This window comes from Miscanthus floridulus, chromosome 3, assembly GCF_019320115.1.
Source record: "Miscanthus floridulus cultivar M001 chromosome 3, ASM1932011v1, whole genome shotgun sequence".
Classification (NCBI taxonomy): Eukaryota; Viridiplantae; Streptophyta; class Magnoliopsida; order Poales; family Poaceae; genus Miscanthus; species Miscanthus floridulus.
In genome coordinates, this window is record NC_089582.1 from 111,035,601 (window position 1) to 111,106,625 (window position 71,025).

General features: G+C 47.2%; 3 protein-coding genes, 1 long non-coding RNA gene and 1 pseudogene across 5 annotated transcripts; 3 read left to right on the top strand and 2 right to left on the bottom strand.

Moving 5' to 3' along the window:
• The first annotated feature begins 17,820 nt into the window (after window positions 1–17,820).
• LOC136546471 (uncharacterized) lies at window positions 17,821–18,267 on the top strand. The gene has a single exon (XM_066538443.1). The coding sequence runs from the start codon at window positions 17,837–17,839 to the stop codon at window positions 18,260–18,262; it is 426 nt and encodes a 141-aa protein (XP_066394540.1). The 5' UTR covers window positions 17,821–17,836; the 3' UTR covers window positions 18,263–18,267.
• Window positions 18,268–30,467: 12,200 nt separating this feature from the next.
• Window positions 30,468–35,785, top strand: LOC136546472 (ATP phosphoribosyltransferase, chloroplastic-like). Of its 2 annotated transcripts, XM_066538446.1 has the most exons (12): window positions 30,468–30,799; window positions 30,911–30,970; window positions 32,436–32,549; window positions 33,025–33,090; window positions 33,180–33,287; window positions 33,418–33,501; window positions 34,010–34,111; window positions 34,249–34,362; window positions 34,441–34,521; window positions 34,981–35,100; window positions 35,334–35,441; window positions 35,513–35,785. In XM_066538446.1, exons 1-11 carry the CDS (start codon window positions 30,539–30,541, stop codon window positions 35,427–35,429), a joined length of 1,206 nt encoding a protein of 401 aa, XP_066394543.1. In that variant the 5' UTR covers window positions 30,468–30,538; the 3' UTR covers window positions 35,430–35,441; window positions 35,513–35,785. The 2 variants fall into 2 exon arrangements, with proteins under 2 accessions (XP_066394543.1, XP_066394542.1); XM_066538445.1 differs by having other exon boundaries at window positions 30,470–30,799; window positions 35,334–35,785.
• A 1,230-nt stretch (window positions 35,786–37,015) lies between these two features.
• Window positions 37,016–39,973, top strand: LOC136546474 (ubiquitin-ribosomal protein eL40z fusion protein-like). The gene is made up of 4 exons (XM_066538447.1): window positions 37,016–37,363; window positions 38,370–38,577; window positions 39,202–39,268; window positions 39,423–39,973. The coding sequence occupies exons 1-4, from the start codon at window positions 37,261–37,263 to the stop codon at window positions 39,474–39,476; spliced, it is 432 nt and encodes a 143-aa protein (XP_066394544.1). The 5' UTR covers window positions 37,016–37,260; the 3' UTR covers window positions 39,477–39,973.
• Window positions 39,974–40,227: 254 nt separating this feature from the next.
• On the bottom strand, window positions 40,228–42,496 carry LOC136546473 (lysine-specific demethylase JMJ32-like; annotated as a pseudogene).
• Window positions 42,497–52,076: 9,580 nt separating this feature from the next.
• LOC136546475 (uncharacterized) lies at window positions 52,077–55,803 on the bottom strand. Its single transcript, XR_010781362.1, has 3 exons — window positions 55,227–55,803; window positions 54,150–54,550; window positions 52,077–52,759 (listed from the first exon to the last, which is right to left on the bottom strand). It is a non-coding gene; the product is annotated as an uncharacterized lncRNA (long non-coding RNA).
• Between the last annotated feature and the right edge of the window lie 15,222 nt (window positions 55,804–71,025).

Genomic DNA, 71,025 nt, shown 5'->3' on the forward strand with positions numbered 1-71,025 from the left:
AGGATCGAGGCCAAGCCTCGAAAGTGGCAGTTTGACAGTTGATCTTCATCAGTGGCAGTTCACCATCTTATCAGTTCAGATGGCTCGCACCAAGAATGTTGGTGGTGGCCCAGGTGATGATGATAGGAGGCCCTCGCCTCACCAGCCAGCCGGATCTAAAGGCAAGTCAACCAAGCAGGTAACATCCAAGAAGCGGAAGTACCCCAACGCAGAGACAGCGAGAGCAGCAGCTGTTGCAGAGGCCGCAGAGCGTGCTGAGAGAGGTGGTACCCGCAGCGGAGTTGTCATTGCAGATCAGCTAGTTTCACCCGCAGTCAGAGCTGCAATTGAGGAGGTTGAGCGTCGTCACGGTAGTCCAGCTGGGACTGCCACGCTTGCAGGACGACGGGTTGCCATTGAGGAGGGTCCATCAGCATAGCAGCATCCCCCATCAGTAGAGCCTCAGCCAGCCCAGGAGACTCAGGAGAGTCAGGAGACCGAGCCGGCACCTCAGCTACGCCGCTCGAGTCGTACCAGTGCTGCAGTTCCACCGAGGCCAGTTACACGGCGCAGGGGTTCACGCCCTCCGCTCAGACCACAAGGTCCGCCTCCAGTGGTTCACCTCGACTTGAGGGCCGCTACAGCCAGGCAGGTTCAGCAGCTGCGGTTTGTTGAGTTTGAGGTTTGGTTTCCTCCGAGGAGGGATGAGAGAGCAACTGAGGGGTTCTACACGCCACTGCAGGAGGATTTCTACAATGCATATCTTAACAGTGGGGCAGTGTTCAGATCACAGAGGGTCTATCAGATAGAGTCCATTGTGGCAGCAGCCGGAGAGGGGATTCGGCAATACTTGTCATATTTGCTAGGACTGTCAGATCTGATTGGACGGATAGGGATATATGTACCTTCTTGGGTCCGTCAGTTTTATGCCTCACTCTTCATCGATCCACATCACAGATTCATTCACTTTGCTTTCAACGGCAAAGACTATAGAGTGACGAGTAGCAGGGCCAGAGAGATACTGAGACTACAGGAGTAGCCTGTAAAGATGCATGAGGTTTGCTATGGACATCAGGAGCCTCCTAGGCGTCCTCATGGAGGGCAGGTGCCCCCTACAGATTTAGTGCGGCATTGCTTCAAGGAGCCTTTTGGTGAGGGGTCGAGCAGGAACCCTAGTGACTTGACTCCTACAGCGAGGATACTAGAGGCCATCATCAGGAGGACACTGCTTCCCAGGTTGGGATACAGGGAGGGCCTGACTCGCTTATAGCTCTGGCTTCTCAATGCCATCATGCAGATGATAGTGTTTGACATCTGGGACCTCCTTCTTTCAGAGATGGAGGATACTATAGCTGAGGGATTCAAGGGTCGCAGGCAGCTTCCCTATGCTCACTGGATCACGTTCCTCATCCATAGAGTTGTGATTGATAAGCCCCTTGGCATGATGGATGAGTATACAGGTGCCACTACAGAGTTCCCAGCTTACAACCTGTCACAGAGGATTAGACACACCACTCCTTAGGCACCCAGTCAGCCTAGCCATCGCCCCGACATGCCAGAGTCTGCAGCTCAGCAGGATGAGATCATCAGAGGGATTGTAGCCACTGAGGAGGAGGAGCTAGAGGCACAGCAGGAGGTGAGCGAGTATAGTGACAGCTCCGACGATGACTACCAGCCTATACCTCAGATGCCTCCACGCAGACACGATGTAGAGGCAGGTAGCTCCAGTTCTGCTCCACCTGCTCCACAGACAGACCCCGCTCTCATTGCTATTCTTGAGCGGATGCAGTAGGATCAGACACGACAGGCACAGGAGACAGCTACAAACTTCGCACAGTTTCAAGCTCGTCAGGATGAGTTTCAGCGGCAGCAGCAGCTCCTTCAGCACCAGCAGTTACTTATGCAGCAGCAGCTCATGGGATTCACGCAGCATGTAGTGACAGCCATTGGGATCCCACTGCCACAGACTTCGCCCCAGCTTGCACAGCCTCCTACCACTTCAACGACTCCAGCAGTACAGCCCATCGGGCTTCAGAGTCAGGGACAGCCTCTAGCTCAGTTTCCTTCACCTTCTGTACAGGTGTCCTAGTGGTTAGCCTCACCTAGTGTAGCCCCACAGTTCACTCCTTATCACACGGGTTTCTCACCAGAGCAGACTTCCTCACTATTCGTGCCTGAGTCGTCAGTCTCTAGGAGTCTTGGAGCATCATTCAGCGAGTTGACCGGCATGCCTACTCCGCCTCACATGCATACTACCAGTCCATCTACAGCAGCTCCAGCTATCATGACTACTTAGAGGCTCCCCTCGTCTGTCGCCTCGTCAGATCCTACGACAGACATACTTGCAGCTTCATAGGCAGCACCAGCCCCAGCTCAGACCCAGACCGCTTCAGTGACACTTCCTGCTTCAGAGGGTCAGTCAGTTTAGAGCTCAGGGTCAGATGATGATGGCGCCCAGTTTCATCTTGCTCCACGTACTTCAGCGCCTGACTCGTCCGCTGCAGCTCCGCTGTCCGACCCTTAGGTTTTGGTGTTTGACGCCAAAGGGGGAGAGGGTTTGAGTATGTAGACTTAGGGGGAGCAAGTTTTAGGGGGAGCTAGTTATCTAGTATTAGCTTATTATATACATTTGGAGTTTTATTTGTGTGATACACTATTACTTATGCATTCGTGTGTTTACTTTCATGCATACTTTTATATATATGTGATAGTGCTATCTACGTGGTTGTGATATTTGACATGTGTGACTTCTACTTTGCTTTATCTATATGTCATATCACCTGTGTAATGCTCATTTGTTTTTGCTTCCACGTTTACACTTCGAAGCAAATGAGCTTTGTTATTTGTACTCATGCTTAATTCATATTCTTTGAGTACATTGTGTTGGCTTGGGTCATATAAGCGTAACTAACTCTTTTGGTCTTATTGACAAAAGCTTATATGAACCAAGCCCATCAAAAACCTCACTCCATAACATACTCGAGGTGGTATTGTCATCAATCACCAAAAAGGGGGAGATTGAAAGCATCTAGGCCCCTAATTGGATTTCGGTGATTAATGTCAATACAAGATTACTATGACTAATGTGTGTTTTGCAGAGACAATTAAGTTAGGTCATGGTAATGGAGATCGATTGGGCAATCGAGGTTGTCATGCCCCTACGATGGAAATCATTTCAGTTTTCAAAGGTTGGACGACAAGGTTAAGGATAACTAGTTCTAAGTGTCAATTGGAGTTGGAAAGACACTTAGAGTACTTTAGGACTTTGTTTTTCCTTTGGCCGTACTATGAAGGGGGGTATGAATGGGTAGCTTGACCTAGTTGAGTCTAGTGAGTTAGGTGTGGTGCACACTTGTTAAAACTAGCTCTAGGTAGCTCCTATGAATGCCTAAGATCCTTTGGAGCAAACTTCATTCACATATGTTCGAAAGTTGGAAGTGAATGGAGGGTCAAACACTGACCGGACGCTGGCTCCGGTGTGACCGGACACTGGCTGCAGGGTCCGGTCAGTTCATTTGACCGTGAAGATCAAGTCTGGTGTGACCGGACGCTGGAAGGTCATGTGACCGGACGCTAAGGGCCAGCGTCTGGTCGACTCCAGTAAGGGTCCAGACTTGGGAAAAAGTGACCGGACGCGTCCGGTCAGTGTGACCGGACCCTGAGTATCCAGCGTCCGGTCGTTTACAGTAAGCATCCAAGAGCGACCGGACACGTCCGGTCGGTACTGACCGGACCCTGACAGCGTCCGGTCATCACTTGAAAACTGTTCGTGGGTTGAACGGACCAGAGCGTCCAGTCATAGCGATCGGAGCGTCCGGTCATCCCGCAGAGGCTCATAACGGTTCGTTTTTTAGGCTGGCTTATAAATAGTAGCTCCACTCGTGAGTGGAGCATCTTTTGCTCATTCCAATAGCTGAGAAACACGTTTGTGAGTGCCAAGAAGAGCAAGGTCCTAGTGAGGTGTTTGTGATTTGAGAATCCAAGAGAGTAGCCTCACTAGCAAATCAAGAGTAGCAAAGTGTGCATCCATCTTCTCATTAGGCTTTGCATGGTCAAGTGAAAGTTCGTGCTTGTTACTCTTGGTGATCGCCATCACCTAGATGGCTTGGTGGTGATTGGGAGTTTGGTGTTCACCCGGCGGAGCTTGTGGGTGACCCAACTCAAGTTGTGAGCGGCTTTGGGTGATTCGCCGCGACGGAGTGTCGAAGAATCAACCCGTAGAGAGCACTTGATCCTTGTGCGGATCAAGGGGGAGCTACACCCTTGCGCGGGTGCTCCAACGAGGACTAGTGGGGAGTGGCGACTCTCCGATACCTCGGCAAAACATCGCCGCGTTTCTTTCTCTCTCTATTTACTTTGAGCACTTACTTTGAGCATTTACTTTGAGCAATTCAATACTTGTTTTTTTACATCTATAGAATTGCTTGCTAGAGTAAGTTTGGAACTTAGGTTGCGAGGTTGTTGTGCATTAGTTTGATATAAACACTTTTCTAGGCACAAGGGGTTAATTGGGCTATCCGTAGGATTTGATTATTGCAAGAGAATTTAGAATTAGCCCAATTCACCCCCCCTCTTGGGCATCTTGATCCTTTCAGCCCCTACACGGTCGGATGGGGCCATCGTACCCTTTGTTGCTGAGGCTCCCGGGGCCTCTGGGGCTGAGGCAAAGGAGGCCCCTACGCCCATGACCGCTGAGACCGTAGTGTCCGCGGTCGGCGTTTCTGCGTCTGCCAAGGCCACAATGACGGAGGCCGGAGCCCCCGAGACCGCTAAGGCCGTGATTGCAGAGGCCGGAGCCCCCGAGGTCACCGCGGCTGTTGTGATGGTGGCGAGGCCGTCTGTGTAGGAGGCGGAGATGCAGGCGGTGGAGGCCTCGGCCATGCCCTTGGCTCAGGGCCCACCATTGTTGCGGGAGAGTGCCTGGGAGGCAGAGGTCTATCCGATCTCCTCCGACGACACTTCCTGGGCACGGGAGGTGGTCAGCGCCGAGGAGACCAATGCCGTGGAGCAGCCGGCGCCGCTCCTAGACGAGGGAAGCTCGGCCCTCGTGCGGGTGCGACCTGAGCCCACCCGCGGGTACTGTGGCGGAGCCGGGATGACCCTAAGGGGGAGCCTCTGTTCACCCTCGAGGACATGGCCAAGGGCGGGCGCTGGAGTACCTTCGAGCAGTACCACGAGCTGGCGGAGCGGTCGCTCCGGACGGCGCTGTCCGTGGTGGCCGACGAACTGCCCGGAGTTGCCTAGGTTCGTGTTTTCCTTTCTCGCGCGACGTTATTCTTTCCTTGGTTTTGTCGCAATCGACGACCTCTGCTCTGCCTCCTCAAGAGCTCGAGACTCGGTCCCTCGGGAAGTCGGTCTTCCTCCGGCGGGAGAGGGGAATCTGGGACCGGCTTCAGAGGTAGAGGGGCCTTCTTGCCGATGCTAACGAGCTTCTGTCGGCACGAAACGCGGAGGTGGAGGACCTCCGCCTTCGCTGTGCCAATGCGAAGGTCGAGGCGGCCACAGCCCAGACACAGCTCGCTCCCTTGGTGGCATAGATCAAGGAGCTAGAGGAGGAGCTTACCCATGCCATCAGCGATCGGGATGCCTTCAGATCCCGGGCTGAAGAAGCGATGGCCTTGGGCAAGGCCCTCGTCGGGCAGCTGGGGGCAGAGGAGAGTGTGCACCGGCTGACCAAAGGCGCTCTAAACGAGGCCCTTGCTGCGGTTGAGGCCTCGCAAATCGAGGCTATGGTTTTGAGGGGGATGGTCGAGGGTGAGTTTGAGTCCCCTTGTTTTGTTTTCTTCCTCTTATGTTCGCTCCCTAACTTCCTTGTATGACGCAGAGCTGGGGAGTGAAGCTTCCAGGGCGGCCGAGGCCTCTCGGGTCGAGGCCCAGCGGTTGAAGGAGAAAACCGAGGCCTGTCAGGCCAAGACCCGACACTGGGAGTTGAAGGCCAAGGGTGAGCTCCATGGACTTCCGTCCCTAACTTAGGTTGTTTCTTCTCTGGCTTGACCTTATTCCATTTTCCGTGGTGCAGAGTCTAAGGCAGAGATCGTTCAGGCCACCGAGGCTTCCAGCGCGGTGCAGACGGTGCTCGAGACCGAGATTGGGGAGCACGAGGCGCTAAAGCATGCTGCCCTTTCTGCCTGCGAGGCCTTGGAGGTCGAGGGGGTTTAGTCGGGCAGCTCCCTTGGGAGCCGCTTGATTGCGCTGAGTAGCCAGATGCGCGAGCAGCTTCGAGGGGCGCTGCACACGAGTGTCAAGCGGGCGATGGCCGTCATCTCATCTCACTACCTTGGCATCGACCTCCCGGCCATCAGTGATGGCTACGTTCTGCCTGATGATGATGAGGAGGCCCACGTGGCGGTCGCGAAGCTGCTGGAGGCGGCGGAAGGCCCTGGCACGGCGCTGGCGACGCTCTTTGAAGACGAGGTGGTTCCTCCCCTACCATCTGCCGGTGCTGGAGGCCCTAAGCCTTAATCTGGGCCCCGGGGGCTATGTAAAGATAGAATAGGGGTTATTTTTGTATCATAACGTTTATGGCCGTCGAGGCCTTTATTTCTGACATATTTGTGTTTCTTAGTTGTTTTTCTCATGTTTCCGAGCCTTTGCCCTCTGTTGCTTCTGATCAGATTTCGTTTGCAAAACACCCCTATGGGGCCTAAGCCGTCCCTTGAGCGAGAGGTAGTGAGGGAGTGCCGTAGCCCGAGGGTGTAGGCCGTCTCGTGATTCTACCGGCCTCTTGCTTAGGAAACGGACCTTGGTCTGGCAAGTCTTTACAAATGATTCGTCAGAACCTACTAGAGACTTGGCATAGGAATTTTTTCGAAAAGCAACTAAAAAATGGTGCGTGGGACCTAGGGGGAGTCCCCCATCTAGCCCCCGAGGGAGGCTTGGTTTTGCTGAGGCAGAGCCGAGTCTCCCTTGTTGTGTTTATTGTACTGCCGAGACCTACGGTGGGCTCGGGGGGTTTCTCGAAAAGTAAAGACCAACTAAAGAGCGCTTTTTAATTGTATTTCGAGAAACGACATATACAATGCTTGGAAATTTAGGGATAAAAGCGACGTAGCTGTTCTATGTTCCAAGCGTTGGTGAAGATTTCGCCCTTTTCGTTGGCCAGCTTGTAGGTCCCGGGCTTCAGGACTTGGGCAATGATGTACGGTCCTTCCCATGGTGGGGTCAGCTTGTGGCGACCCTTGTTGCCCTGTGCTAGCCTCAACACCAGGTCGCCTACCTTCAGGTCTCGGCCTCGGACGCATCGAGCCTGGTAGCGCCGTAGGCTCTGCTGATACTTGGCTGAGTGTAGTAGCGCGATGTCTCGGGCCTCCTCCAGCTGATCGAGGGCGTCCTCTCGAGTTGTGCGGTTGCTTTGTTCGTTATAGGCTTGTAGCCTCGGGGAACCATATTCCAGGTCGGTGGGGAGGATGGCTTCGGCCCCACAGACTAGGAAGAAAGGCATGAACCCCGTGGCTCGGCTTGGAGTGTTTCTCAGGCTCCAGATGACCGACGGGAGTTTGGCGAGCCATTTCTTGCCAAACTTTTTCAACCAGTTGTGAATTCTTGGCTTGAGGCCTTGTAGGATCATGCCGTTGGCACGCTCTACTTGGACGTTGGTCCTTGGGTGTCCTACGGCCAACCAGGCCACACGGATGTGGTGGTCATCGCAAAACGTCAGGAACTTTTTGCCGGTGAACTACGTCCCGTTGTCGGTGATGATGGTGTTGGGGACCCCAAACCGGTGGATAATGTCAGTGAAGAATAGCACTGCCTGCTCGGATTTGATTCGATTGATCAGACGGGCCTCGATCCATTTGGAGAACTTGTCGATTGATACCAGTAGATTGGTGTAGCCCCTAGGGGCCTTTTGCAGAGGCCCGACCATGTCGAGCCCCCACACGGCGAACGGCCATGTGATGGGGATGGTTTGCAAGGCCAGGGCTGGGAGATGTGTCTGCTGAGCGTAGTACTGGCATCCTTCGTAGGAGCGTACTAGCTGGGTAGCATCGGCGACCGCCGTCGACCAGTAGAACCCTTGGCGAAAAGCGTTCCCTACGAGCGTCCGAGGCGCCGCATGGTGCCCGCAGGCGCCTACGTGTAAGTCCCAAAGTAGGGTTTGGCCCGCCTCAGAACTGATGCATCATTGAAGGACACCTGAGGGACTTCGCCTGTATAATTCGCCATTGTAGAGGGTGTAGGTCTTGGCTCGGCGCGCAAGCCGTCGTGCTTCAGTTCGGTCGTCGGGAAGCTCCCCCCCGATCAAGCCAATCGAGGAACAGGACTCGCCAATCCGCGTCCTGATCAGTCTACGGAGGTTCGGCGTTGACTTCCATGACCTCGGGCTCGGCCGAGGCGGTCTTGGCAGCAGAGGGGGCGTCGGGCTTTGCCATGGGTTCCCCAGGTGGGCCCTCCTCTGCTGTCGAGGTGCAGCCGATGGAAGGTTTGTGAAGGTCTCTGGCGAAGACGTTTGGGGGGACCGAGGCCCGTGCCGAGGCCATCTTTGCCAGCTCGTCGGTGGCCTCGTTATACTTTCACGTGACGTGATTTAGTTCGAGACCATTGAACTTGTCTTCTAGGTGTCGTACCATTTTGCAGTAAGCCTCCATTTTAGGGTCGAGGCAGTTTGACTCCTTCATCACCTGATCTATGACGAGCCACGAGTCGCCTCGGATGTCGAGGCGCCGTGCTCCAAGCTCGATGGCGACTTGTAAGCCATTGACGAGGGCCTCGTATTTGGCCACGTTATTAGAGGTGGCAAAGTGGAGCCGCACCATGTAGCGCATGTGTACTCCGAGGGGCAAAATGAAGAGCAGACCCGCGCCTGCCCCGGTCTTCATCAGGGATCCATTGAAGTACAGGGTCCAGCAATCCGTCTGAATTTGAGCAGGTGGCAGTTGGGTATCTGTCCATTCAGCCACGAAATCGGCCAAGACCTGAGACTTGATCGCTTTTTGAGGCGCAAAGGTCAATGTTTCCCCCATGAGCTCAACAGCCCACTTGGCTATCCTGCCTGAGGCCTCCTGGTTATGAACTATCTTGCCCAGGGGGAAGGATGATACCACAGTCACTGGGTGCGACTCGAAGTAGTGGTGCAATTTGCGCCGGGCCAGGACCACGGCGTAGACTAGCTTCTGGATGTGGGGGTAGCGCGCTTTGGTCTTGGAGAGCACCTTGCTGATGAAATAGACAGGTCGTTGGGTAGGCAGAGTATGTCCTTCTTCCTGCCTCTCTACTACTACGGCGGTGCTGGCCACTTGGGTTGTTGCGGTGACATAGAGTAAGAGGACCTCGTCCATGGCCAGGGGTATCAGAATGGGAGGATTGGTGAGCAGCCTCTTGAGTCTATCGAGGGCTTCCTCGGCCTCGGGGGTCCAAGAAAAACGCTCGGATTTTCTCAAGAGTCGGTATAGAGGCAAACCTTTTTCGCCAAGGCGCAAGATGAAGCGGCTCAGGGCCGCAAGGCATCCCATGACCCTCTGTACTCCCTTGAGGTCTTTGATTGGTCCCATGCTGGTTATAGCCGAGACCTTCTCTAGGTTGGCCTCAATGCCATGTTCCAAGACTATGAATCCCAAGAGCATGCCTCGGGGGACCTCGAACACACACTTCTTGGGATTGAGCTTGATGCCCTTCTCTCTAAGGCATTTGAAGGTTACCCTCAAGTCATTCACGAGATTCTTAGCCTTTCTGGTTTTGACCATGATGTCATCTATGTAGGCCTCGACGGTCTGCCCGATGTTGTCACCAAAAACCTGGGTCATGCATCGCTGGTACGTAGCACCCGCGTTTCTGAGGCCGAAGGGCATCGTCATGTAGCAATACATGCCGAACGGTGTGATGAAAGAAGTCGTGAGCTGGTCGGACTCTTTCATCTTGATCTGATGGTAACCAGAGTACGCATCAAGGAAAGACAGGGTCTCGCATCCTGCGGTGGAATCAACGATTTGATCGATTCGAGGTAATGGGAAGGGGACCTTTGGACAGGCTTTGTTTAGACTAGTGTAGTCTACACACATCCTCCATTTCCTATTTTTCTTCTTGACTAAAACAGGGTTAGCCAACCACTCTGGGTGGGACACTTCCTTGATGAACCCGGCCGCCAAGAGTTTCTGTACCTCCTCTCCGATGGCCCTGCGCTTTTCTTCATCGAAGCGGCGCAGGCATTGCCTCGCCGGTCTAGATCTGGCCCGGATGTCCAGGGCGTGCTCGGCGACCTCCCTTGGTATGCCCGGCATGTCCGAGGGACTCCATGCGAATATGTCGGTGCTTGCACGGAGAAAGTCGATGAGCACGGCTTCCTATTTGACATCGAGGGTGGCGCTGATCCTCAGCGCTCGGTCATCGGGGCAGGCGGGGTCGACCGGGATGAGTTTGATGGTTTCAGCGGGCTTGAACGCCCCCACATGACGCTTGGAGTCAGGCACCTCGCCACTGAGTTGGTCGAGGTGGGCGATGAGGGTCTCGGCCTCCACAAGAGCCTCGGCGTACTCGATGCACTCGACGTCGCAGTCATATGCATGTTCGTACATGGACTTGATCGTGATGACACCATTAGGGCCTGGCATTTTGAGCTTGAGGTAGGTATAGTTGGGCACTGCCATGAACTTGGCGTAGCACGGCCGTCCCAGAATGGCGTGGTAGGCTCCCCCGAACCTGACTACCTCGAAGGTGAGGACTTCCTTGCGGTAGTTGGAAGGGGTGCCGAAGCAAACAGGAAGGTCGATACGCCTGAGGGGTCGCGTGCGCTTCCCTGGCACGATGACGTGGAAGGGTGCGACGTTGCCTCGGAGCCTCGACCGGTCGATCTCCAAGAGCTCCAGGGTGTTGGCGTAAAGGATGTTGAGGCCGCTGCCTCCGTCCATCAACACCTTGGAGAGTCAGGTGTTGCCGATGATCGGGTCGACGACCAGTGGGTACTGCCCGAGATTCGGAATACGGTCGGGGTGGTCATCTCGATCGAAGGTGATTGCCTCTCGAGACCAGTCGAGGTACTGGGGGTGGCCACCTTGACCGAGAAGACCTCTCGATGTTCCCTCTTGCGCTACCGCGCCATAAGGCATGTCGAGGGCCCACCGAACATCATGAAAGCGTTGCGTACCTCGGGGAACCCATCGTCTTTGTCTTCGTCCCGACCGCCGGCGCCCTTCTGCTTAGTGTCGTCGTCGGGGAGCTCGAGCCTGGCATAGTAGCGCCGTAGCATGGTGCAATCCTCGAGAGCGTGCCTGACTGGGCTCTGGTGGTAAGGGCAGGGTTTCTTGAGCATGTCGTCGAAGGGCCTAGGGCCTTTGGAGCCTCGGGGATTCTTGTGCTCTGTGGCTGCGACCAGATCAGCCTCCAGGACCTCCTGCTTCCCCAGGCGCCCCTTTTTCTTTTTCTTAGGGAGGTGGGAGGCTAAGGCCTCGGGGGCCTCTTCCCTCCGCTTACCCTTAGTGTCGGCGTCGGGGAAGATGGCTCCGACAGCCTCTTCACCTGAGGCGAAGCTGGTGGCGATGTCGAGGAGCGCGGCAGCAGAGCACGGGACGTTGTGACCGAATTCTCAGACCAAGTCCTGACAAGTGGTGCCGGAGAGGAAAGCCTGGACGATCTCCGAGTCGCCGACACTGGGTAGCTTGGTGCACTGTTTGGAGAAGCACCGGATGAAGTCTCAGAGAGACTCGTCCGGCTTCTAGTGACAGCTCTTAAGATCCCAGGAATTCCCAGGGCACACGTATGTGCCCTGGAAGTTCCCGACGAAGATCCTAACCAAGTCGCGCTAGTCGTGGATTTTGCGAGGGGGGGAGATGCTCGAGCCAGGCTCGTGCCGAGTCCGACAAGAGCAAAGGGAGATTGCAGATGATGAGTAGGTCATTGTCCGCACCACCTAGCTGGCAGGCTAGGTGGTAATTGGCGAGCTAGAGTTCCAGGTTGGTCTAACCGCTGTACTTCACGAGATTGGCCGGCTGTCGGAACTGGGCGGGGAAAGGAGCAGCGCGGATGGCCCTACTAAAGACCTGAGGGCCTGGCGGCTCAGGGGAAGGACTACGGTCCTCACCACTATCGTAGCGACCACCTCGGTGTGGGTGGTAGCCCCGAGCGGGCCCCTCATTGTCGTGGCATCGTCGCCTGCTGACCACCTCATGGTCTCCCTGCACCTCGCGTCGATTGCCGAGGTAGTCCAGAAGCATAGGGACCCTGTGGGCTATTGGTGCTCGGTCGGGCTCGGGACGAGCCGGGGCTTCCCTGTCCTGCCGAGGTGGTGCTATGAGAAGGTTTGAGGCACCCCCGTGCCGTCAGGAGGCAGAACTCTCAGCCTGCTGAACCGCAGCGGTCTCTAGGAGATCACGGAGCTCGCCGCGGACCCGCCGCCCCTCCGCGGTAGAAGGCTCGGGCATTGCGCAGATCAGCATTGTCGCAGCCACGATGTTCTGGCTGGCACAATTGAAGACTGGGGGTTGCTCGCTCCCTTCGTCGTCATGGATGCGGTGATGCACATTGCGGGCTCTTCGTCGGGCTCCCCTGCCTTCGCCGCGGCCTCACTGTTCCTATTCGAGAGAGTCCTGAAGCTGCTGTAGAAGGAGTTGGTCTTGTTCGACCTTGGCCTGGAGCTCACGGAGCTGCTCTAGGTCTGGGCACTGAGGTCGTGCAAGAGCGACATTCTCATTTCGTGCAGCCGGCAGGACATTGTGTGGGGGTGTGATGGCGCCCGCCCCTGGATGAAGTGGGGAGCAGCTACCTGCCCCCTCATCCTCTTCGCCTGCCCTCGGCATCCCGAGCCCGACGTGGAAACACTCGTGAGTGGGGTCGTAAGTGCCTTCATCGTCGAAGTCGGAGCAACCGAAGCAGTAGTCGCTTGCGGCCAAGAACTGTCGCAAAGCCCCAGGGTCATGGAGCCCGGAGAAATCCACTCCAGGCCATGCCTCGTCCTCATCCGGAGAGTCGGCATGGGTGCTTAGGTCAAGACCGAAGCGCTGGTAGTGCTCTAAGGGATCCTCGTGAGTGGCAGCATATGCGTAGGCGTAAGAAGCGGCGACATTTCTCAACCCAAAGGGGTATGAGGATGGTGCCGTTGCCAGATTCTGCTCCACCGAGGTTGGTTCTTCGGGGAGTGGTGGAGCGGAGCTTGACGACTGGGCGCCATCGCAAGCCACCGGCGATTTCCCTTTGTCCATGCTCAGGCCAGACAGGTCCCCGGCCAGGGACCCCGTACCAACAGCTGGTCGTAGGATATCGGCGGGGAGTGGCGTGCCACCCCAGGTTCGTGTAGCGTCAGGGTGGCCCTGCTCGCGTCGTGCCTGGCGAGCGCGGCGAGAGCGGCCGCCCGGGCGTCGCCTGCGCCTAGGCTACCGGTGCGTAACTTCATCGTCGGACGGCGGGGCTCGAGGAGTGAGGAGTACCATGTCATACTCATGCCCTAGAGACATGAACTCTAGGCTCCCGAACCAAACTACGGTGCCGAGACACAATGGCCGTACCGGGTCTGCCATCCAGAACCTGCTGGGATGACGAAACCGACACGCAGCACCCCTACCTAGCGCGCCAACTATCGGTGTTTCGGACCAGGGGGTCCCCGACCGACTAGTGAATTTATTCTGCGTGCTCCCGATTTTGGATGGTGATGCAAAGAGACACAAGGTTTATACTGGTTCGGGCAATCGACGCCCTACGTCCAGTCTGAGGGATAGAACTTGTATTCCTTACACCGAAGTGCTCATAGTAGGGGGTTACAAGCTAAGGGAGAGAGGGAACTAGTCCTAGGTCTCGGCAGGGTGTGAGTGGGCCGTCTGAGACGTTGCTCTCAAGCGGCTGGAATGTGTGCGTGTGTGTATGTGTTATCCGGTCTTTTTTTCTCCCTCCCCTAAGAGGCCCAAGTCCTCTCCTTTTATAGTTGAAGGGAGGACGAGGGCAGTACATGTATCACTATGCGACATTGTGCCAATAGGAGTGGCACGTCCGAACCCTGTGGCCCGTTCCAGTGGCGGCGTGGCCGTAGGAGCGATCTGTCCTTGGAATACTAGAGTGGCGTGGTTGTCCCATCAGGTCCTGTGCGTCGTGGGAGCCCCGGGAATGTCTCAGAGCGGACGTGGCGGTGAACGTGCAAGCCCCGGTGGACAGATTGTGCGCGAGGTTGAGGCTTGGTCGGTGCCGAGGCTTGTACTATGGTGGAGGGGTCTCGGCAGGCATGAGCCCTGAGATTGCCGAGGCCCCGGTGTACAGTGCCGAGGCCTTGAGCGGGCGGCGGGTCGTGGGTGCAGCGTTAGGACACAGTGGCCGGTAACCCCCGTCATACCCTGTCCCAGGCGCTGATTGTGGACTCAGTGCTGGGACACAGTTACCGATAACCCCCGTCATACCCCGTCCCAGGCACTGATCGTGGACACAGTGCTGAGACACAGTTGCCGGTAACCCCCGCCGTGCCCTGTCCCAGCCGGTACGGCACTGATGCGACTTCGGGTCGCGTTGGCCATTCTGTGACGTTGAGCCGCTGTCCGACTGAGATTGCGGGAGTGGTTGAAAGTATTAATGAGACGTGATGCACTGTCGGGAGGGTCGGCCGAGGCGGGGGGCGACGGACCGCGGACGAGCCGGCCTCGAGCGACACGGAGAATGAGGCCTCGCGCGAGACGGAGATCAGGCTCCTTACCGAGGCCTCACGCGAGAGGCCTCACGCGATACGGAGAACGCGCTTCCTACCGAGGCCTTCCGTGGAGAGCCTCGGGCGGGGCGGAGACGGCGTTCCTTGTCGAGGCCTTCCCTGGGGAGCCTCGCGCGAAGCGGAGTTGGCGTCAGGATGCCGAGACCTCCTGCTCGAGGCTCGAGGCGAGGAGGGGGAGGACCCGGTGGGCTTGGTCGTGGCGGGTGAGGGGCCCATGACTTACCTTCTAGTTTTTTCTTTTTTGATGGGACTTTAGCAACCCATTTTGATGTTTTGCTTGGGGTACCCCATTCTAAGATACCCGACACTTGTCTTGTCGGAAGGCAAGACCAACACACTTATTATTAAACATAATCTGACATCTGCCGTTACCAAAATGGCAATCATATCCATCATCGTCTAGACATGAAACACTTATCAAATTTCTACGCAAAGAGGGTACATAAAGGAGATCTGAAAGCTAAAGTACAAAACCATCATCTAATTCTAGAGAGAGATCTTCAATGGCTTCAACTTCAGCTTCAACTCCATTTGCCACTTTAATTATTCTTTCTCCTCTTTGTAGGGTCCTCCTCATATGGAATCCCTGTAATAAATTTGCAACATGAATTGTTGCACCTGAGTCAATCCACCAAGTAGATTTTGAATAACTTAAATACAAGAACTCATCTATGAATGTAATAATGTCCTCACCTCTCTTCAAAAGGCTTTTCAGGAAATTTGGACAGTCTTTCTAGTAATGTCCATGCTTCTTGCACCATTTGCATTGATCCTTGTCAACTTGGACATTGTTGTTCTTCTGATGGTGATCATTCTGAGGGGCTTTCCTTTGAGGTTTGGCATTCTTGTTAAAGTTCTTCTTTTTATAGTCCTTCACATGGTTAGCAGAGTCACCATGTGAGATTTTAAGCCTCACCTCTTCTTGCACACATATGGCAATGAGCTTTTCAATGTCCCATTTATCGGGCTGCATGTTGTAATTAACAACAAAAGTTTCACTCTTTAGGCAAAGAAGCAAAAATCAAATGAATCAGGAACTCATCTTTGAGCCCCAAATCCATTGGCTTGAGCTTGGATGCCATGTTGCTCGTCTTCAATATGTGCTCTCTTATCCCTCCACCAGAGTATTTCTCATTGAATAATTTCTTGATCAGAGTGCTTGCATAAGCCTTTGAAGATCCAGTAAACTAACTCTCCACTTTCTTGAGATACTCGGTGGTGGTGTCACAATCTAGGATTTATCCCTTTATTGCATCTAAAATAGTAGACTTAGCCACCATCAAGCACTTGCGGTTCGAAATGTACCACTTCTTACGACCAAGATTGTATTTCATTCTCACTTCTGCATGATCTCGCTGCCGAGCAGTGAAATCAGCATCAGTTTCATTCTCTGCCCTCACCGGGTCCACTAGCTCAGTAGGACACGGAGAGGTAAGTGTTAGGTCATTCTCGGACAACGCAAGTGCCAACTCATACTTCTCTCGCCATATGCGATATTTGCCTCCTTCAAGAGGTGGAATGTGCGAAATGAATGCCATAGGGTTGAGTCCTAGAAACATCATCAGAGAAAGAGAGAAAATATGACATAACAATTGCATGTCATAATTTAACGTTGGTCAAAATTAAAACATACAATATGCTTCTACATTAATTCTACATCACCATTGGGCAGAAATAGAACTAATGCATAGAAAAACTCATGAATAAAAAAATTATAATATTGCTATTATCAACGTTGGTCAGAAAAATAACAATATTATAATTTATTGAATACTATAACTACTCTTCAAAATTAAATCCTCCCATTGGTTTGAATTTAATTAGAAGATAATAAACATCAACTTTGCAGCGGAAACATGAAAAAATAATCTTAAAATCATATTATCAAAAAAATTTCATTAGTACTTATCTACTCTCTGAACAAATTTTCCGGTTGGTTCAAATTTGAGCAAAGACTGAAACATCTAAACATAATAAAATTCATCAAAAATGCTTCTGGAAAATAATAAAACTAAACTAACTCAAACTTTTCATTTTGGCCCGGCTGGAACTCACGGTTCGCATGCGCGCTGTGCGCTTCTGATGGCCCGCGGCCCAGCAAAACTCCCGCGCAGCGCTGTGCTCCACGCGCGCAGCCGCACAGCCTGCGCGGCCCAATGGCCTGCTCGCGCTGCGCACCCCACGTCCCAGGCCGCAACTTGGGCCTGGGCCGGGAAACTTCTTCCCCATCTGGGCCAAATTTGTCCCGTGCAATCTGAGTCGTTCAATCTCATCGGACGGCTGGGAGGAGCTTTTAGAATAACAAACCCCCCCCCCCAAACCGCCACACCCCAAAACCCTAGCTTCATTCCTCATTCTCACTTTCTTCTCTCTTTCACTGGCAGCGACCGCGCGTGGCAACCGAAGGAAGGCAACGGCGCCACCACGAGGCCTCTCGCCGGCGCGCACGCTCGATTGAGGGTGAGCGTGCCGCCATCGAGCGGCTGTGGGGCGGTGCCCTGAACCCTGGCCCGTGCATTGGCGAAACAGCGCCGTGTAGTGGCTCGGCTTTTGCTTCCCGCGCGGCGCCATCTGGCGGCCGGTGGTGGCGGCCAGCAGGTGAGAAAGGTAAGTCCCGCCGGCCCTCTGTTCTTAACTCACTTCGGGTTAGGGTTAGGGTTTCAATCCGAGTTGACTTGAATCCTCTACTTCTATTTTCTACCCCGATCTAGGTCTACACACCAAGTAAGGCTCATCTGATACCAATGATAGAGATAGTGGATCACCTAGACATAGATTTAGCGGGTACAACCTTACATACGGGATAAAACTTCCTAGAACATGATCTAGAGAGAGGAAAGGGGGGGTGAGATGTCACCGACCATCCGCGATCTTGGAGGAAGAGCTCGACATAGCCATGGCGAAAGTGATGCGGTCCGGGTCGGCGGTGTCGCAGTGACGATGTTGAGGTCAGTCGCAGTGCAGTGGTGGCGCAGAGGCGGCGGTGAAGATGGCAGTGGAGCTTCCCATCGCTGGCTGTGCCCCTCACTAGATCGGATTGGTTTTGTCGGTGGGTGTGGCGGCTCATGGTGAACCTCATACTGAGAGCCGCCGACCTCCACCTCTCTTTATAGCGCAGTGTGACGAAGGCCCACCAACTATGTAGGGTTGGACGCCCCCAATCAGGACGCGAGGTCAAGGCCCAACTCGGCCGTTGGGCCGAGCTGAAGAGATCAACACTAACACGGCTCTGTCCAATCCAACAAGATGAGCGTGGAGATCTTGGACGGGCGGACGGTGCAAAGCTTTGTGGACGATGAGCGCGCATTCAACTCGTCCATGGACGCCCGCTTCGCGGCGCTGGACGTGGACCGCGACGGCCGCCTCTCGTACGCCGAGATGGCCGGGGAGCTCATGGCGCTGCGCGTGCGGGACGCGCACTTCAGGGCCGACGCGCCAACGCCCGCGGCCGAGCTCGCCGGCCTGTATGGGGCGCTCTTCGCGCGCTTCGACCACGACGGGGACGGCGCCATGGACCGCCATGAGTTCCGCGCCGAGATGAGGGAGGTCATGCTCGCCGTCGCCAGCGGACACGGCGTGCTCCCCATGCAGATGGTCGTCGAGGAAGGCAGCCTCCTCAAGAGGGCCGTCGACAGGGAGCTGCTGGCCACTGCCCCTACCCTGGCAGCTTGACCAGCTCGGCTACCTGGCCACTATGACAGGGAGTTGGCCACTATCACTGGTAGCTGAATCAGAGTTTCATCACCTGCCTATGTAACCGTACGCCGAGGGTGTCGCTTTAATTTGGACCCGTTTAATCCTTTTCGTGTTTGTAGAACTGACACGAGTATGTAATGCACGTATTGAATCTATTTTATTTGTCTGAAAACTAGCGTGTTACACTTTCATTCCACGTTTTTTTCTTTTTGGTATAGGAAGTTACTTTCCATGACAGATTCACAGTAACGTTTCACTAGCAAAGTAGACACAAATTCTTGCTATGTGTTCACGCATGCCAATGCCAAAAGGCTTAACTGAAATGTTTTGTGTTTCAGCCGGCAGTTAAAGGTGTTAGTTGTGTGGGATTGTGTCTAGCTCAATATGGAACCATACCTTCTCCTTGCAATCTTAACTGAAATGCTGCTTCTGGACGGGCAGGACGGGTGTCTTGGACTTGTATAGAAACTATGGTTGAAAACGGTCGGGATATATCCCGTTCCGTTCCGCTCCGATTTCTACATTTAACCCGATCGTATTCGTATTTTCGGACAAAAACGGAATCGGTACGGAAAACGGAACACGAAATTCGAAATCGGGACGAAATCGGTTTGGGCCCTATCCCGATCGTTTTCGCATATCCTGCTTTTATTTCGGGATATCCCGTATACGCAAAGCGGACGTTCCGAATTTACTTCTTACCCAGCCGGCCAGCCCAACTCGAGCAGCCAGCGGCCCAGCCCAACAAAGATAGGGTTTACTTCTTACGGTCTTACCCAGCGGCTGCCCCCTCCCCCTCGACGGCTCGACGCGAGACGCGAGACGCGCCCCCGCCGCCGCCCCTGCCCGCCTCCGCCTGGCCTAGCCGGCCGCCTCCCCACCTCGACGCAACCCCGCCCCCGCCCCTGCCCGCCTCCGCCTGGCCTGGCCGGCCGCCTCCCCACCTCGACGCGACCCCACCCCCGCCCCCAGCTGGCCGGCTCCCCGCAACGCGAGGCGGCGACCCCGTCTGCAGACTCCAGAGAAGTTGACGGCAACGTCGAAGACAATGGCGCCCACTGGAGAAACTCCTTCTGGATCGAGAGGCGGCAGGACCAAGACCAAGAGTGTGCGCAAGCTTATGGAGCCGCCGTCAGGCACGCCACCGCTTCTTCCTTGTCCAGGTACTGAGGAATTCGTAGCTAGCAAATTCTAGAGACCTTAACTAGCTTACCTCAACATGAATCTAGTAATTTCTATTTCTATTGAGAAAACTATGATATGTAACCAAAAAAAGAACCAAGGCAGTCGGTATCACCTTCTAGAGACCTTAACTAGCTTACCTCAACAAGTATGCAACCATATATCTGACGGAAGAAACTCATTTACTAAATGTTATACCCTGACAAAGCTGTGCTGAAACACTTGATGTCAAAAGAGTCCCTCTAAAGCCTTCCTCAATCTGCAGTATATCACCATTCTGCTCTGTCAGAAATGATCTGGCACATCATATTTGCTACTACACCTGCTATGTCACGGTTCTCAAAGATTTCAGAGTCTCTGACCCAAAGAACATCCCCAGGAAAAATACTCTTGATAGCAAGTACCACTAAACAAGTATCCGCCGTCCTTGAGGATCTTGGCCCCATCCTTCTCGATCTCGAATGTGTGCTGCTTTTGTTCTTTATATACATTTATAGCATTCTTCGTGGGCTGATGGAATACATGGTTCTTAATAGATCAGATTCCTGCTAATGCATAGCTGTTCCATTTTTTATTTCAAGAATCTTATGTTTACCAATGCCCTTGTGGTTCATCTATGTGTTATTTTTTTTACTTTCTAAGTTTCAGAGTTTTCAATGAAAAATATTTAACCAGAATTCTGGTAGTTGTTAACCGCAATATGGCAGGTTGATGATTTAGCAATGTTTTCCTTTTTTCTTATCAGGATCTACAAGTAAAAGGCTTGCATCTCAAAAACCTAGTGCTAGTCCTAGTTCTAGTCGAACTCCAGCACCACCATCTGCAAGGGGTTCTTCAACACCAAGTGAAACTAGCATTACAAATGTGGGCACCAGTGGCAGCAGCGCAACTCCAATTACAAATCTAGATGTCCAGATACAGGGTGATGAAGCTGCAACTCCAATTACAAATCCAGATGTCCAGATACAGGGTGATGACCTAGAGGAAGATGAAGAGGATGACGAAGACCAAGAGCAAGCTCAACTGACTGGCAAGAGGAGGAAGAGGTGCACATCAGCAGTCTGGAAGTACTTTACAAAGAAAGTTGAGGTTGTAGAGGTGAATGGATAGAAGTATGAGCAGTTGTGGGGATACTGTAACTTCCCAAAGTGCAAGCAAAGGTACAGAGCTGAAGGAAACCATGGGACAACTGGGTTTAAGAACCATTTGAAGTTGCAACACAGTATTGTAAAAGGACAGCAACAGCTCAAAGTTGGTAAGGACCCTGGTACTGAAATTACTCATGTTCAGCCCTACAAATATGACCAAGAAGTTAGTTTGCAGAAATTAAATTTGGCAATAACCATGCATGAATATCCTTTCAACATAGTTGAGCATGAGTATCTTGTTGATTTCATAAAGTCTCTCCGTCCTAATTTTCCGATTAAGTCACGTATCACTGTTAGGAAAGAAATAATGGATAAATATTTGGAAGAGAAGGAAGTTTTGTATGCGTACTTGAAAACTATGCAGTGTCGCTTTAGTGCAACCATGGATATGTGGACCTCATGCCAAAACAAAGGATACATGTGTGTCACAATTCACTGGGTAGATGATGAGTGGCGTATGCAGAAGAGAATTATTGGTTTTTTCAATGTGAAAGGAAGGCATACCGGTGCAAAGCTGTCAGAAACATTTACTGAAGTTATGGTTAATTGGTACATTGAGAAGAGATTGTTTGCCTTGACTTTAGATAATGCTAGTTCCAATGAAGTGGATGTTCATGATATAATTTCATATCTGAAAGATAATGATAATGGCTCTCTAGTTTGTGATGGGATCTTTTTTCATGTTAGATGTGCCTGTCATATCCTCAATTTGGTTGCTAGAGATGGGTTGAAAGCAATTTCAGCAACAATTACCAAAATCAAATCACTTGTGTTAGCTGTGAAAGGATCTCCATTACAATGGGAAATGCTTTTGAAGTGTGCCACTGAATCTGGATTGGACACAAAGAGGGGTATCTCAATGGATGTGTCGACTAGGTGGAATTCTACCTATCTCATGCTGAGAGATGCTTTGTACTACAAGCATGCTTTTGTGAGGCTGAAGTCTGCAAATCGTCATAGGTATGACAAAATGTCTCCCTCACCTGCTGAATGGGACAAGGCATTTACACTTTATCAATGCTTGAAGAAATTTTATGACCTCACTGAAATTCTGTCCGGTACTTCATATCTTACTACAAATTTGTTTTACAAAGGTTTCTGTGATATAAAACTCATGCTTGATGAATGGTGCTTTAGTGATGATGCCACAATTAGTGCAATGGCAATTGCAATGAATGAAAAGTTTGAGAAATATTGGCAGCAGTCCAACATTACTCTTGCTGTAGCTTATTTTCTTGATCCTAGATATAAGAAAAAGCTTATTGAATACTACATGAGGAAGTTCTATGGTGATGAGTATCAAGTTAAACTTGATGAGTTTGTTAGTGTGATAAAGAAGTTGTATCAGTTTTATGCTAGTTCGGCTAATGCAACATCAAAGAAGAAAAGTAGCAGAACTAGACCTAGTAATGCAACAGATATAATAATGGGGGATGTAGATGAAGACCTTGAAAACTTCTTATATTCTGCAAGTGAACTTGGTATGGTTGAGTCAAATGAGTTGGAGAAGTACATGGCCGAACCTCTTCAGAAAATTGTTGGTGAGTTTGACATCTTAGCTTGGTGGAAGAACAAGAGGGAAGACTATCCTATCATTACACAGATTGTTTGTGATGTGATGGCCATACAAGTATCGACTGTTGCATCCGAGTCTGCTTTTAGTGCTGCTGGTCGTGTTGTTGATCCCTACCGTAATCGCCTTGACCCTGAGATTGTACAGGCATTGATTTGCACCAAAGATTGGGTAGCTGCAGCAAGAAAAGGTGATGATCTATACTTCTGTACATACTTTTTAGTTACAAACTTATATTTGTACTTGAAAAATGGACTGATTTCATATCTTTCTTTTTGTATTCAGATTCTAAATATGTTGGATCAATTGTGAGTGATCTTGAAGTGGAGGCATTGTCTACTGCAATGGCTAATAAGCTTAAGCTTGAGGTATATTTTCATTTGGTCATTTTAGATTATGCATATCTTTACTAGTTGTTAGTCCTTTCATTGATCCTTACTGACTATTATACTACTTTTCTTCACAATGGCAACTTGCCAACTTACAGCAGGAAGAAATCAATGAGGGGAATGAAGAGGAAACTGAGGAACTAGAAGACATGGGAAGTGCTGCTGAAATATAACCTGTTGGCTAGCCCAAATGTCTCTAAATATTTAGACCTGTTGTCTATTTATCAATTGTCATGGTGAATTGGTGATTTGTGTATCAATGTATGTGTACAAGTGAATTGTGCATGACCATGTGTGGTTGTGTCGGTACCGGACTGTTGGCATGTTGTCATGCTCAACTAAGTTCTACGGGCCAGTGTTTCCGTTTTGCTTTTCGTATTCCGACCGTGTTCGACATGTTCCCGATCGAATTAGTTCGTTTTCGATATCCCGTTAGTTCGTTTTCGTGTTCGTTTCCGACCTTCCCGAATTCGATTTCGTTTTTGTATTGAAATGTAAAAGTGAAAACAGTATTGGGGTTATCCCGACCGAGTTCGACCGCTTTCAACCCTAATAGAAACTAGAAAGGAGTGTTCAGCTCCTTCCCCATCCGCCGGCCCCGGTCGCTCTCGATCAGGGCAAACGGGACGGGACGGTCCAGTGTGTTTCCACCCCGACTCCACACTTTCTGTTATCGACTAGGGCACTCCTAATGGTATATTTATAGTGGCTTCTATATGTATTAATTAGGCTGTAACATAAATATTTTGCTGATGTGTCAAGAGATTAATTGAAGAGACAGAGGGAAAAAGGAGGAAACCGTTTCCTGGAAGAGAAACTGAGTCCGCTCGGAACGAGACACTAGGAAACCGTGAAAATTGCGTTGGGGAGACGCAGGTCGTGTCTACCTCTTCCCGGATCGGTTTCATCGCCCCAGGTCCCGCATCGTGCTATGGGGCTGGGCCTCCCGCCCGCTCGCCATGCGCGCAGCAAGCAGTCCCGTGGTAGTAGAAAGTAGTCGTGCCGCAGGCTGAGCTGCCATGCCGCAGCTGTTGCGCTCATCGCTGTGCAGGCCGCGAGCTGCCGTGATGCCGTGCCGCACGCCGCCGCTGCTGCTGCCGCGAAGGCCGCCGCTGCCGTGCTCGTCTCCGCGAAGGCCGAGCTATCATGACGCCATGCCGCAGGCCGCCGCTGCCACGCTCGCCGCCGCGAAGGCCGAGCTATCGTGACGCCGTGCCACAGGCCACCGCTGCCACGAAGGCCGCTACGCCGTCGCGCATTCTAACGTGCCGCAGGTCGCTGCACTGGTGCGAAGGTCGCGCCACCGTTCAACAGGCCGCCGTGCCGCACAGACCATGGAAGCGAGCTTTGCCGCGGGCGGTGGCCCGACCCCTTGCCTCGACGGCAACCAACGGCCTCCCCTCCCCCGATGGCAACCAACAGCCTCCACGCCCCCCCCCTCTAACTTGCTCTGCTTGTGCTTGTTCCTAAATGTTAAGATTATTAGTGGGAGGATATCATTTATTACGTGTGTAAATCAATTCCCGTAACTCAAAATGATCGGCAGAAATGGGAAACAAAAGCTGATTCGATAATTATGTTATATCACTTAGGATTTAAAACCAATTTTTATCGAACAAAAATAATATAGAACATATATGCAACACTTAAATAAAGTTGAAAGTATAAAATTTGTAGATGACAATGAAATACTTGGTGTTGATAAATAATGTTGTCAGCTTATATTTCTAAGGGTTTGGAAATGCAACTAGAAATAGGAAGTCATTCAACACATAGAAGATTTTATGAACTTTTGGTGAGCTAGACCTTGCGATGTTTGGTAATTCTAGTACGGCAATCTGGTTAAGAAGTTGGGTAGTGTTACGGATTGTTTTAGTAGCCTTATGTACCCTCTAATGTATGGTGAAGATGGTTTGGGTGTTTGACCAACCGATTAGTTGATTTGGATGCTTTAAAAAGTGTGCATGGCACGTCCTTGGTTGACTTCCTCACGTAGGCGTGGTCACCGCGCCCCTAAGCCGACGTCGACGCGCCAGCCGCTCGTGCGCGCGCGCCTAGCCGCGCTCGGCTGGCCGCTGTGGCCGACAACCCTAGCGCGCAGCTGCCCCACCTCACTGCCACACTGCTGCCGTCGTAGTCCCGTCATGCATTGCGCGCTGCCGCTAGCGCCGCTACCGGTGCCGCTAGGGCCGCCCGCATTCGCTCTACTGCGCTACACTACTACGCGAGCCACGGGCGCCGTTGCCGCTGTTGTCACATTACCGCGCTACGTAACTAGCTGCCTTGGTACTGCACGCACAGGGTCACGACCCCCACCCCCACGTGCACCTGCTCCACCTTCAGCCGTGTCCCGCTGAGGCGGCACAACGCCTCTCTGCATTGTGCCGCTGCCACTGCCGCCTTGCTCTGCCCACACGTGTAGCCATCCACCATCTCGCCCTGTCTCTCTCTATTGAATGGCTATGCGACACAACGAGCCGTCCTTCCTCCCACCCCCCTCGCGCGCCATTACTGCCGTTAGGGACGGCAGGCCGACATCCCCTCGCGCGCATGACTTCGCAAGTCGTGCGCCTTGGTTCACTAGGGTCCGATTCATAGCACCTATAGCGACTCCATAAAGCTATCTAGTTGTGTCACCCTTACTGAGCCTCAGCCAAGCACTGTCGACCGCCAATTTGGCATTTTACTCACCGCCAGTTGTCTCTGCCGCCACGCCTGACTTCGCTGGGGGTAAACCGGTATCCTTCGGTAGAGATTCAATTAGTTGCTCCTTCGAGCCTTCCTTGACCCCCTCGTTTCCATGCTCGCGCCAGGTTCACCGGATGCACTACCGGTGGCGTGCTGACGCAGAGGTGCCACGCTCGGGGTGCCGCCACATCGCTCGGTCGCATGCGGTCAGCACCGCTCGGGCCACCTCTGACCTAACCATCACCACAGCCGCAACTAGGGTAAGATAGTGATGCTATAGCGCTAGCTAGTTCACCCCACGGTGGCTTAGGGTGGTCGGCATGGTCGCGCCACTATCGCGCATGGCCATGTGCCATGGTCACCATTCTCGTGAGCTTCGCCGCTCTTATAACCTAGGCTAGTGTAGGTGCTAGGGTTGTAGACGGGGGTCGGCCTGTTAGTGGAGCCAGCGTAGATCCCGGTTGGCCAGCGTGGCCATCCAATGCCATCGCCGCCGCGCTGGTGCGCGTGCGGGATGTCGAGGACCTTGCTGTTGTAAAGGAGGGAGTTTGCGAGGGTTTTATTACAAAGTCATAGTCTATTGAAATAGCGCACATAGTGTTAGTAGTATTATCAGAGAACACGAGGGTGTTTTTGCAAGTTGGTCGGCGTGCGCGGGCTCCCCCATCACGAGCCATTTGTGCGTGTGGGCCGCTCCCCGCGTGGGCCACGCCTACAGGCCACACGTGTGGGCCACGTGGATAGGCTGCGCGAGGATTGGTTTTTCTTTTTCAAGCAAATTAGCAAATATTTTTCTAATTTAGTTTTGAACTGATCTTTGGAAAATTATAGTAAATTCTGTAGGTGTCCAAAAATAGTGAAACAAAATTTATTAGGTTCATAAAAATATGATGTATCTGTTGGTGTAGTTAGTTTATATTTATGCCAGCCGCTCGTGCGCGCGCGCCTAGCCGCGCTCGGCTGGCCGCTGTGGCCGACAACCCTAGCGCGCAGCTGCCCCACCTCACTGCCACACTGCTGCCGTCGTAGTCCCGTCATGCATTGCGCGCTGCCGCTAGCGCCGCTACCGGTGCCGCTAGGGCCGCCCGCATTCGCTCTACTGCGCTACACTACTACGCGAGCCACGGGCGCCGTTGCCGCTGTTGTCACATTACCGCGCTACGTAACTAGCTGCCTTGGTACTGCACGCACAGGGTCACGACCCCCACCCCCACGTGCACCTGCTCCACCTTCAGCCGTGTCCCGCTGAGGCGGCACAACGCCTCTCTGCATTGTGCCGCTGCCACTGCCGCCTTGCTCTGCCCACACGTGTAGCCATCCACCATCTCGCCCTGTCTCTCTCTATTGAATGGCTATGCGACACAACGAGCCGTCCTTCCTCCCACCCCCCTCGCGCGCCATTACTGCCGTTAGGGACGGCAGGCCGACATCCCCTCGCGCGCATGACTTCGCAAGTCGTGCGCCTTGGTTCACTAGGGTCCGATTCATAGCACCTATAGCGACTCCATAAAGCTATCTAGTTGTGTCACCCTTACTGAGCCTCAGCCAAGCACTGTCGACCGCCAATTTGGCATTTTACTCACCGCCAGTTGTCTCTGCCGCCACGCCTGACTTCGCTGGGGGTAAACCGGTATCCTTCGGTAGAGATTCAATTAGTTGCTCCTTCGAGCCTTCCTTGACCCCCTCGTTTCCATGCTCGCGCCAGGTTCACCGGATGCACTACCGGTGGCGTGCTGACGCAGAGGTGCCACGCTCGGGGTGCCGCCACATCGCTCGGTCGCATGCGGTCAGCACCGCTCGGGCCACCTCTGACCTAACCATCACCACAGCCGCAACTAGGGTAAGATAGTGATGCTATAGCGCTAGCTAGTTCACCCCACGGTGGCTTAGGGTGGTCGGCATGGTCGCGCCACTATCGCGCATGGCCATGTGCCATGGTCACCATTCTCGTGAGCTTCGCCGCTCTTATAACCTAGGCTAGTGTAGGTGCTAGGGTTGTAGACGGGGGTCGGCCTGTTAGTGGAGCCAGCGTAGATCCCGGTTGGCCAGCGTGGCCATCCAATGCCATCGCCGCCGCGCTGGTGCGCGTGCGGGATGTCGAGGACCTTGCTGTTGTAAAGGAGGGAGTTTGCGAGGGTTTTATTACAAAGTCATAGTCTATTGAAATAGCGCACATAGTGTTAGTAGTATTATCAGAGAACACGAGGGTGTTTTTGCAAGTTGGTCGGCGTGCGCGGGCTCCCCCATCACGAGCCATTTGTGCGTGTGGGCCGCTCCCCGCGTGGGCCACGCCTACAGGCCACACGTGTGGGCCACGTGGATAGGCTGCGCGAGGATTGGTTTTTCTTTTTCAAGCAAATTAGCAAATATTTTTCTAATTTAGTTTTGAACTGATCTTTGGAAAATTATAGTAAATTCTGTAGGTGTCCAAAAATAGTGAAACAAAATTTATTAGGTTCATAAAAATATGATGTATCTGTTGGTGTAGTTAGTTTATATTTATCTATGAGAATGTTAGGCTTGTTAATTCATTTAGGAAAGCTTAGCGTTATTTAGATTAATATTTTTAGGAATTTTTGTGACAAATTGGTAATAGCTTTAACCATGAATTTTTACAGTAGGTTCATTGTATTATTATGAACTCACTATAATTTTTATAGCCTTAGAATATGTTGAGAAATATGGTAGCTAAGTACTCCTTGTTGTAGTATATAGAAATAATTAATAAGAGTAAGAATATATTTTAGTTGCTAAGTAGCACTTATAGGCGAAACCCTGCTGGTTTGATGGCAATGATGATTAGCTTGGTATCTTAGTCATTAGAGCTAGCTTAGTGGCTCAGTGATGTATTCTTACTTTAAGAACTGTTGTTGCCTTAATATTGAGTGTTGCATCATCATTGTATGCATGTAGAGAACGAGTTGGTGGAGTTCATGACTGAGGAGGAGATCCTCGTGCAGGAGGAGGTTCCGGAGCCACCACTGACTGACTAAGCTGATACCATGCCTACCCAAGGCAAGCCTCGGTGCATAACCCTTATTTTGAATAATCACTAGAAATATATATATATATATATATATATATATATATATATATATATATATATATATATATATATATATATATATATATGATGTGCATTTACGTTATAGGGTTTATTTACCTCTGTTGTAGGTGCAGTTTGAAGAGTAGCTGTTGTGTGAAGGATTTTTCTGGTGGGCATAGACGGATACTTGTATTCTACCGTTAGATGTTTATTGTAATTCCGTTGTTTAAATCCCGCACTCTGAACTTAGTACTGTAATAAGGTATTTCTAAGAACTCTGGTTGTATGAAATAGACTAAGTATTGTAAATTCGTTCTCATTATTAGATCCTAGAGGAAAAATGTGGATTATTCGAGTTCTCCCTTGGGGTGTGCTCGACGAAATCCACCCGACATAGCTTGCTTTCGGGGTGCTCAGTGTCTGATGGAAGACGAGCGCCTCCGAAGATGTGTTATTTCAGACGGTTCTACCACATGCATAGTTTCAAGCATTGAGATTGTCCTTAGGAGCTTAGCTGACTGATCACCACATAATAATAGTAAGGGCCTGTTTGGTTTCTAGGGAACCGTGACCAGGATCTAATCCAGCCAGGATTGGGGTGTTTAATTTGTGTAAGCTTTGTCCAGCCGGAACCGTTCCTGTCTTTTTTCCCGGCCTAACGAACGAGCCCTAAAAGGGACAGTAACATTTGTGGAACAAACGCAAGAGCTTCTACCATGTTTTTCTTTTAATAAAGAAAATCCAACTTTGAATATTTCTTCATTGTTTATTATAAATTTTGTGTTATATAAACAATCAAATAAAATATTCCAGACATTATATAAACAATCAAATAAAATATTCCAGACATTATATAAACAATCAAATAAAATATTCCAGACATATTGCATCATACAAACAATCAAAGTTTAACTTGTGTTATAACTTTTTCTTAAAAAAGTCATTTTATGCCTCATAAAGCTGGAGTCCATGTTTCTTCCTCAAACTCCAAAATTGGATAAATTGTCTTTCTCGACTCTCAAGACCATTTAAATTATCTCCCTTTCCCTTCCAAGTTAGAAGTGATTTTTGAAAGTGGTTTCATTATTTTTAAATTTAAAATATAGGAACACATGATAAAGTGTTTAAACCATGGAAAATATATCTAAGCTTCTAAAATTTCCAATAAAAAAATAAATATGTGTTGGAACATGAGAAACCAAAATAAAAATATTTAGAGTTCATGAAAATATGTCTAAAAACTTTTAGACGCTCTAGTAGAATGGGAAAAACATCCAATACATATGGTAGAATGACAAAAACACTCTAATCAATGTCTAAATGCATTTTAGAAACTTTACATTACAAAATATAGGATACAACTAGCATGAATGGATTTAACAATAATGTATATTGTACTCATGCTGGTTGTATCTTATAGTTTTGTTGCAAAAAGTTTTAAAAAGAACATTCATACATTGATTATAATGGTTTGGGAATTTTTCAAATTTTCCTGAATATTTTCCCATTCCCCTAGAGATATCTAATTTTAGAAAGCTTCTGGATATATTTTTATGGGCTCTAAATATTTTTATTAGGTTTCTTGTATCCTAATCTATCTATAGGATCTTTTATGTAAATTTAAGATTTTTGTGCATATTTTTCATGGCTCTGAAACTTTATTAAGTGTTTACTATATGTTTTTAGTCAAAAATGAGGAAACCACCTCGAAAACAACTCCTAATATCGTGACTGCGGCCACTAGTCAACTTAAATCTCGTGGTTTCTATGTCTCGTGCGGTGAAAAGAATCATTGATATTGTGGGGTGTTTGGTAGGATATTTTTTAACTCTCACGGTGGGATGACCACAAATATGACTTTTTTCTTTTATTTATTACTGTATATGTATATATATTTATATATAAGTGGATGGATTTTTTTAGCAACATATAATTGGATGGATGGAATATTGGAATCCGTCGTCTGTAAAAAAAAAGGAATGTTAGTAAATGTTAGTTCTAATTGTTTTGGGCCTCTAGGTTCACCATGTCGGCCCGTGATCGGCCCAAAGTGGGTCCGAACCCGCACTAGTATCCAAAGCCTCGTGCCGCCGCATGTTCCATGCTGTTCGCTTCACCTGCTCTGTCGCCGCCGAACACCGCCGCCAGCCTCCCCCTCACTCCACTGAATAACGGCAGCAAGGCGCACTGCAGCCGCCCGCCCGGCCCACCCACCAACCCCACAAAATGCCGGCGATGTTGACGGCGCAGTTTACGGTTCTCCCTCTATCCCAGTCACCTTCGCCACAGGCGAGCTTCCGCCTTGGCCTCCGCCCCTCGCCGGCGGCGAGGGCCCGCTCTGTCGCTCCGGTGGCAGCAGCCTCTGCGGCCGCCGTATCCGCTAAACCGGCGGCGGCTTCGTCTCCCCTGGTTGCGGACCGCAAGGTCGTCCGTATCGGGCTTCCCAGCAAGGGCCGCATGGCCGAGCAAACCCTAAGCCTCCTCAAGGTTTGGCGCTCCTTTCCGATCGGTGCTTCCGTTGCTGGGTTCGAAAGTTTGAATTGCATGATTGGTATGCTGATTTGGTTATGGTTGTGCTCTTTGTGCTTGATGATGCAGAGTTGCCAATTGTCGGTGAGGCAGCTCAACCCACGGCAGTACACTGCAGATATCCCGCTGGTGAGGTTTACTATGTTCTCTCATCTCTCTGATTTAATTACCTTCTGTCAAATTTGACAGGGAGGCAACTAGTTGCTGTTAGTAGGTTTTGAATCAGTAAGCCTTTGGTTCCTGGTTCACTGATAGGATAAGGATTTTAAGAGTTTTAAGTGTAACTTTCTACTCCCTTGGTTTGTTTGTACAGTAAGGTAAGCTTAGCACTTAGGTTTAGCTAGTGGGAAATGACCACTATAATTCTGATGGTTACATGCAAGGCCTTCTCGATGTTTGGTTAGAGCAATGCCAAGTAGATTTTCATGGTGCCTTTTGACCCTTCACTATCTCTATTTGAGGCTAATTATGTGATTCATAATATTGCATAGCAGAACCATGTAAACTGCAGAACATGATTTTTAAGAGTGTAGTGTAACTTTCTACTCCCTAGGTTTGTTTGTACTGTAAGGCAAGCTTAACACTTAGGTTTAGCTAGGGTTCTTGATTCACTGGTAGGAAAGGATTTTAAGAGTTTTAAGGGTAACTTTCTACTCCCTTGGTTTGTTTGTACTCTAAGGTAAGCTTAACACTTAGGTTTAGCTAGTGGGAAATGGCCACTATAATTCTGATGGTTACATGCAAGGCCTTCTCGATGTTTGGTTGGAGCAATGCCAAGTAGATGTTTCATGGTGCCTATTGACCCTTCACTATCTGAGGCTAATTATGCGATTCATAATATTGCATAGCAGAACCATGTAAACTACAGAACATGCTTTTCCATAAGTTACAAGTAGTCAATAAATTTGAGTCCAACTGGGTCCTTAGCATTTTCGAGTAATCTTCTAGATTCAAGAATTAAGAAGGCTTTCTTGGCTAATGAAATCTCTACTAGATCACTCTCACATCCCTGTTTGCATCATTAAAGCCCTGCTGGAAGCAAAACTAGCACACCCTATCACCTGCAGAGCATGACCTGTACACAACAGTGATGAACCCAAACATCTGATTTGTAGCTGTATGCCTGTATGTATCGAGGCTTTGTATCTTTAAATTAATTAATATCCAATGTGGAATCATTATATCTGCCTAAATCTAATCAATGTTGAACGGCACAACCTGGGTCCTTGTCTTTTCTGTTTTGCCTTCTGGTTAATGTGGTTCTCTAACAGTCCAGGCATCCATGTTAAAGTTATATGCTCGCCCTCATTCATAGCGTGTCAGCCTTATTATGCAACATCATTTGACAATATTTGTCCATTGGCTAAACCATTTGTATAGTCCCTGTTTTTTTTTCCTCCCATTTTAAGTTCAGAGATAAGAAGTCCCATGTTCGGTATAATCTCATTTAAGTAGTGGTATGCTGGTACCTCCTTATTCGGTTTCTATGTGTGGATAGCTGGTCTGACACATTATGTGGATGGAGTGATTGAGAGTTTCAATAGAATTCTTGCTGAGTTTATGCAACGCGCTGATATCTTTTTATCCTTTCCAGATTCCAAATTTGGAGGTTTGGTTCCAAAGGCCTAAGGACATTGTTCGTAAACTTCAGTCAGGCGATCTTGACCTTGGTTTTGTGGGTTTTGACATAGTTAGTGAATACGGGGAGGTAAGCTTTTGAGCAATCCTGTTTTTTTTTTTTTTTTTGTTTCTCGAACACGCAGGAGAGCTGCATATCATTTTTTTGCTCTGTTTTTACTTTTTACACGCGTTTAGTCTTAGATGTTTCAGTTGTATGTATTAACACACCATAAGTCCTTTTACTCAAGAGTCACCAGTCACCACACAATATTAGTCCTGGGATGAAAATAAGTGTGTAATTATTGCAATCTGCACTTCATACCCTATATAATGCTGTCAAAGAGGTAAAAAAAATGTTTTCAGCATGCACTTGATTATTTCTCATTATCTTGTCCTTAGACTAATGCCTCCCTGGTTTGTGCACACATGTGGTTCTGCACTTATATATTATAAAACATGAATTTCTGCTAATTGAGTTCGCAATATTCTTTTATGTGAAATTTATTCTGCTTTGAAGAAACCTTTATCTGACCAATGTTTGTACTTAATATTTTATGTGGCAGGGCACTGAGGATTTAGTGGTTGTTCATGACGCTCTTGACTTTGGACATTGTCGTTTGTCCCTTGCGGTATGTTGTTATCCAGGCGCATTCATGGGTAGTAGTCTTGTTATTCCAAATTGAAGTTTATATCTGAAACAGTCAACTTGTGTGACCAGGTACCTAAGGAAGGCATTTTTGAGAACATAATTACTTTGGAAGATTTGTTAAAGATGCCTGAATGGACAGATGAAAGGCCACTACGTGTTGTTACAGGATTTGGATATGTATGATCCAAACCCAAGCAGTCTAATTCCTCCCCACCTCCACCCACCCATGCCCCACCAGTCCACCATAACCACACACACACACACTGCTTTGCTGATTATTCACCCCAGTTATATTATTATGCTGCAGCTAGGCGATAAGTTCTTAAGAGAGAAAGGTTTTAAGCATGTTCGCTTTTTATCTGCCGATGGAGCTCTTGAGTCATATCCTCCTGTGAGTCTGCTTTCTCTTCATTTGATTTCCTTATGTTTCCTTGCGATTCCCCCCTTTGCCTTACTTTTTTGCATTTGCTTCCATGTATTTATTTTGAATTTGATTGGCCCAATAGTTGGTTGCTCTTTTCTGTTGCCCAATAGTACTTAAATTTAGATCTTATGAGAATCTAAATGGTAACTATTTGTGTTAACACATGTTAGACATTGCTCTATCCAGAAATCAGTACGCCACATAGAATTATTTGTACTATTGACTCTGCTATACTTGTTTATGTTCTTGCTCTAGTAGTTATGATGGCTGGTATGAATTCTGTATGGGTAATATATGACTGACGTAGATTACGGGTGTCTGAACTTTAACCCTTCACATGGATCGATTCGTTCGTTTACTATTGCAAGGTACTACTGGAGTGCACACTAGTGTCACTTTTTACTAGCTTGCGAGTTGTTGTGTAAAGAGGTTATCAAGGTTAACACATGTTGCTAATTTCCTTTCCCCTGTGAAGATGGGTGTGGCTGATGCTATTGTGGATCTCGTGAGTAGCGGAACGACCTTGCGTGAGAATAACCTAAAGGAAATTGATGGTGGAGTAATTTTGGAAAGCCAGGTAAACTTTCTCTCTCTCACACATGCATGTTTGGGGCACACACTCTTCAGTAGGCAATATTTCGCAGTTGACGGGTCCTTTGTCAAAGAGGAAAGTTTATCCCTTTCTTATTTCCTGAGATATCAAATTCTATGCAGGCCACTCTTGTAGCAAGTAGGAAATCTCTGCACAAGCGTAAAGGTGTGTTGGAGGTTACTCATGAGTTGCTTGAAAGACTAGAAGCTCACCTAAGAGCAACTGCAGAGTTAATGGTAAGTCTTCATATAACTCATGTATGCATGATTATACTGGTTGGAACAGAGTTATTGTACTTCCTATTTTTATATTAGGTCACCGCAAACATGAGGGGAAACAGCGCAGAAGAAGTGGCAGAGAGAGTTCTTAGCCAAACATCAATTTGTGGATTGCAGGTAATTATTAGGAAAATTAAAACTAGCAATAACCATAATTGTCGTAGAACTGTCAATATATTATGTGTAGTTTTGGGGTAAATGATTGTTTTGTGTTAGGAAATTGAGTTGCATTCACCATATATCATGTATAGGCCCTATAGTGCCTATATCTGTGATCAAAATATAGTTGGAATCATTGTAAAACTGTAGCAGCTTCAATATACACATGAAGCAAATCTAATTATTCTGCATCATTTAAGTTTCCCCCACTGAATAAGGGATTATAATATTTGGTTCTTTTTCTTCTTCCTTGATGAGGGAACTTCTGGGTCATTAGAGTGAGACTAGTGCCTCCTAATTGTAGTGAAACTAATCACTATCTATAATTGTAATTGCAGTAGTTTGAAATATCAAGGTTGGATTCTTATATTTCTGGCTTTGCTAATGATTTCATTTACTCAATGTTGATGTGAACAGGGCCCGACTATAAGTCCTGTCTATTGCAGACGCGATGGAAAAGTTGACGTGGAATACTACGCCATTAATGTGGTTGTTCCGCAGAAGCTGCTTTACAAATCTATCCAACAACTGAGATCAGTACGACTCTTGCTCCATCCTTTCTTTTGTTAACACACAAAAAATTGCCATAGTGTAATGACATGATTGAAAAAGATGATTATTCTCGACTAAATACCGAAGGAACTTGTTGGAGCTCCTATCAGAACCTATTATTAGTACCAATGTATATAATTATCTTTTCTGAGACTGAATGATTCTTGATGTTAATGGTGCGTGCAATACTAATATTATCTGTGGACTCGGAACTGCAGATTGGTGGCAGCGGAGTCTTGGTAACAAAGCTGACCTACATATTCGATGAGGAGACGCCAAGGTGGCGCAATCTCCTCTCGGAGCTGGGGTTGTAACTTGGGTGCATGGTCAGCTTCTGGTCTCTTTTACAAGTTCGTAATTCGTTTGCCCTTGCTGAAGCATGTAAACCCATATGCAGAAGTGAGACCGTGCGGTATCTGTTGTCGCTTCAGGAAATTTTGGCTTGTACCACCGTGTATTGTGCTCAGCTGTTTAGACTCCAGGCATATATATCTTGACCATCTGCGATGTATTGATAGAGTTGGGGATTCCTGTTGTGCGTGTGTGTGTATTTCTTGTGCGGTTGTGCCTGACTTCTCTTGCCGCGGCACTGAATAATCGGCCATGTTTGAATAAAGAAAGCCGGTATGGTTCTTTTTTTGAAAACAAAAGCCGGTATGGTTCTCATTCATGACCCTCTGAGCAATTTTCAATGTGCTGTTATATTTAGTCCGAGTTCGATGCGTTCATAGGATGCAGTAGATCAGCTTTTTTTGCTTGCGGAATTGCTAAAGCACAGGTGATCGCTGGAAATTTTTCCAGCAGGCAGCCGATAGGCCGTCAGCCTGTCATCTCGTCCAGTGCTGCTGTATGTCGGTGCCTGTTTCATCTCGTTCTCATGCTTCTCTTGCTCGACCCCATGAGAGGAAATGCTGCATCGGAAGCTATAGATGTCAATGGGGCCTGTTTCCTAAATCCCTACGGAGAATTCACCCACTAGGGGACGGGGATGGTATGAATTCTACCCCCACGGGGGATTAAACGGGGCTGAAGTTATCCCCGTCGGATATCACGGGGGCGAGGATGGTATGTAGGCCCCCGTCCCCGCTCCCCGCGGGGACCCGATTCCAAAGGCCCATATACTGGCAATGCCTAATACCTATGATATATAAGCAATGTTGCAACTCTAGCTCCTGTCGAAACGATCAACGAAAACGCGAAACAAAAGTTACATTTTATAGTCCCGTTATATCACTTAGGGTTTTAAACCAATTTTTATTAAGTGAAAATACTATAGAACATATATGTGCTACTTAAATAAAGTTTGAAGTGCAAACTTTGTAGATGACGATGAAATACCTGCGGCCCATAAGGATCCCCACGGAGACTAATTCCCCGCGGGGATGGAGATGGGGAGAAAGTCTCCCCCGTGGCACTTGACGGGGATAGGGATGGAGAATTTTCTTCCCTATGGGAACGGGGATGGGGAGGCACTCTCCGACGGGAAATTCCCCATTGACATCTGGAATCGGAACACTCCCTAGACGATTCCGTGACTTTCTCTGCCCTCTCTCAGTATGGCTGCTCTGGTTTGGATCTGTCTGGACTCCATAGATTTGCCTCCAAGTGAAAGTGATCTACCAACCACAGCATTTAAAGATTACTGAAGAAAAATCACTAATCAGCGCGACAAGGACTGTAAAACAGCAAGTCCCCGGCCCATGGGCCCTTGGCTTCTCTTCACAAACATCAAAGACTCTAATCTCTCCGGTCTCGGCCCAGCCCAACACCCGCGAAACTCATGACCCCGTTCCGTTCCGCGGGGGTGTCAGTGTACCACCCACTCGCTCCCGTCCCGTACCTCCCGTTCCTCCCGCGAGGCCACGCTGTGTGCTGGCAGTCCCATGCCGGCGCGGTGCTACGCCGTGCGACCGCGCGGTCTACAGCCGAGTGGACCGGGTGCAAGGAACCCTGCTTCTGCTTGCTTTTGGGGTTCTTGGGGTTTCCGTAGCGGCCGCGTTTCCTCCCCTGCACTGCCTCCCTATATAACCAGCCCGCGTCCGCTGCGGTGCTTTCCTCGCCTCGGCTCCTTCACCAGTTCACCACACCACCACGGCACCACCCACTCCCACCGGCGAGCGAGCGATCCCAAGAAGGCGAGTCGAGATGCAGATCTTCGTCAAGACGCTGACGGGGAAGACGATCACGCTCGAGGTCGAGAGCAGCGACACCATCGGCCACGTCAAGGCCAAGATCCAGGACAAGGAAGGTACGCGCCGTCTCCGACCACCTTCTCGGTCGCCTCCGTCCGCTATGCTCTCCAGCCGCCGTACCATCCATTTGCTTGTTTGCTCGTGTAATTTGTTGTTGCGTTTTCGTCCTGGTCTGGCCATGTGTGTTCGATCGATTGTTTCGAGGAGCTAAAACCCCTGCCTTTTTTCTCTGCACACATGCGGGTTTTAGCCTTTTTAGAGAGAGAGTCGTGTTCATCTTCATCTAATCCCCCGTGTTACTGCCGTTCATCTTCTCGATCTGAAACATCCGCAGTGGACCTGGATGGCTGGCCTTTATTTTGAAGCCAAAAACCACAGCTCTCTTTTGATCTGTTGGGTAAAGGATAGGGTTGGATTTAGCTTGTTATTTTGGTTTCTTGAGCGGTGTCAAGATAAGTTCGATCGATGTATTGCTTTCTTTGCAAGTCGCTAGACAGTCGAACTGAATCTTTTTAAGGACTGTCCATGTGCACTACTAGATCGCTTGACGCTTGTTTGAAGGACCTAAAACCCCAACTAAGCCTCTACACCTATGCGGGTTTTGGGAGAAAGTTCAGTAATCTAAGCATCTAGATATGTGGTATCGTCGGATCCCCCATTTTTCTGCGTTGTTGATAATCTGATAGAAAAACAGAACCGATCGACGAGGTTCCTCTTGATGAACTGAATCAAAACTTTCTTTCCATCCTGTTTAAGTGCAGTGTGTTGAACACTTGAACTCGCTTTTTTCTTTGTTTCTTGGAAGGAGTTGGAGGTGGTAGGACTGATTACCCTTTTCTAGTTTTCTTGTTTGGCTACTAGATATAGAATTGAACTGAATCTGCTATAGAAATTCCCTGTTTTGGATCATTTCCCTGGTTCAATTTCATCATACAGTTCGGATCGTGTGCAAATTGTGCCTCTGGTTCTGTGCAAATTGTGCATGTGCATGGCATCGTCTGTGTTGGGATTAATTAATTGAAATTGTGTTTTGTTGGCTTTGCTTTGGCTCAATCATTGCAGGCGTCCCGCCGGACCAGCAGCGTCTCATCTTCGCCGGAAAGCAGCTGGAGGATGGCCGCACCCTGGCCGACTACAACATCCAGAAGGAGTCCACCCTTCACCTGGTGCTCCGCCTCCGCGGCGGCAGCAAGAGCTTCAAATTCAACATCCCACCCAACCTCCTCGTGCTCGCGCGCAAGTCCAAGGAGAACAAGCTGATCTGCCGCAAGTACGCACCCACGTCCCTAATTCACCATGCATATATATCAATAATTGCATAATTTGTTGCTTACATCTAGACTTCTAGTACTTTAGATTGGTTATGCTGCATGTGTGCTGGTTCTTCTTGTGCTTTTATGCTGCTTGTTTGTGTGGTTTACATTGAGCCATGCCACTTTTGTAACTGCAACGAACGGCAAGTACGCACGCATGTCCCTAATTCGCCATGCATACATTGCATAATTTGCTGCTTACTACGTTCGATTGACTATGCATGTCAGCATGTGTACTGGTTCTTCTTGTGCTTCTATGCTGCTTGTTCAAATTGTGTATTTACATTGAGCTAAGCCACTTTATTAACTGCAATGTATATGCATTGTGAAAGTGAAACAGAGGTCGATGCATGACAGGCATTTAGTTCATAGCTGCCTTGCTTATGTGATTTGGCAGGTCGTTCTTTTTAGTTTGTCAATTTAACATGTGTGCTTCCTGTCTTGCTAATTAAGTTTGTCTAGTCATCAGCCTCTTCTGTAACTATGTGCTATTTCCTCAAGTCTTATTATTGCCATGAGTTACAGTGTTGTCATTGTGTGCCAACATTGCCTAGCTTTTTCACTTTTTTTCTTCTTTTCAGGTGCTATGCTCGGCTTCCCCTCAGGTCTACCAACTGTCGCAAGAAGAAGTGCGGTCACAACAATGAGGTTAGAGTTATTTTCCCCTAACAATTAAGTACTACGCATCTGTGCTACCTCGATTATATAGCCTATCTTACTGGCAACTGATACAATTACGTTGTGATGAATGGTATTCATTCTTTAGTCTCATGTATTTTTTCCAACATTCTTCAATTTTCAGTTGAGGGAAAAGCACAAGTTTGTCTCCAAGTATGGTATTGATAAGTATGATTAGAAAGCAACCACAGCGACAAGTATCAAGCTTCATCCAAAGTGTCATAATCAGAGTCGTTGAAGTTAAGTCTTGTCCTAGTTTATGTTTTATGCTGGATGTTGAACCTTTATCTCGTGTCTGAGTACTTCAGATTTTCTTCTGGGTGTGAACCTTGATAGCTCTTCCGAGTACTCGGTGATTTATGCTTGGTACGGCAATGCTAGTGAAACTTTTTGGCAGTGCTATTGCAGTTATTAATATACTGAGTTTTCCCAATGTTACTGCCTCGTATGCTGCTGTTTTAAGAGGCATTTGGACGCCACACTGTTCTCTCACGCTGCATTGTTGTTGAACACCTTAGAGCAGTTCGATAATTCAAAATTCCAAATGCTTCTTGAAAGCAAGGGTGGCATCATGGAACATTGAAAACGGTCACAAGAAGCAAAAGTTCAGGACATGCTTGAAAATGCTGTCACGCATAACAAGCAATGCAACGCACAAGTTAACTGGGGTGGGATTTCGAGTTTTTGCCACAAATGTCAGATCCCATCAAAACCCTCGGGTCCTTGAAAATGAAAAATAAAAATAGATAAGCAATATCGCACGGTTATGATTGCAACAGACAAAAAGGAAATCAAATATCAGTTTTGGACTTTAGACTACATGGTTAAGGTCATGTTCGCTTCTCTTATAATCCGTATTTTTCAGCTTGTTTTTTCAGTCGGAATAGTATTTTTCTCCCACAACAAATCAGCTGGAACAGTGTTTCGGTTTGTTTTTTCAGCGAAGCGAACGTAGCCTAAATGCTGCCGAGTGCTGCATCATGTGTTCACCGCAGGAACGTGGAGCTTTTCTAATGCACACCCAACATTTGTCAATGCCTCTGAACCCTATCGAAAAAAATACAAAAAGAAAGAATTCATACTTTCATACGGAAGAACAAACCAAATAAGCAAAGGCAAACTACAACAAGCACAGGAACCAGATTGATTTGGGTGCTGATTCTCACAACAACAACGAAGTCTGACCATCAACACATGGACAAAAGAGAAACTCTGCCCTCTCTCCCACTTCTTCCACGCCGGAAACTCCCTTGTCTTCATCTTGGTTTTCAACCTTATGAATTAAGCACTTGTCAACCTCAATTTTATCCAACCTGTAAAGCTAGCGTCTCACCCATGATGTTCTTTATCCACCCTGCACAGTTCTTTAGCTGGTCTTAACCTTCTGATTTCTACAAAGATAATCCATCCCTCCAGTGAATATAATGATGCTAATTTGCACAAGCTATAACTCAGGCCTGCAGGATACGAAGAATCATCACCAGAAACAGAGGATCAGGAACACATGGACACAATTCAAAATTCATGTTCTCTTTTGTGAATGCAACCAAAATTTGACAATGCACCACCAAATCAAATGTTCTAGCTGCAACCATATTGAGCCTGATATGCCAATTGGCACCTGCATATGTTGTACAAACATACATGGCCGATTAGTTGGTTTCCATGTGTCCAGCAACAACTTGTAATGCTCGAAGAGCTGTTACTCTGTTAGACAATGGCCGCAAGAAACTCAGCCCGGCACAGCATCATGATGTTCAGCAGAAACCAGGGGTAATCAGAGTCACTGTCCGCCATCTCAATCTTTCTTCTCCTCAAGATCATCTTCCAAAGCACCAGCTTTGCCCGATGAACAACCATTGATCTCCAGCGACCTCAAGAAGTTGAAGTACGCATACTTGATGTCAAACTGCATGTCGTACCAGTAGTTCACGGCAATGGTGAGCCCGTTCGGCCCTGGGCTCTGGCTGACGTGGTGAAACCACATGCTTGGCAGGTAGAGCATCTCGTCGGCCCGGACCGTGCACCGTATCGGCGCCGGCCCGTCAAAGTAGAGCGGGAACGAAGACGCCTGCAAGGCCATCTCCTCCGGCGACGCCGAGCACGGGTCAACGCTGCTCCACGGCACGATCCTCTCGGGCTCTTCCATCTCCAGCTTAAGCCTCAACTGACGCTCCCCTTCGGAGTCCTGCTCCGCGGCAACGTAGTGGGCGGCGGGGTAGTCGCGGACGTAGAGGCGGTGGTGCTCGGTCGGGGGCAGGAGGAGGAAGTGCTTCTAGTCGCAGAGAACGACGTAAATGTTTTCGTAGTGGTCCTTGTGGAAGGAGGTGACGGAGTGGGCGTTGCCGATCCAGAGGTTGACGGCCTCGGGGAGGCAGCCGAGCGCCTCGCTGGCCCAGGGCACGTGCGCATCCACGTCACCGGCGACCGCCGCGTACTCCCCGCGGAGGCAGTCGTCCTGCTGCTGCGCGTACGCTACCAGGCCGGCGGCCGGGTCGGATCCCCTGATAAGCCGGACCGCGGTAGGGAAGTCGACGAGGCGGACGTGCGCGGACGCAAAGCACCTCGAGGATCCGGGGCGCCGCGGGTGCGAGGCAAGCGCGTCGGCGCGGCCGTCGGGGGTGAGGTGGAGGGACACGGCGGTGGAGCGGAGCGCGTCGGTGAGGTAGGAGGCGGTGGGCCAGAGCGACGCAGCGGGCCAGTGGCGGGTGGCCGCGGCGGAGACGAGGAGCGGGTGGCCCGGGGAGACGTGGTCGCGGAGGAACGCGAGCGGCGTCGGGGGCAGGTCGACGCGCGGCACGGCGGCGGCGGCTGTGTCGTCCAGAGAAGGGGAAGGGAGGCCTAGCAGGTCCCGAGACTCCGCCCACAGCTCGCGCAGCGCGGGCTCCATCGGCTCGGTGTGGCGCCCGCCAGACACGGGCGCCGCGGCGGCTTTGGCTCTGACTGCTCGTTGGTTTTGCGAATTCAGACGGCGGCGGCGCAGCGGCTGCGGCACGACCGCACGACGCGCCGCAAAGCGGTTCTGGGGGCAGGCGCGTCGTTGGGTTAAGCAACCTGGGCCGGTAGACGTGCCCGATTTTTTGGGATTTGTTGGGCTTGACGAGTTTGACGTAGCCTTTGACCTGGGCTTTGTTGTGTCCACATTAGATTGCTGATTGGGCCTTCCTTTTGCTAAACTGCACGGTAGAACAAGGCTTGATAAGGGAAGGCTTCTCTAGTTGAATACGCTCATAATTTTCAATGGAGTATATTCTGTCGGAACAGCATATATGAATTCTGTAAGTGCAACCTCTAAGCATGCTTGTTACAGAATATATCAGTTTCATATTGCAAGGCTCAGAACTCATCATGTGGGGAAGAACCGAGGCAAGTAAACATGGAGTCACTGAAACTATCTTCTGTACACGTCAACTTGAACAACTTGAAACCATCTAAGGCCGCGTTTAGTTCGCCCGACTCTGCGCCGCCTGAAACACTGTAGAGACACTGTGGCTACAGTGTTGTTTTGCTTTTATTTGGTAACGATTGTCCAATCGTTGACTAATTAGGCTCAAAACGTTCGTCTCGCAAAGTACAACAAAACTGTATAATTAGTTTTTTATTTCGTCAACATTTAGTATTCCATGCATGTACCGCAAGTTTAATGTGATGGGGAATCTTCTTTTTGTATAGTGTCAAAATTTAGAATTGGGAGGAACTAAACATGGCCTAATTATTGTACATGTTTCCATTCTTAACTATAATGAAAAGACAGGGCACCTGCCACTGCCCTAAAAAAAAGGTAAAAAACGAAGTACAGTTAGGCCCCGTTTGGCAGAGCTTCACTTCATTAGTGAAGTTTTTTTTTTTGCTTCAGCTCCACGAACAGCTCCACCAATGGAGCTAAAGTGGTTTTGGTAAACCAGTTGGTAAAATGGCTTCCCTGTGAGAGCATGTTTTTAGGAGCCTGGAGGAGGAGCCGGGAGAAGCCATTTTTTTTTGCTCCATCCCATCCTAAATCACTGTGAGAGCATGTTTTTAGGGGCTTCACCAGTGAAGCTATTTCACTTTACCCCGTTTGGTAGAAAACGGCTCCAAACGGCTCCTAAAGCCGGTGGAGAAGCCCTGCCAAACGGGACCTTAGATACTATAAAGGCGCTTGCTATTGCTGGCTGCTGCAGCTGGCAGACCAGAGCGAGGCCTATTTTTCAATGTTTTTTTGTCGCTCGTCTACCGAATTTCATGGAACTGAGCCCTTGTTCGTTTGGAGGAATTTTAGAGGAATCTGAAAAAATCTGGAGAAATTTATGAGAGAAAAACGCTGTTTCGGATAAAAAAAACAGATCAAGCCGGATAAATAGGGCCTTGTTTAGTTCTAGCGTAAAGTTGTGAGATGTCACATAGGGTATCGTATGGGATGTTTGGATACTAATAAAAAAAACAAATTATGGAATCTGTAAGTAAACCGTGAGACGAATTTATTAAGTCTAATTAATCCATCATTAGCGCATATGTACTGTAGCACTTTATTGTCAAATTATGGACTGATTAGGCTTAAAAGATTCGTCTCATAAAATAGTCGTAATCTGTACATTAATTTTTTTTTTAATGTCTAAATATTCGATAGGATAGGGCGTAAACGTTTTGAGGAAGAACTAAACAAGGCCTAGATTATGTTTTCACAGGAGCCGAGGCCGGATAACGATTATGTTAATTTATATCGAGAGAGAAAATACTATTCATTCATAAAAAATAGTGCTAAAGTAGTTAAGCGAACGGAGCCCATGCCTTCCGTCTGGGACATCGCTTCACGTCTCTGGACTCCAGCTGACGTGCTATATTGTTCATAAAAGCTGTTGTTCTCTCTCTCTTTTTTGTTCTCGAATGGTTGTTACTTGTTGAGTTGTTGGAGCTGAAACTACGAAATCAAGTTCGCGGGGAATAATGAAACAAATTATTTAGAGCATCACCGATTCAACGTGTACCACATGGACGTGGTGCTTAAAAAATGCTGCTGCGTCCACTTCAAACCGTCGCATCGAGGGCTATCGCTGAACAAGTCATCGAGATCGCCAATACGGGCCTGGCCTGTCCCTTGTCAGTAGCACTGCATGTCGACCTTCACAAGGCCTTGTTTAGATACACTCAAAATTCCAAGTTTTTTCACTCTCTCTCCATCACATCAATTTTTAGCCATTTGCATGGAGCATTAAATGTAGGTAAAAAAAATAACTAATTGCACAGTTTAGTTGGAAATCACGAGATGAATCTTTTGAGCTTAGTTGGTCCACAATTGGACAATATTTACCAAATAAGACGAAAGTGCTACTATTCATCGGGTTGAAATCTTTTCACGATCTAAACGAGGCCCAAATGTCTTCTCGTCTTTAATTTCCTCTCAAGAAAGATGAGTGTGTATATTGACAGAGAAGTTATTCTACCAATAAAAAGATATTTAGCTAAACACAACTGACAAGTTTGGGGTTATATACATATATGTTCCTTTAAGCTATCATCAACCTTATAGTATTTTTTATGAGAAATTTTACAATGATTGAAAAAAAATATGAACCATCTAATGGACAAGATCGGACGGTGAAAAATAGAAGGTACCCATCTAAAAAGTACCTAAAGGTACTAAATAGATGGGGATAATACCAAATTAGATGGGTCAGTATCAAAATATGTGGAGACAAGACCTATTTTATATTTTATATTTTATTTACGAATAAGGATAAATCGGTCAATTTAGTATTGTCATTTAATGACAAAAATGGGATTTCCCGTGTCATCTCCGTCTGCCCATCTCAGTCTCGCTTTCTTCTTTCTTCTCCACGCTGGAGGCCCCCATCAAGACAGGCCCCTACAACTAGTGCATCAATGGAAATATGGGGAGGATGACGAAGAAGAAGAGGTGGGGGAAAGAAGAAAAATAGAGAGAGAGAGAAGAAGAAGAAGAAGAGACCAGTCTCTCTTCAATCCTGTTTCTGCATCCGCCACTGACCGCGGCCAACGGCGGCGCGCAGCTCACGCACCACGTCGTTGGCACGTAGGGATACCTCCCCCCCCCCCCCCCCGAGTGCCTCAAAAACAGCCTCATCACGCCCAAGGTTGGCGTGTTCGGGGGCATCCTGCTCGAGCTGCTGTCCAAGAAGGACGCCGCATTCGTGGACGACGTGGGCGAGGAAACGCTGTTGTGGGAATCCGCGGAGGAGGCGCAGGTGGACACAGAAGGGCAGACACTCGCATTTAGCAGAGGAGATGGCGAGAGGCGCCGCTGAGACATGGATCGCTAGCAGCCGGCGGTACCGTCCTCAAGGCATGCTTGATTTTCGCTCGCTGCTGGCATGTGAGTTCCTCCGGGATTGCGACAGAGCATCCAGGTGCTCGTATGTGACGTGCGTCGCTGGTCGTTCGTGCAGCCCTCTCGTCCGCGCATGGGCCACCACCATCTGCTCGCTCCTCTCGCGCCATCGCGCCTAGGAGGGTTGGGGCTAGGCAGAGAGCGGCGCGGCGGGAGAGCGGAGCGACGCGCTGAGGAAAAAGCATGAGGAAGCCGATCAATGGCACCGATTACTATATAAATGACTAAAATACCCTCATTAATATATTTTTCAATTAATTATTTAGAAAATAGAAATAGAAAAAAGATAAAAGAACCTAGAGGTACCAAGGTACTTTTCCGACCATCGTAGATCTCATTTTTCATATCTTCTGGAGTTGGGTTGTGATTTAAAAATTTTAGTTCTATTCCGTTGGTCGTTTGGTTATACAAAAATGATTTGGTATTTGGAAAAGAAGCATGCTTGTTCTTCTTTGCATGTGCTACATTCTATTATCATTGGCTCCGCTCATGGATTGGAAGCTTATTTCGGAGGCATTGGTTGCAGTGGCGTCACAACAATCGGCCTAGGCGGTCACAATGTTTTTTCACCCAAGTACATAGGTGACGATTTAGTGATCTAGTTTTAGGGTTGATAGTCATTAGAGTGACAAACTCTTTTTTTTTTACTGTACTATGCGGAGACCAAAAGTAGATTTGCAATTATTGTATCAATTCAATGTAACAATTATGAATTAATAAAATCCTTCCTTGGTAAGGGAAAAAAAGATGAATTTAGTGTCGTCCCCGTAACAGGATTAGTAAAAATGCATAAGTCGTTGGGGGACAGGGACCTTCGTCTTGACTCAGAACTCATTTAATGAACTAATCAAAGTTTTTTTTAATAGTCTATATCTATCGGGCAATGCTAAGGAATAAAAAAATATAGAAAAAACAAATTAATCCCTCCGCATTCCTCTAACGACGGGAGAGAGAAAATCATGGGGAATCCTTCTTCCTCGAAAACATCCGTCCTGATATATTCCTATAATCACGGTGAAACTTTGCGGATTCCTTCCTCTCTCTGTGCGAGCAGCAGCGCGGGATCCCGACGGCGTGTGGCACGGAAGCGGTTGAGCGGGCGGGCTGGCGTCCGGTACATGACACATTATATGTGTCAAAAGGCTTATCAGATCCAAAAGTTACAATCAATGAAACGTTATCTGCACTAACATGTTATCCACTCATGTTACCCACACTCATCTAACACGCTATACGTATCACACCCTAAAACGGTATGCAAATCATGCTAACACGCCACCAAAAATTATAAAACAGTGATATGTTACATGCATATGTTGCACACATTGTCCACACACATTAATCAGTTACCCACTCCCTGCAACACACGCTATCCACGCACACACATGTTATATTAGCCAAGTACACACGCTAACCACTAGTCCACTACGCTTCAGGCTAACTACGTACACTGTACACACACGCTAACCACGCACACACGCTAATCACGTACAAAATCAAGCGTATAAAGTTACATACAAAATTATATGCTAATCAAAATATATCAAGTACAAAATCATTATCTAAAATAAAGTATAAAGCTATAAAATAAAAAAGATGTACCATATAAGTCAAAGTCAGATCACACAGGCATCAATCAAATCTAGAAATTTTATATCTAAAAATTTCCTTATTTATCCTATTTTATAAAATATAAAAATTAAATAAATATATATTTCATATTTTCATCTATTACTTTCTAGGTGATCGTAAAATTTTAATCCAAATAAATGAATGGCTCACGGTCCGTAGCAAAGCCCATATCTAATATCTATCTTTAGTATTAAAGAATGAAAGGCATCTTCGTCATTCATCTCTTACAACTGTCTGATAGAGATTCTACGGACTCCATCTCTCTCGTGATTGTACAAGTTAACGGTCCCTAGCTTCGCAAAGTTGTTTTTCCGCTTCTCCTATCAAACAGGATTTGATGAAACAACTTCTCCCATCAAACAGGATCTAATGAAATAGCTTCTCCCTAAGTTTTCAACATCTCTCACATGCACAGTTCCCCAAGCGTAACCGAAAATATTAGCTTCTCCTAGCTCTCCTTCTGCTATCTTTCCTGAGAAGTTGTTTTACCGAATATTTCTTGAAAATAGCTTTACCTTCACTTTGAAGCTGCTTTATTGAACCAAAATAAAAAACCTGCTTCACTAGTGAAGATGAATTGTATTAAACAGGTCTTTAAATCAGCGTGTCCATGCACGATGCGGAGTTCGATTATTATAAAATGAATTGGAATCCAAAGTTTTCCAAGGTAATTTCTATTTTGCTTACCTTCAGTTCAGCCAGCGACAACGGGGTAGGGTTCAGACGTTGAGTATCATGATCCAATTATCCCAACGTAAGTCGTAACATAGCCTTGTCCTTGATGATTCGAGATGCAATTCTAATTCTCATCGTTTCATCGATTCCGGGGACAAAGCTATGGCTCCGTTCGCGTACCCTTAAATTCGGCTTTGATTCACTTTTTTTTTTCATCCAGAACAGTATTTTTCTCTCACAAATTCCTTCGAACCATCTAAATTTCTCTAAACCATCCAAATTCGTCCAGAACCGTGCCATCCGAATGGAGCCCATGTCACGATGATGGCCGTGACATAGCCGTGCTCATGTTTGTCAATTGCATACTAGTACTAGTACTAACATAGCATCGAGTAGCTGAGGACTTGAGGTATTGCATTTGCCGGCTGATTTAGCATTACAAGCAGATTCTGAAACTACTGACAGGTTCTGAAAGTCTGCACCGTTTATTTGCCAACATGATTGTTGTAATATACTTAGAACAATATCATATGGCTACATAGTTTACACAGCACGTTTGATCACGACACCATGGAAGAATTAAATGCTACAACTAGCCTAATGGCCCGTTCGGCTTACTCCATGTCCGGTTTGTTCGACTTCTTTTTTTAACCGGAACAGTATTTTTCTCTCACAACATTTCAGCCAGAAGAGTGTTTTTCAGCCAATTTCAGCAAGCCGAACGGGGCCAAAACAGTTAAGTAATACTGTGCATTGACAGGAGTTGTTTCATGTTCCAGGGCTTGTTCGGCTGGTATTAAAATCGGCTGAAGCTGATTTATTGTGAAAGAAAAATACTGTAGATTTTAGCTGATAAGCCGGCTGATAAGTTCAAACGAACAGGCCAAATAGAAATATGAAACCATCAATTAAGACTAGCCTAACCGCCTACCTACCTTGTGGCTAGAGTTAGACCTAAGGCATCAACAGCCTGTTCGACTGGTGCTAATACGATCGTACGATCATGAATTATTATTGTTGGCTGGTTTAGTGTGAGAAAAAAAAATACTATTTTAGCTAAAAATTTACGATCGTTTGAGGAAGGGCCCGGCATGACGACACGATGCCAATGCCATGCGGTGTGGTGGACTGTTTGTAGGCCCGAGCTGCTCCTAGGGTGGATCCGGCGTTCTGCACTGCTGGTGCTGGCTGCTGCAAAGCTTTGCAAGTTTGCCGATGATACTGGCTCTATCTATGAAGATCATATTCATAACCATATAGAGCCACGCAATCCAGCGAACGTAACCAAAGAAGATGAAACATGCTTGATACCCATACCCAAACTGCCATACTACCACAGCGGCAAACCTGAGAAATACTCCTTCCGTTCACAAAAGAATGCAATTCTCACTTCCCGAGAAGTTAACCAGTTTAAACTTTGACCAAAATTCTATAAAAAAGATAGTAACATTCCTGATACAAAATTAGTATCGTTAGATTAGTCATGTAATATATTTTCATAATAAATTTATTTAGAGACATAAATATTAATACTATTTAATATAAGCTTGATCAAACTTAAGCTACTTTGACCGACACGGATCTTATAATTATATTCTTTTCTTGACGGATTAGATGGGCATGAGACACGAGAGGCGGCAGCGGCTGGCATGGGGCACTGTGCCACCACCACAGGACACGACCCACATTTATTTAGCCCACGTCACTCGCAGTCCGCGGTCCGCACCGGACAGTCCACGCGACAGCCCGAGAAGGAGAAGGCCAGTACGCCACGCGCGCACTCTAAGGCTATCTACCTCAACAACACTGCTAACACGATGCGCATTCACTGGTTCAAGTGCATTATCAAGGGGGGATTTTTTTAAATAAAAAATTCGGCGGAGTGCTAAGCCCTTGTTTTCCCCATTATATATATATCACTCTTGCGACTCAATCCGTCTTTGCCCTGTTCGTTTGGCTGATAAGCCATGGTTAAAAATACTGTTGGCTGATTTGTTGTGAGAGAAAAATATTGTTCGTTGGCTGAAAAAGTACGGTTTATAAGCCAAGCGAACAGGGCGCTTAGCTCTATGCCCTAGATAGCCAACTACAGTAGCCACTCCTTGGTGTAGTCATCAGCCTTCTACGACCTGTTCGTTTGGCTGGGCTTGTTTGTTGCTGGATCGTGAAGAAGTACTGCTAGCTGGTTTGGTGTGAGAGAAAAATACTGTTCCGGCTGAAAATTTACGATCGTTTACGACCATATAAGCCTAGCCAAACAGGCTGCTGATCGTCACCGATGCCTGAGGTAAAGCTCGACCCACGAGGGGAAGTAGTGTGGAATTTTTTGACGTCGTGGACCCTGGTGGCTTGATCTTGGATGATGAGGCTGCCCACGCCGAGGTCAAGGTGGAGATCCTAGCGGCACCTGCGGTGGCGGAGGAAAAGGCGCCAAAGGAGCCCGAGCCAGCGGTGGCTGAGGAGGTGAAAGAGGAGGAGGCGGCGCCCGCTGTCGAGCCAGAGTCGGCAGCCTCTGGGTCGGAGGCGGCTCCTGCTCCAGCTGCCGAGCAGCCCGCCGTGCCCGAGCCGGCCGCCGAGGAGTCCTAGAAGGCCAGCGAGTAAGGTCGTGCGCAGGCAGCAGCGACCAGGGGATCAGAGTGAGATGGCTTAGACCGTCTCCAACAACCGTGACTCAAAATACAAGATCCATTCATTCTTTGGATAGCGCTACAGGCAAATGGTTCAATACCTAATTTTGGTCTTCTCCAACAACAAGACCCAAAAGACAACCCTCTCTGTAAATGGATCTCCATGAGAGATGATACTCAGATTTAGGTTATGCCTCTCCCAACACCCAAAATGGGTCTTCCATATAGGTACTCTGTTGGAGGCTATAGGTATTGTATTGGAGACTCATTTTGGGTTTGGATTCCATAATGGGTAACGGGAGAGGCGAGTTGAGATGGTGGGAGTTGGTGAGGACTGAGGAGCAGGGGAGGCCACCGGTTGCCCGCCGCAGCAGATCGGAAGAATAGGTGGGGATAAACCGGCTTTAAAACCTGTTCACCTGTTATTAAAGTCGATCGATAAGTCGCTTGAAGAAGCTGTTTTATTGTGAGAGAAAAATATTATAAATTTAGCTGATAAGTCGACCGAGGGCTTGTTTAGAACGCAAGAATTTCATAGGAATCACACAGGAATTTCACAGGAATCAGTTCAATTTCACAGAAAAAAAACAGGAATGGAAAAAAAATCCCGCATTCCAAACCAGCCCTGATAAGTTCAATCGAACAGGCCAGAAACCATGCGGGCTCAGTGCAGGTTTCACACTCTTTCCGAGACATGGGGTCGTCAAAACATTTAGTGGGGATGAAACGATTGTCATCTCCCTCCTCGTAAATACAGTGTCTCGTCATCAAAGCATTTTGTTCGCTGGATCATTTTTGTGGCTTATAAACCGACTGATGTTGTTTTGTCGTAAGAGAAAAACACTATATCATGACTGATAAGTATGACTGATACGATAAAAGCGAACCAAGTGCTAGTTGATATAACAATATATTTAATGCCCATAAAACCCTACGCCATTGAAATTGACCTTAGAGTGTTGGCCAGATCTCACACAGAGTGTGTTTTTATTGGTCCGAAAAATTTTGTTGCAGGATCCTCCTACGGCTCAATTCAGAGTAGGGAGTATAATTATACAGGATCGCTTTTTTCTCTCTTAATACAGTAATACGCAGCTCTGGGAAAAAAAATTTCAACGGCTCATCTCGCATCTCTAGGATAGGACGCTCATGGGATCCGTCAGTAGTGAGTAGTGACTAGTGAGCCTGTTCTGTCAATGGTCTCCATCACCCGGCAGCCGCTTCGGTGCCGACTGCTATACCGCCTGTTCGGCTGGCTGGCTGGGCTGATGCTGCCACTCACGCGCACTGTTCACAGTCAATGGTCTCCAATGAACAGTGTCTTTCAATCGTATTTTTCAGTAACGTGCTTCCTCAGGCTGCGAAGAGGTAAAATAAATGGTTGTCATTCAGAATTCCAGAACACAACCAAGAAACGGTTGTCATTCAGAATTTCAGTTTCAGATGCCCAGCACCGGGCAGGGAAGCCTTGGTCCATCCATTCCTCAGAAAACATCTGCAAATGGTTCAAATGAGCTTCAGTCCCAAGCAAAACACGTCTGAGAGTCAGCTGAAAACTGCCAGATTACTGCTACAAGAGAGCTGACCAAAGTATGCCAGTTCCACAAAATCAAAATTAGATTAAAAAAATCAATAGCATGCTTTGGTTTGGTAACGGATCAACTAGAATAGCCCACCAGCCGTTCACTGGCAATCGGAGTGTCAGCACTCAGCACATGTTATTACATTACTGCCACCGGCTGGACTACACAGAGGAACCTGCTTTCAATCAATTCCTTCTGCATTAGATTAAATAAAAGTCCCGGAACACTAACTCACGATACATACAAAAGAAAAAGAAAGACACCTGTTCGCTTGGTTTATAAGCCGTACTTTTTCAGCCAACGACCAGTATTTTTCTCTCATAACAAATCAGCCAACAATACTTTCAGCCATGGCTTATCAGCCAAGCGAACAGGGCTACCTCCTCAAAAAGCTCTAGGAACAGATTCAATGAGACAGTAGGGTGTCACTAGCCTACCCATAGAAGCAGGTCTGCAACAACGGGAGGTCAGGTGAATCGGATGTCTTGTATATATAGAGTTTGGAGCACAGCCCACAAAATCAGTCTGATGGTAAATACTTTACTGAAGTCCAGAAGAAGAGGAGCTGCCTCTGTCTCTCGATTGACATGCGCTCAACAGCCTGCAGTGTCAACAGGTAAGTATCCAAGCGTGCACAAAACTGATTGCCAACACATAATGGAGCTTCTATATAAGAAAGATATAGATTTCTGAACTGATATGCATGCAAGGTAATAAGGGACATCTTTTGTTTGATAACCGTGTGTCAAACAATACTAAAGCAGCACAATATATTGTCACTTTTACCACTACACGTCCTGGTTCCTCTTGATGGAAGCTCCACCCAAGATGAATCCGCAATAACTTGAGAAAAGTTGTTTCATCTTTCTCATCTCACTTACAGAAGAATCAACAAGGATTGTATGAGGTAACAAAACTAAAGTTACAAAATGAATTAAGAACAGTGGTTGTTTATTTGCTCCAGACTTCCAGAACGCCAGAAAGAAGGTACAATCATGTACTATTGATGCTAAAACATACACAGACATGGCCTAATGGTAGAGTGCAAGATTCTAATGGTTAAGGTCTTGGGTTAAAGTACCCACTGTCCCACTCTAGCACTCTCCTTAATATTAAAGACACCTTATTGTCCCTCCCGTTTACTCGCATTACAACAATTTTTTTTTTAAAAACAGCCCACATACCAATCAGTTTAAAGATTTTCTAAAGGATCTCATCACAATGATGTGCCCACTACAAATCCTGAGGGCAATGAAATCAAAATCCTTAAATAGTGGGTTTGGCCAACCAGCGCATCTCATCATGAGATCAACTAAACACGACATAACACTAAATATCAACCTCATAGAAATTCGATCAGATAAAACTGTCATTTAAAGAATCCACACACACAGACAAGAGACTGTTTCACTTCCTTTACACACAAAAAAAGGGCTTTTGGCTCCATTCACACTCTTCAAGTTCACTATAATTTTAAGGTTGTGATAACCAAGACAACAAAAAAATAAGGCCACATGAAACATACACAAGACATAATGGCTGTAACATGTGTTGGAACTCGGAAGAGACAACTATATACATACAACAAAGTAAATTCATGAACTGCTATGAGGACACACTAAAGGCGAAACAAAAGCCAACCTGGAAGAGCATAGTGAACATAGTACCATACTTTGAAGCACATAATTCTCTACAACCACCATGTATTTTTTTTAAAATCATAATTATGTCTCATAAGTGAATGATGCTATTAACGCATAGATTTATATTAGGATTATGACCACAACTCTGGTACATGTACCACATGCACAGACCTAATCGATCTGCAGAAAGATTGGCGTTTTCCGGCAAAATCTAACAGAGTTTAGTGAGAAATGGTATGTTGCCATGAGAAATTGAGCACACATGAAGAGAAAATGGTCAAAATGCATAGCAGTACAGCAAACAGATAATTCATTATTGAATGCATTTACACAAATAATACAGCATACCTTCCAGAACAAGGTAATCTGACGATCCTTTTCTTTGTAGCCATTATATTGAGTAAGTGATTTCCAGTCTTGCAGATTTATTGCATTGATGCTTCCCCCTAACAGTCGATCTAATTCTTCTAATCTAATAAACACTCAAAAACTCTTCCCGGAGCAGTTTACAGTTCTCCCTCTATCCCAGTCACCTTCGTCACAGTCCAGCTTACGCATTGCCCTCCGCCCCTCGCTGGTGGCGAGGGCCCGCTCTGTCGCTCTGCGGGCAGCAGCCTCTGCGACCGCCGTATCCACTAAACCGGCGGTGGCTTCGTCTCCCCTGGTTGCGGACCGCACCGTCGTCCGTATCGGGCTCCCCAGCAAGGGCCGCATGGTTCAGCGCTCCTTTCCGATGGTCGCTTCTGTTGCTGGGTTCGAAAGTTTGAACTGTATGATTGGTATATACTGAATTGGTTATGGTTGTGCTCTTTGTGCTTGATGAATGATGATGAAGAGTTGCCAATTGTCAGTGAGGCAGCTCAACCAGCGGCAGTACACTGTGGATATCCTGCTGGTGAGGTTTACTATGTTCTCTCATCTCTCTGATTTAACTACCTTCTGTCAAATCTAGCACGGAGGCAACCAGTTGCTGTGAGTAGGTTTTGAATCAGTAAGCCTTTGCTTCCTGATTCACTGGTAGCATAAAGATTTTAAGAGTGTAGTCTAACTTTCTACTCCCTATGTTTGTTTGTAATGTAAGGTAAGCTTAACACTTACTAGGTTTAGCTAGTGGGAAATGACCACTATAATTCTGATGGTTACATGCAAGGCCTTCTCGATGTTTGGTTAGAGCAATGCCGAGTAGAATTTCATGGTGCCTATTGTCCTATTGACCCTTCACTATCTCTATCAGAGGCTAATTATGTGATTCATAATATTGCATAACAGAACCATGTAAACTGCAGAATATGCTTTTCCATAAGTTACAAGTAGTCAATAGATTTGAGGTCAATTGGGTCCTTAGAATTTTCAAGTAATCTTCTAGTAGATTAATTAAGAAGGCTTTCTTGGCTAATGAAGTCTCTACTAGATCATCTCACATACCTGCTTGCATCATTAAAGCCCTGCTGGAAGCAAAACTAGCACACACCCCTGATAAGTATTCCCCGCGGAGTCCTGCTGCTGCGCGTACGCTACCAGGCCGGCGGGCGGCGGCCGGGTCGGATCCCCTGATACCGGACCGCGGTAGGGAAGTCGACGCGGCGGGCGTGCGCGGACGCAAAGCACCTCGACGATCCGGGGCGCCGTGGGTGCGGGTGCGAGGCAAGTGCGTCGGCGAAGCCGTCGGGGGTGAGATGAAGGCAGACGGCGGTGGAGCGGAGCGCGTCGGTGAGGTAGGAGGCGGTGGGCCAGAGCGACGCAGCGGGCCAGTGGAGGGTTGCCGCGGCGAAGACGAGGAGCGGGCGGCCCGGGGAGACGTGGTAGCGGAGGAACGCGAGCGGCGTCGGGGGCAGGTCGACGCGCGGCACGGCGGCGGCGGCGGTGTCCAGAGAAGAGGAAGGGAGGCCCAGCAGGTCCCGGGACTCCGCCCACAGCTCGCGCAGCGCGGGCGGTGTGGCGCCCGCCAGACACGGGCGCCGCGGCGGCTTCTTCTGCTCTGGGCGCAGGCGCAGCGGCACGACGCGCGGCAAAGCGGTTCTGGCCTTCTGGGGGCAGGCGCGTCGTTGGGTTAAGCAGCTTCGGCCGGTCGATGTGCGCGATTTTGGTGTTTGTTGGGCTTGAAGTAGCCTATGACCTGGGCTTTGAAGTAGCCTACGACCTGCCCGATTTGTATTGGGCCTTTTTTTTATGTCCATGGGAGAAGAAGACTTGAAAGGGGGAAAAGAAGGGGCCCCTAGCTGCCGACCTGGTTGGCAGGGGCACTCCCGCCGACCCCCTCCCCTTCAATAAAAATAATTTCCTCCCCCACTTATACATTAAATTAGGCTCAATTTAATTGTATTATTGACCAAACAGCAGTTATACATTAGACATGCACTAGAAGCCGAAATTGCTGACATCAGCACATATCCTATACTTTTTGAGGTAAAAAAGTCATATCTCCTAAACCAAGTATCCTAATTAAAATCCGATTGCACCATCGTGTTCCTTGCAATTGACTCTTCAAAACAAGATCCCACGTGGATATATTTCGATAAAAAAATTTAACGATCATTTATCTCATAATAAACATGTATTTAAAGATAATCGTCGAACAAGACATCAACACACGAATATCGCAGAAAATAGCATAGAACATCCTATGTATACTATATATATAACATGAAATAAAAAAATAAAAATTAAATTAGTGAAGTAATTAATTATAGTCGAATAAAAAAAATGCTACCAAACATCACAGAATACATCGTAGAACATCACATTAACACTACATGAACATCACTAAATATAGCATAGAACACATGTATATTACGTGAACATTGAAAGTGCAATCAAGCTTTAATTATGGGTTTTTGTGATAATGACAGTGCAATTAGAGAACTAATGAGATTTATCAAGATGACAAGCAGGGAATTTATATTCGATGATGCTACACGGAACGGAGGAGTCCCCAATTACAAATGTAAATGGCTTCAAACTCAAAGAAGATTTAAATTCTTTTATATATTGAATTTAAGTATAGAAAAAGTCGTACTATAAAGGGGGCACAATGCTTAACCTAATATGTGCTACCAAGTACTCAAACAACCACAAGCATCCTTAGATTCACAGCCAAGACAGTCGGCACTTCACTATGACCCTTGCTGTCTTGCATGGTGCGAGCTCCGACTCGCTCGACCCCTTAGGTTGAAGGGTCGAGATGGCGACTAGAAGGGGATGAATAGTCTTTTCTAAAATTAATCGCGTTGGCTAACCGATACAAATGCGGAATTAAGACTATCGGTCTAGCCAAAACTATACCCCACTATATATGTTCACTAGCACCTTGCAAAGATAACAATTATGCAACAAAGGTGCCGGGCTAGTTAGAGCTCTCCTAAACAATTCTAGGAGCAAAGTTACATAAACCTATGCCACTAGTACTTTAAGCAACAAGGGAGCTCCTACACATGCTAGTAAGCAAAAGCACAAAGCTAACGATGCTCACTAGCAATGCTCAATAACAAGGCAACCAATGCCTAATTAGAGAGCGCAAATACTTAGCTACACAAACTAAGCAATATGACTAACGAGGTTACTAAAACCAAATTAGCCACGTAAGGGAGCTACTTCTATGCTACACAAGCAAGAAGGTAATTAGCAAGCTACACAAGCTATCTAATTACAAGAGCAACTACACAAGCTTAATATGTATAAAAGTAAATGCAAGCTTGTGTAATGGAGATGCAAACCAACGGGAAGAACAAGGTTGACACGATGATTTTTCTCCCGAGGTTCACGTGTTTGCCAACACGCTAGTCCCCGTTGTGTCGACCGCTCACTTGGTGGTTCGGCGGCTAATTAGCATCACCCGCTAAGCTCGTATGTCGGGCACCGCAAGAACCTACCCCTTGAGTGAGGGTAGCTCAATGACACGCTTTACTAGAGTTGCTCTTCGCGGCTCTCGTGGGGTGAGCACAATGCCCCTCACAAGCACTTCTCCGGAGCGCCGCACAAGCTTCTTGCGTGCTTCGACGGAGACCACCACCAAGCCGTCTAGGAGGTGGCAACCTCCAAGAGTAACAAGCACCACCGGCTTGCAACTCGATCACCTAGTGCCACTTGATGCAACCTCACGATGCAATCGCACTAGAATCGCTCACTCACACAATCGAATGATCACTATCAAGTATATGTGTGATGGAGGGCTCCCAAACACCACCTCTTTTGTAAATGTGCCAACACCACCAAGTGTACACCATCATGTGTATGTGTGTTAGCATTTTCACAATCATTTCCCAAAGGATGTTAGCCACTCAACTTGCCACGCCACTCGATCCTAGCGATAATGTAAAGTTAGATCACTCGAGTGGCACTAGATGACCGATATACAAACAAGTTTGCCTCTCTTAATAGTACGGCCATCTATCCTAAACCCGATCATAAACTTCTCTACACACCTATGACCAGTGAAATAAAATGCCCTAGGTTATACCTTTGCCTTGCGCATTCCATTCTATCTCCTTCAATGTCGATGCAACACATGCACCAACACGATCAACAATGATATGATCCACTTCATATCATCATATGATCATATTGGTTCATCGATCTTGACTCTACTTGCTCTTCACCGTTGCCATCGTCCATCGGTGCCAAGTCTTGCTCAAGCTTCACCGCCACACGGTCCATCACTCCAAAGCCTTCGACTTGCCCTTCACGCTTGCAACCGGTCCATCAAGCCAAGTCTTGTCTTGATCTTCTCCACCTTGATCACATGACTCAATGTCATGTCTCATGTGCAATAAGCTCCTTCATCATCACATGTATGAGCTTTGCAACATCTCCAAGCCATTTTCACCTTCATGGCATATGTTGCTCACACACATGTACCTGTGGACTAATCACCTGTGTATCTCACATAAATACAATTAGTTTACCTAGGTTGTCACTCAATTACCAAAACCAAACAAAGACCTTTTATAGGTGCGAGCTTCGGCTCGTCCGACCACTTGGGCGTGGGCTTTGTCTTGCCCGACCCCAAGGTCGTGGGCTCCAGATCGGCCGACCCTTTGGTCGCGGGTTCCGGCTCGCCCAACCCTTTGGTCGTGTCCTCGTCTCTCTCGACATCTTGGGTGCAGTGAGCATTAGGGCTGGGGGTTGAAAGGTCCTTGTTTGGTTTTGGTAATTGAGTGACAACTTAGGTGGACTAATTGTGTTTATGTGAGATACACAGGTGATTAGTCCACAAGTATATGTGTATGAGCAACATATGCCATGAAGATGAAAATGGCTTGGAGATGTTGCAAAGCTCACACATGTGATGATGAAGGAGCTTAAATGCACATGAGACATGACATTGAGTCATGTGATCAAAGTGGAGAAGATCAAGACAAGACTTGGTTTGATGGACCGGTTGCAAGCGTGAAGGGCAAGTCGAAGGCTTTAGAGTGATGGACTGCGTGGCGGTGAAGCTTGAGCAAGACTTGACGCCGATGGACGATGGCAACGGTGAAGAGCAAGTGAAGTCGAGATCGATGAACCAATATGATCACATGATGATATGAAGTGAATCATATCATTGTTGATCATGTTGGTGCATGTGTTGCATCAACATTGGAGGAGATGGAATGGAATACGCAAGGCAAAGGTATAACCTAGGGCATTTCATTTCACCAGTCATAGGTGTGTAGAGAAGTTTATGACTGGATTTAGGATAGATGGCCGTACTATCAAGAGGAGCAAACTTATTTGCATATCGGTCATCTATGTGCCACTTGAGTGATCTAACTTTGCATCATCGCTAGGATTGAGTGGTGTGGCAAGTTGAGTGGCTAACCCTTTGAAAAATGATTGTGAAAAGCTAACACACATACACATGGTGGTGTACACTTGGTGGTGTTGGCACATTTACAAAGGAGATGAAGTTGGAGTTGATGTGGATCAACTCTGTGAAGAAATGGAGATGAGAAAGGTCCCACAGAGTGGACCGGACTTGGGTCACGCAGTGACCAGACGCTGAGGCTCAGTGTCCGATTAGTGGTGGCAGTCAGTGTGTAGCGTCGATCAATCGACCGGATGCTCGCTCTGAAAGTGACCGGACATCGGAGGGAGTGTTTGGTCTTGTTGTCGGATGAAGCAGTGTCACTAGAGAGTGCCCGGATGCTGGGGCTGCGTCCGATCACATCCAACCAGACATGTCCGGTTGGGGTCGGTACCTTACTATAAACAACCGGACATTGAGGGTCCAGCGTCTGGTTAGTTGAAGCTGCTGCGTTTGGTCAGAAGATGACCATTGAGATCGGAAGAATGCCGTTGAACGCAGGTGACACAAGGCTGTCATCGGGTGACCGGACGCTGAGGTCCAGCGTCCGATCAACACAACCAGAGCATCCGGTCAACCTAACAGTTGCCCAGTGAAGGGGTAACGGCTAATTTAGCCCTTGGGGCTATAAATAGAAGTGGCCTTTGGCCATGGCTGGGGCTGAGCACCTCAGGGGACTTTGTGTCTATGCTTGAGAGTGCTTAGGAGCCCTCCATCTCACACATACTTAATAGTGATCATTCGATTGTGTGAGTGAGCGATTCTAGTGCGATTGCATCGTGAGGTTACATCGAGTGGCACTAGGTGATCGAGTTGCAAGCTGGTGGTGCTTGTTACTCTTAGAGGTTGCCACCTCCTAGATGGCTTGGTGGTGGTCTCCATCGAAGCCCGCAAGAAGCTTGTGCGGTGCTCCGGAGAAGTGCTTTGTGAGGGGCATTGTCCTCGCACCGCTGAAAGGTCCTTGTTTGGTTTTGGTAATTGAGTAACAACTTAGGTGGACTAATTATGTTTATGTGAGATACACAGGTGATTAGTCCACAGGTTCATATGTGTGAGCAACATATGCCATGAAGGTAAAAATGGCTTAGAGATGTTGTAAAGCTCACACATATGATGATGAAGGAGCTTAAATGCACATGAGACATGACATTGAGTCATGTGATCAAGGTGGAGAAGATCAAGACAAGGCTTGGCTTGATGGACCGGTTGTAAGCGTGAAGGGCAAGTCAAAGGCTTTGGAGTGATGGACCATGTGGCGGTGAAGCTTGAGCAAGACTTGGCGCCGATGGACGATGGCAACGGTGAAGAGCAAGTAAAGTCAAGATCAATGAACCAATATGATCACATGATGATATGAAGTGGATCATATCATTGTTGATCATGTTGGTGCATGTGTTGCATCAACATTGGAGGAGATGGAATGAAATGCGCAAGGCAAAGGTATAACCTAGGGCATTTCATTTGACCGGTTATAGGTGTGTAGAGAAGTTTATGCTGGGTTTAGGATAGATGGCCGTACTATCAAGAGGGGCAAACTTGTTTGCATATCGGTCATCTAGTGCCACTCGAGTGATCTAACTTTGCATCGTCACTAGGATCGTGTGGCGTGGCAAGTTGAGTGGCTAACCCTTTGGGAAATGATTATGAAAATGCTAACACACATACATATGATGGTGTACACTTGGTGGTGTTGGCACATTTGCAAAGGAGAAGAAGTTAGTGATGAAAACGAGTGAGTCGCGCTGGTTACAGAGTGACCAGATGCGTCCGGTATGGTGATCGGACATGTCCGGTATTTGGTGGCGTACTCAGCGATCGGACGCGTCCGGTCACCACACCAGATGTGTCTGGTGTGAAGCAAAAAAGGCGGTGTTCGGCGGTACAGTCGATCGGACGCTGGCAGCATCTGGTCCAGTGTGTCTGGACACGTCCGGTCGTCCGTGGGTGCTTGCTGTACTCGACCGGATGCTCAGGCTCAACGTCCGGTCGGTTTCTAACAGACGCGTCCGGTCATGTCTGGTACCTTACTAGAAATGACCGGACGCTGGGGTTGCTGCGTCCGGTCAGTTGAAGCTGTTGCGTCCGGTCAGAAGATGATCGTTGAGATCAGAAGAATGCCATTGAACGTAGTGACATGTGGCTGTCATTGGGCGACCGAACGCTGAGGTCTAGCGTCCGGTCAACTTGACCGGAGCGTCCGGTCGGCTCGACTTTTGCCCAGTGAAGGGGTAACGGCTCTATTTTCCCGTGGGGTTATAAATAGAAGCCTTGGTCGGCCTTAGGCCAGCAGCTGAGCACACTAGAGCCTTGGTGGCTTGTGTAGTGGTGCTTGGGAGCCCTCTATCTCACACATACTTGATAGTGATCATCCAATTATGTGGGTGAGCGATTCTAGTGTGATTGCATCATGAGGTTGCATTGAGTGGCACTAGGTGATCGAGTTGCAAGCCGGTGGTGCTTGTTACTCTTGGAGGTTGCCACCTCTTAGACGGCTTGGTGGTGGTCTCTGTCGAAGCCCGCAAGAAGCTTGTGCGGTGCTCCGGAGAAGTGCTTTATGAGGGGCATTGTGCTCGCCTCGCGGGAGCCGCGAAGAGCAACTTTAGTAAAGCGTGTCATTGAGCTACCCTCACTCAAGGGGTAGGTTCTTGCGGCGCCCGACGTGCGGGCTTGGTGGGTGATGCCAATTAGCCGCCGAACCACCAAGTGAGCGGTCGACACAATGGGGACTAGCGTGTTGGCAAACACGCGAACCTCAGGAGAAAAATCATCGTGTCAACCTTATTCTTCCCGTTGGTTTGCATCCCCGTTACACAAGCTTGCAATTACTTTCATATACATTGAGCTTGTGTTGTTGCTTTAGTAATTAGTTAGCTTGTGTAGCTTGCTAATTATCTTCTTGCTTGTGTACCATAGAAGTAGCTCCCTTGCGTGGATAATTTGGTTTGTGTAACCTTGTTAGTCACATTGCTTAGTTTGTGTAGCTAAGTAATTGCACTCTCTAATTCGGCATTGGTTGCCTTATTATTGAGCATTGCTAGTAAGCTTAGTTGACTTTGTGCTTTTGCTTACTAGCATGTGTAGGAGCTCCCTTGTAGCTTAAAGTACTAGTGGCATAGGTTTATGTGACCTTACTTCTAGAATTGGTTAGGAGAGCTCTAGCTAGCCCGGCACCTTTGTTGCTTGATTAGTATCTTTGCAAGGTGCTAGTGAATATAGATAGAGGGGTGTAGTCTTGGCTACATCGATAGTTTTAATTCCGCACTTGTTTCGGTTAGCCAACGTAATTAAGTTTTAAAAAGGACTATTCACCCCCCTCTAGTTACCATCTCGATCCTTCAAGTGGTATCAGAGCCCGGTCTCTCATTTGTGGTCTTCACTGACCCGAGAGGATGGCATCTAATGGGCTAGATGTTTGTGAGGCACACATTTTTTATGGCACAAACTTTGTACTTTGGAAAAATCACATGCTTGATCATTTTCGTGCAAAGGGACCTAAATTTTGGTGGGTTGTCACTAGTGGTCTCACCTATGTCTTGGATCATAGAACTCTAACCAAAGCTCAAAGAGTCCTCTATGAATTTGATGCATATGCTTGTTGTTTTCTATTGGATGCTTTACATTTTGATTTGATGAAGCAAGTAAACTACAAGGGGACCGCTCGTGAGATATGGGAGTCCATCAAGGAAACCTTCGGTGATTCCTCCACATGGGATGATGGCAAATTCAAAAAGGAGGATGAGCCCAAAAAGGAGGTTGATGATGATGCCACAAGTGTTGCAAGTGATAATGCTACCCCATGCACACTTGATGGTGATGATGGTTCATGCTCAAACCATGATGATGCTACTACAAGCCCATCCACTACACCACATTGTCTCATGTCACAAGGTGACACCAAGGTATCAAATGATGATATGGTTGATCATGTTGATTCATATGAGTGATGTAGGCAAGAAGCATGTATCCACCTCTTGTGATGATTTATTAGATATGCCACGCTCTTCACATATAGATGCTTGTTCTACTTCCATGTCTTGTGAGACTAACATTTTGAAGGAGAACATTGAGCTCAAAAATAAAGTGAAGAAATTGAGCAACAAGTTAGAGAGGTGCTACAACTCTAAAGTCACCTTTGAGCACATATTGAAGACTCAAAGAAACTATGGTGACAAGTGTGACCTTGGCTTCAAGAAGAAGATGACAAAGGGTGAAAGAAAGAGAGAAAGGAAGATGAAGAAGCTACAACAAAGAAAGCTCTCTCATACCATGTGCTACCGGTGTCATGAAGCGGGACACCTTGCAAATGGTTGCCCTAACATTGAGAAGCTGAAGAGTATAAAAGAAGAAGAGAGGCTAAAGCATGCGAAGTGCTTCAAGTGCCGCACTTAGGGTCATCTTACCTCAATGTGCCCAACCAAGCAATTAGTGAAGCAATAAGTAAAGCCTCAACCAAAGCCACAAGTTGAGCAAGAGAAGGCACCCCAAGTTCAAATCAAGATCAACCATAAAGATGATGGTGATTTGATGATAAAGAAGAAGAAAACAAGAAGGGGTGAAAAGGCAAGGCATCCAATACAAACTCAAGATGCCAAGATGATGAACAAGAATGAAGATGAGAAGAAAGATTATGCTCACATCAAGTGCTTCAAGTGTGGAAGTATGGGACACTTTGCCTCTAAGTGTCCTACCAAGCTTGAGAAGAAGGCTCAAGCAATCCATGAGAGGCAAGGCAATGAGAAGCACCACATGAGCAAAGAAGAGAAGGCTCAAGCAAAGAGAAAGTGTTACTCATGCCAGGAAAGGGGACACATGACACATTCATGTCCCCTAGGTAAAATTTCAAAGCCTATTTCAATTGAAGATCATGATGTGCTTAGAAAGGATGGTAATGGTACCTCTATGGTTGCTATTGCAAAACATCCCGCTACTCATACTAAGGCATCGCCTAAGTATGTTGCTCCTAACTTGAGAGGACCCAAACTTGTCTGGGTACCATCAAAAAATGGATGATTGATTGTAGGTACCATCGGCATTGGAGGCTTGGTTCAAATGATATTCATCTTGTTGATCATGTAGTTGAGCCAAGTATTGCTAAGTGATGATCATTATCCCAATGCCATGACAAATTGAATGAAGTCCAAATATGCTACAACATACAAGTGAAAATTTCAAGTTGTTGGTGATTTATTGGAATATTTGATGACTTGCAAATAATTGAGTTGAAGCTTGCTAGTTGGATGATCATGAGCTAACCAAGGTATATCTCTTGTTGATCATTTTATTTAGGTGCATATGAGTTGATTGAATTGGATAAATATGAAATGTTGCTTGCTATGAGATGTTTGAATGGATAATTGATTAGTAGTCAAGTTTGGATTGATTTGTGTTGAATAAGTTCATAAGATGACTTTTAGTAAGTGGTTTGAATGGATATATGTCTTATGAAAGTATTCAAACAAGTTAGTATCAAGTTTGATTTATATTTGATAAAGAATAGCTCAATTGTTGAAATCTGTCCTATATTGCAAAATCTGAGCTAGCTGTGAACTTAGCCATGTTTAAGTATTGAAAACTTATTGGATTGGCATAAAAAATCGGTGTACATGCTCTAGACTTATGGTATAAGATGCTATACAAATTTCATAAGAATCGGATAAGAAATGCTTTGGTTTTGGAGTAGTTCTTGTCAGCTATAGTGCAGCTGCTTTCAGCATGTAGCAGTGGTGGAAGAATTGAAATTTAGTAGCAATCTAAAAGTAAAATGAAGCTCAAATTTTTATAGCTGCTAGATAACTTAGTGAAGAACATCTCCGCCAAATTTCGTGGTATTTGGATTTGTACTTTGGTGGATATGCTTATTTCTTTGAAAGGTACAAAATCTGTCAGAAAAGTGATAAATGTTGGATTAATCTAGAGTCACTTTGATTGAAAGGTTCTCAAGTTGGAAACATGTTTATAAGTGTTTGAGGTACATAAGTTTGGTTTTGAGATAATCTAGAAGCATGACAAGAAAAGAGTACAAGGCCATTTGATTGTGGAGTGTATTTTGCACATATTTGGTACTCAAATTGGAAGATCAAGATCAAACTCAAGATGAAGTTGAAGGTTAAGTTCTAGTGACTATTGGAAATCATTTGGTAGAAAGAAAAGAACTTAAACAAGAAGAAAGAAAATGACTTAAAGAAGGAATCAAGGTTACTCACCAAGTTAAGTCCATCACTTGGATCAATCAATCAAGTCATTTCAAGTGAGTATCAAGAATGATTCTTGGAGAGAGGTCACTTCTCCCTAGTATAGAGGCTTGCCGCCTATGTGTAGGTAAACCAAGTGTGGTACTTAGAAGGCTAACATGGAAGTGGTGATCTGAGGAACATTTGAGATGCTTAGTTGAAGCAAATCAATAGGGTTATCAAGAAAAGCAAGCAACACCCAAAAGAGAGCTAATCATGATATTTCAAGTGGTATTCATTTCATATGGGTGAAGAATGGAATTCAACATGATATCTATTGGTCTTCACCAAGCTTATAATTGGACTTCACATTGCTATTGGAGTAATGAATTAGAATCTATGTGACTATCCTCTACTCCAACATAGCAAAGGCATTATTGTAATGTGCATGATCATTTCATACCTTACTAGTATGCGGTTAGTGCATATAGTACATGCTTCATAAGATCATGCATAACAAATGAAATGTTTAAATTTATAGCCTACCACTATTGTTTGAATGATTACTTGATCTAGTGGTTAGTACATGAATTTGTTCACAAGCTAGTGAACCCAAGTACTTGACTTAATTTGGATTGCTAACAAGTGATAAGTACAACATTGGCAAGATAACCCTTGCAAGAGGTGTGAAGAAGCTTGTCATTGGTTCAAACCAGACTTGAAAGCTTAGGCAAATCAATTTAGTTCAAGTCAATCATAGAAGCTCATGATAGTGATAAGAGTATAAGCACAAGACAACAATGCAAATGGATATCTAGTTTGTATGTTTCAAATGGTATCTAGACTAAAGTATTTTATCAAGAATCTACAAATAATGTCTAGATCAACTCATAAGTGATAACCTATAAGTGGTACTCATGAAGATAGCAAATGTTCAAGAAATGTTTTTATTGATAAATCCAACAAGTGGTTCCATACTAGAAGAGTCTTTCAAATGGTATTCACTTCCTACAAGTGGTATCTACACATAATGATGGTTCCACAAGTGATCATCAACTTTAAGTGATCATCAAATGAAGAATGCATCCCTCAACTACAAGAGCTCAAGTGTATCTAATGGATGACCCATGCTATCACATAGGGGGAGGTGTCACATAAATTGATATCAAGATCAAAGATCCTATGTGTGGTATCTCAAGAAGCCCTACACAAGATACAAGTGGTATCATTCCAACAATCATGAAAGATGACCATAAAAAATGCAAGATTCAAGCCTCAACCATCTACCCCAAATACATACCTTTGCATCAATGAGAAGCACAGCTTTTATGGAAATTGATGACAAAGGGGGAGAGATTGTACAAAGATATAAAAGCCTCTATAGGGGGGAGAGATAAATTGTGTAAGGGGAGAGATAAGATATGAAAGCTTAGGAGGTTGGACATGAACATGGACAAAGAGGGAGCAACATTGGAGAAAAGAGAAGGATCAAAATTCTTGGACAATGAGAAGCACACAAGTAGGGGGAGCAAGCTCATGAACTTTGAGTGATTGCATTTGATATGTGCATATTCATGTGCTTGCTTGCATTGCATAAACTTTTAAATTCAATATGCATGCTTGTGTGGTGTATGCTAGTTGTAGAACTTGAATGATGATTTGATAACTAGCATGCATAGGATGATAGCTAGACACTTGGTATGCTTTTAAAGTAATGCTAGTACCTTGCTTTTAATGTTGATCTCACAAGGTATCTAGTGATTTTATTTCCAAGTGATATCTAGCTAACCATGGTGCTAAGGATGAACTTAAAGGTGCAACTCCAACTGGTACACGCTTCAAAGGTTTATTCTATACATCTTAGCATCATTTTATAGTATTTACTCTTCCACATTTTTTAATCTATGCATATGTGCGAACTTAAAGTCAAACACTCTAGCACATATGTAGGGGGAGCTAATACTACCATTTTGGGTTTGTGGTACTTGCCCAAAATCATTTTCACATGGTAAAATTGCTTGGGCAAGCAACATAAATCCAAAAGAGCTTAATTTCCATATCTTTGTAGAGTTGTCATCAATTACCAAAAAGGGGGAGATTAAAAGGTCCTTGTTTGATTTTGGTAATTGAGTGACAACTTAGGTGGACTAATTGTGTTTATGTGAGATACATATGTGATTAGTCCATAGGTTCATGTGTGTGAGCAACATATGCCATGAAGGTGAAAATGGCTTAGAGATGTTGTAAAGCTCACACATATGATGATGAAGGAGCTTAAATGCACATAAGACATGACATTGAGTCATGTGATCAAGGTGGAGAAGATCAAGACAAGGCTTGGCTAGATGGACCAGTTGCAAGCGTGAAGGGCAAGTCGAAGGCTTTGGAGTGATGGACCACGTAGCGGTGAAGCTTGAGCAAGACTTGGCGCCGATGGACGATGGCAACGGTGAAGAGCAAGTAAAGTCAAGATCGATGAACCAATATGATCACATGATGATATGAAGTGGATCATATCATTATTGATCATATTGGTGCATGTGTTGCATCAACATTGGAGGAGATGGAATAGAATGCGCAAGGCAAAGGTATAACCTAGGGCATTTCATTTCACCAGTCATAGGTGTGTAGAGAAGTTTATGACCAGGTTTAGGATAGATGGCCATACTATCAAGAGGGGCAAACTTGTTTGCATATCGGTCATCTAGTGCCACTCGAGTGATCTAATTTTGTATCGTCGCTAGGATCGTGTGGCGTGGCAAGTTGAGTGGCTAACCCTTTGGGAAATGATTATGAAAATGCTAACACACATACACATGATGTGTACACTTGGTGGTGTTGGCACATTTGCAAAGGAGAAGAAGTTGGTGATGAAAACGAGTGAGTCGCGCTGGTTACAGAGTGACCGGACGTGTCCGGTATGGTGACCGAACACGTCCGGTATTTGGTGGCATACTCAGCGATTGGACGTGTCCGGTCGCCACACTAGACACGTCTGGTGTGAAGCAGAAAAGGCGGTGTTCGGCAGTACAGTCGATTGGATGCTGGCAGCGTCCGATCCGGTGTGACCGGACGTGTCCGGTCATCCGTGGGTGCTTGCTGTACTCAACCGGACACTGAGGCTCAGTGTCCGATCAGTTTCTAATAGGCTCAGCGTTCGTGGGGTTATAAATAGAAGCCTTGGTCAGCCTTGGGCCAACAACTGAGCACACTAAAGCCTTGGTGGCTTGTGTAGTGGTGCTTGGGAGCCCTCCATCTCACACATACTTAATAGAGATCATCCGATTGTGTGGGTAAGCGATTCTAGTGTGATTGCATCGTGAGGTTGCATCGAGTGGCACTAGGTGATTGAGTTGCAAGCTGGTGGTGCTTGTTACTCTTGGAGGTTGCCATCTCCTAGACGGCTTGGTGGTGGTCTCCGTCAAAGCCCGCAAGAAGCTTGTGCGGCACTCCGGAGAAGTGCTTTGTGAGGGGCATTGTGCTCACCCCGCGGGAGCCACGAAGAGCAACTTTAGTAAAGCGTGTCATTGAGCTACCCTCACTCAAGGGGTAGGTTCTTACAGCGCCTAACGTGCGGGCTTGGTGGGTGATACCAATTAGCCGCCAAACCACCAAGTGAGCGGTCGACACGATGGGGACTAGCGTGTTGGCAAACACGTGAACCTCGGGAGAAAAATCATCGTGTCAACCTTGTTCTTCCCGTTGGTTTGCATCCCCGTTACATAAGCTTGCAATTACTTTCATATACATTGAGCTTGTGTTGTTACTTTAGTAATTAGTTAGCTTGTGTAGCTTGCTAATTATCTTCTTGCTTGTGTACCATAGAAGTAGCTCCCTTGCGTGGCCAATTTGGTTTGTATAACCTTGTTAGTCACATTGCTGAGTTTGTGTAGCTAAGTAATTGCGCTCTCTAATTCAGCATTGGTTGCCTTGTTTTTGAGCATTGCTAGTGAGCTTAGTTGTAACACCCCAGGTGTTTGTCACTAGTTAAGCAACAGGTTTAAGCTCAACCATGATATGTTAAGTGGTGATGAAGATATCAAGGTCAAACCTATGGAAATGAGCCCCAACCTAAACTTGAATATTGCACCCTTGCTTTACATATAGGTCTTTTCAAGATATATGCTTGGCTAGTGTTATTGGAATATCTTCATGTGTCTCACATCAATACCCATCTATATGGATCACTGGAAAAGTTTCATGAAGTTTGGAATAAAAAAGTCACATGAAATGATAAGTTATATCCTTATTGGAATGACTTTGCTAAGTGCTTGAATTGCATTATTAAGTGAATGGAAATGTAGGTCATCAACCAAACCTTGCAAACTTGCCCAAATAACTCTAATTGAACTCTACAACAAAAGTCGTGAAGGGTTCATGTTGAGCAGAAATCAAGAAAATGCATCAATCGGTCTAAAACTCAGATTTAAGCTTTATCGTGATGCTACTTTGACTTGGTTTGAATTGTACTCTAGAAACTTTGCATGGAAGTTCACCCTTAAGTAAAGTTGTAGTACTTGACTAGATCAACGACTTTTATATTTGGGTCAAAGTCTAATTCGGTGCATAGCATGCTCAAAATATAGTCCACAAGTAGCAAAAGAATTACTGTTTTTGAGTGTGAAAATTTTTCTAAGTCTGAGATCGCGTTACAGTTTTACATGCTGCAGTTTGGGTTGATATTACTCTCGAACCATTAAGATTTAGACAAAAACCCCTAAATAAAAGTTGGAGCTCGTATGTAGATCTACAACTTTTATTAGTAGAGTTTTTGCCAACTCGTCGTGGTTTAGGAGTTAAAGAGGTACGAAATATGGGTTTCAGCTTGTACGTTTGCGGTAGTATTTGTTTCTTCAGTTTTTGAACGTCTTCAGCAAAGGCCGCGTCATGGCCGACCGTGCACCGGCGCGCAACGCCGCGTGGCCTCCTCGCGCCTCACATGTGCGCCACCTCGCCTAAGCCGAGCGCCACGTTTAGAAGGGAAGACCGAGCCAGTGCTCTCTCATTCTTCCTCTTGCCCTTCGCTCCCTCTCGCTCTCTCGTCCACCATGGCCGACAAGTGAAGCTCCAGCGCCACCATGTTTCGCTGCTCGGCTCCTTTGCTGGGCAAGCCAAGTGCGCTACCGTCTCCGCCTTTGCCTTCTCCCTTGCCCCGCGCCGTTGGCTCGACCGCGCCACCGCCTACAGCCTACGACCGCCGGAGCTGCTCGCACACCGCCGCCATGGCTGCTGCTGCTCCCGTGGCCGGGCCGCCTCAGGCAGCCGCTGG

Bases quoted from the DNA above. Each gene is read 5' to 3' on its own strand.
- LOC136546471 (XM_066538443.1), top strand. From the start codon at position 17,837: ATGAGCGTGGAGATCTTGGACGGGCGGACGGTGCAAAGCTTTGTGGAC.
- LOC136546472 (XM_066538446.1), top strand. From the start codon at position 30,539: ATGCCGGCGATGTTGACGGCGCAGTTTACGGTTCTCCCTCTATCCCAG. The intron at 34,112-34,248 runs GTAAACTTTCTC...AATTCTATGCAG, and splicing joins GAGTAATTTTGGAAAGCCAG to GCCACTCTTGTAGCAAGTAG. The intron at 34,522-34,980 runs GTAATTATTAGG...TGATGTGAACAG, and splicing joins CATCAATTTGTGGATTGCAG to GGCCCGACTATAAGTCCTGT.
- LOC136546474 (XM_066538447.1), top strand. From the start codon at position 37,261: ATGCAGATCTTCGTCAAGACGCTGACGGGGAAGACGATCACGCTCGAG. The intron at 37,364-38,369 runs GTACGCGCCGTC...CAATCATTGCAG, and splicing joins CAAGATCCAGGACAAGGAAG to GCGTCCCGCCGGACCAGCAG. The intron at 39,269-39,422 runs GTTAGAGTTATT...TTCAATTTTCAG, and splicing joins AGTGCGGTCACAACAATGAG to TTGAGGGAAAAGCACAAGTT.